Source organism: Tasmannia lanceolata, unplaced genomic scaffold (genome assembly GCF_043159265.1).
Source record: "Tasmannia lanceolata isolate RefF3 unplaced genomic scaffold, GAP_Taslan_0.1 ptg000011l, whole genome shotgun sequence".
NCBI classification, from domain to species: domain Eukaryota; kingdom Viridiplantae; phylum Streptophyta; class Magnoliopsida; order Canellales; family Winteraceae; genus Tasmannia; species Tasmannia lanceolata.
Window position 1 is genome coordinate 26,195,916 of NW_027518688.1, and position 56,561 is coordinate 26,252,476.

Here is a 56,561-nt window from a genome sequence, read left to right on the forward strand (position 1 = left end):
CTCACATGCATGAGCGGCGATATAAAGTGAGATACCTCTCGATTCGGGGACTAGCCCAGATTCGAGGCGTACCTTAAACAAAGAAGAGTCGCCATCCAAGGAAGTGGGCCCTAGATCCCATGCTGTGCTCTGTTGCAACGGATAACCAGAGATATAAAATAGGGTTCGTGCCTGATGACGAATGGGGAAGGGATTAGGCGCCCCCAATTCGCCCAAGTGCTAGCACCTGGTCTCTTATGCCATTTATTATTAATTTTGAAGAGTTTTGGGCGAAAATCATGCGAAATGGGAACGAATATCTCCGAGATAACGTCTAGCTAATCATGCATGTCTCGGAGATGAATAAGAAGCACACACAAAAGAAATGAAAGATATGTCGCCTAAGAATAGCTAGGTTATGAGTGCCATGCCTGATTGGTGTCTAAATTCTGGTGGGCAAACACATGCATGCTACAGCTAAAGGTATAAGATCTGTACATAAAAATAAGAAAACACAGCAAAACACACAACACAACACGACTCGACACACGACCCGACACGACAAACCCTAGACTCTAATGCAATACTTGACTCGGACCAGGATGGCCATCCATCCTAGCTGCACTACGTATCCCGGCCTCGGGAAGAATCAGAGCCAACGTAGTTCGGTGCCCTATTCTAAACTACGATGCCTAAAACTCTAGGACCGCTATCCTAGACTCGATCCACTAGACTCGACTGATGTTTAAAGCTTTTTGTGCGATTGCTTAAATTCAAGTGGATTGTAATTTTTAGGACTCTATATGCCCTAACTAATGCAAGTTGATTAGCCTTAAGCTAATGCAGGTGAGCCCTATATCCTATGTGTATCTAGGCTGTGCATTCTAAGGAAAACCATGGGTTGACTATATGCTTCCTAGTCTAGCCATCGGTTCGACTAAATGTCTAACCGATCGACTTGAGGCCTCCTAACTCTAGGGACACTCACACGACAGGACACACCACATCAATACAAATCAAGACCGACTCCTAACTCTAAAACACCCTAAATATCTAGGACAGACTCCTAACTCTAGGGGAAGATCTTTTTGAAAAGGTTTTGAAGTTTTTTGTATTTTTTGGAGGTTTTGAAGTTATGAAAAATGGTGAAAGTTGTGAGAAATATTTACAAAAAATGGTGACTGAAAATGGTGAAAGGGTGTAAAAATGGTGTCTAAAAATGGTGACTGAACTCAGGGTGCCAGCAGCACGCCTGAGCTGCCTACGTACCCCTCAGCTAGGGATCAAGCCATCCGTAGTTCGGACCGAATTCCTAACTACTCTGCACATGACTCAAGATTTTTTGAGATTTTTGATTTTGATTATGTTTTTGGATTTTGAATTATTTTTGAGATGTTTTTGAATTTTCAAGTGTTTTTTGGAATATTTTTGTTGTTTTCAAGTATTTTTGAAATGTTTTTATTGTTTTTTGACACCAGAGAATAAAATCCTATCATCATACGGGTAGGGAGACTTCTGGAATCCCGCAAAGGTTGGATAGCATCCTATGCTTTGCGGGGGAACGAACAGGAAAATAACTCGGCAAGGGTTGGACAGCATCCTATACCTTGCAGGAGCGGGTAAAGATCACGACTTGATGAGAGGATGGACAGAATCCTAACCCCTATGATGATAGGAAAAACTCCTGGACTGACTGAAGGACTGACTCCTGTGCTGAAGACTGTTATAATTACTATTCACAACTACTATTCACGACTACTATTCACGACTACTATTCACAACTACTATTCAAAGCTACTATTCAAAGCTACTATTCAAAGCTACTATTCAAAGCTACTATTCAAAAGTACTATTCAAAAGTACTATTCAAAAGTACTATTCAAAAGTACTATTCAAAAGTACTATTCACAGTAGGACCTACCAAGTACTATTCATACATCGGCGGGCCCCACATCGGCGGGCTCCACACAGCGGGTCCCACATCAGCGGGCCCCACACAAACGGGTCCCACATCGGTAATTGGAAACGAAATAACAATTAAATATTCCACCGAAAGAAAAATAATAATACTTAATTAATAGTAATCATCGCGGTCAAAAAAATTAATAATTTAATAATATTAATAACCGACAAAAATAATAATTTAAATAAAATAATCATTACGGTCAAAAAACAATAATTAATCACCGACAAAATTAATAATTTAATAATATTAATCGACGAAAATAATGATTTAATAATATTAATCGACCTGGTACTGTTCACGCAACCTTTACTATTCACGAAAATAAAAATTTAATCCTATTACTATTCAAACAGCTGTTACTATTCTCGATAATTTAATATTAATAATCAACGAACAGTCAAACATGCAATGATGAAACGACAAAAAAAATTAAAAATAAATAAATAAATAAACATAAAAAATGGAAATACCTGAGCGTAAGGGTGGCCGGAGTTGGGGCCGGATTCCGGCACAGCCGGTCGGAGGTGGTGATGATCGGACTCCGACGAAATTTCTGTCGGAGAAGAAGATCCTTCTCTCTCTCTCTCTTTTCTCTCTGCAGATCTCTCCTTCTTTCTTTTTTTTTCTTTTTTTAAAAATAAAATTAAAAAAAAAAAAAAAAAAAAAATGAAGAAGAAGAAGTTGGAAGTGGGGTGGAGGAGATGGTGGTAGGGCTGGAAATGGCCGAATAGTGGTGGTTTGGGTTTTGCAGAGGAGAAAAGGGGAAAATGAAGGAGAAGGTGGAGATGGTTCGACGGTGGTGATCGGATTCCGGCAAGCTTGCCGGAATCAATGGAGGTGGTGGCTGTTGGTGGTTGTGATTGGGTGAAAGCTCGATCGGAGGTGGTGATGAGGGAAAATATGGGCGGCTCCGGTGGGATGTGGTCGGAGGAGTTGGGTTGCAGAAATAGGATGGAGGCAAAGATGAGGTGGTGGCCGATCCGATCGGAGCTCCGGCACCGTTGCCGGAGGAGAAGCTCTCTCTCTCTATCTTTTTTTGTCTTTTACCAATGAGCTCTCCCCCTTTCGTTTTTGATTTTTTTTTATATAGGTTAAAATAACCTGTTGATATCCGCACCCCCATTTGATGGGCGCACAAAAATGATAAGGCGCGCCCGTAACCTTTGTCCCATTCGGTCCAGGTTCGGCCCCACCCAGGATAAATCACCCCCCTTCTGCGCATTTACACTACAGCACCGTCTTAGCTCGTTTGCTAGGCAAACGCGATCGGATTTCGACGAAATTTTGCGGGGACCTAGCTGGGACCCAAAGCTAGCCTAGGGTTAAGTTTGGGACCCTAACTCATTGATTTGATGGGGATTTTTGCAAAACTGGAAGGGTTTAGGGCACGGTCAAAATGGGGTGTCTACAGATGCCCCTCTTTGGCAGAGCGCGCTTGTCGCGCGAATGTCAAAGCTGAACAGACAACACATTTTGACTGGCCCAAGATTTCGAACAGAAGGGATGCAAAAGGGTGGCGAGATGGATCGACGAGACACATTCTCATCGAGAAGGAATGATAAGATGAATTGACGAGACAGAATCTCGAAAAGAAAACTGAGATGGACTCTCAAGTGGTAATGAGACAGACTCTCACACAATGCAAAATGGAATGATTAGACAGCATCTATTTAAGCCATTCAGGGATTTGGAGATTGTAAAGCGGAATGATTAGACAATATCATGATCAAACCTAAATTTGGATCTGGGACAAGCGAAATGATTAGACAGCATCTTGATCATTCCTGAATTGGGATCTGAGAAGACAGCATCTTAACAGATGAACACAGCGGAATGATTAGACAGCATCATGATCAAACCTGGATTGAGATTTTGAGAAGACAGCATCTTGACAGACGAACGTTGCGGAATGATTAGACAGTTATCATGATCAAACCTGGGATCTGAGAAGACAGCATCTCGACAGATGAACGAAGCGGAATGATTAGACAGTTATCATGATCAAACCTGGATTGAGATCTGAGAAGACAGCATCTTGACAGACGAACGTTGCGGAATGATTAGACAGTTATCATGATCAAACCTGAATTGGGATCTGAGAAGACAGCATCTTGACAGATGAACGAAGCGGAATGATTAGACAGTTATCATGATCAAACCTGGGATCTGAGAAGACAGCATCTTGACAGATGAACGAAGCGGAATGATTAGACAGTTATCATGATCAAACCGGGATTGAGATCTGAGAAGACAGCATCTTGACAGACGAACGTTGCGGAATGATTAGACAGTTATCATGATCAAACCTGAATTGGGATCTGAGAAGACAGCATCTTGACAGATGAACGAAGCGGAATGATTAGACAGTTATCATGATCAAACCTGGGATCTGAGAAGACAGCATCTTGACAGATGAACGAAGCGGAATGATTAGACAGTTATCATGATCAAACCGGGATTGAGATCTGAGAAGACAGCATCTTGACAGACGAACGTTGCGGAATGATTAGACAGTTATCATGATCAAACCTGAATTGGGATCTGAGAAGACAGCATCTTGACAGATGAACGAAGCGGAATGATTAGACAGTTATCATGATCAAACCTGGGATCTGAGAAGACAGCATCTTGACAGATGAACGAAGCGGAATGATTAGACAGTTATCATGATCAAACCGGGATTGAGATCTGAGAAGACAGCATCTTGACAGACGAACGTTGCGGAATGATTAGACAGTTATCATGATCAAACCTGAGATCTGAGAAGACAGCATCTTGACAGATGAACGAAGCGGAATGATTAGACAGTTATCATGATCAAACCGGGATTGAGATCTGAGAAGACAGCATCTTGACAGACGAACGTTGCGGAATGATTAGACAGTTATCATGATCAAACCTGAATTGGGATCTGAGAAGACAGCATCTTGACAGATGAATATAGCGGAATGATTAGACAGCATCATGATCAAACCTAAATTGGGATCTGAGAAGACAGCATCTTGACAGATGAATACAGCGGAATGATTAGACAGCATCATGATCAAACCTAAATTGGGATCTGAGAAGACAGGATCTTGACAGATGAACACAGCGGAATGATTAGACAGCATCATGATCAAACCGAAATTGGGATCTGAGAAGACAGCATCTTGACAGATGAACATAGCGGAATGATTAGACAGCATCATGATCAAACCTGAATCGGGATCTGAGAAGACAGCATCTTGACAGATGAATATAGCGGAATGATTAGACAGCATCATGATCAAACCTGAATCGGGATCTGAAAAGACAGCATCTTGACAGATGAACACAGCGGAATGATTAGACAGCATCATGATCAAACCTGAATCGGGATCTGAAAAGACAGCATCTTGACAGATTGACAACAGCGGAATGGGTGCTCTAAGGGAGACTTTAGTGAGGTGCTCTCAGGGAGACTTTGGTTGGGTGCTCTCAGGGAGACTTTGGTGAGGTGCTCTCAGGGAGACTTTAGTGAGGTGCTCTCAGGGAGACTTTGGTTGAATGCTCTCAGGGAGACTTTGGGTGGGTGCTCTCAGGGAGACTTTGGGTGGGTGCTCTCAGGGAGACTTTAGTGAGGAGCTCTCAGGGAGACTTTGGTGAGGTGCTCTCAGGGAGACTTTAGTGCGGGTGCTCTCAGGGAGACTTTGGTTGGGTGCTCTCAGGGAGACTTTAGTGAGGTGCTCTCAGGGAGACTTACACGGATGATGCCTCAGGGGTCTTACACAGATGGGATGCCTCAGGGGTCTTACACAGATAGGATGCCTCAGGGGTCTTACATAGATGATGCCTCAGGGGTCTTACACAGATGGGATGCCTCAGGGGTCTTACACGGATAGGATGCCTCAGGGGTCTTACACAGATGATGCCTCAGGGGTCTTACACAGATGGGATGCCTCAGGGGTCTTACACGGATGGGATGCCTCAGGGGTCTTACACAGATGATGCCTCAGGGGTCTTACACAGATGGGATGCCTCAGGGGTCTTACACGGATGGAATGCCTCAGGGGTCTTACACGTATGGGATGCCTCAGGGGACTTTGGAAGGGATGGATATTTCTTTTGATTTTGATTGATTGATTTATTGATTCAGATTGATTCCTTTGAAAATTATTTTGTCTCTTGCCGAGAAAATGGGAGTGCGAGTTCTTTACTGAGGACCAGGCTCACATGATCTGCTGAGGTTCTGAGTATTGACCACTTCTTCTGAGAGAACTGAATTCTGCTGGAGATTGAAGGCTGCGTGAGCACATTCTAGACTTCGCTAGGGAAACTGATTTTCTTTGAGAATTGACTCTTCTGAAGAGTGGAATCAACTGAGGAGTTTAGAGGTTTGGCTTGAGATGTGCTCGTACCCCTCTTATCTTAACTTGCTGGAGGCCTTATTACTGATTGCCTTTGTGTGCTTGACATCTTTTATGACGCGAGTCATAAAAGATGCCCCTAGTATATTGTGTTTCCATGACAGGAGTTTTAAGGAGGCAGGACAATGATGGTTGAAGAAAAGATGTTTCATTTCATGAAGGCTTGAGGTTGCACAGTTTTTTTTTTTTTTGTATGGAGAGAGTAGGACAATCACCATGATGGCCGAGTCTGAGAATCCCTTCTTTCGTATTGCTAACTTTTGGAGGCTTAAGGTCTCTGGTAGGTTTGAATAAGATGTCTCTCGCCCCTTCTGATACCTAAACCAGGATTTACTCTGAATTTTCTTTGTATTTTGGAAGACACGCTCCCATTCTTCCAGCACCCGACAGTTTGGACTTTGCAAGGAAAGGGAACACAAATATGAAGGAGGAACAGATTTCCAAGGACTCAATCAAAGAAGACTCTTTTTGCTTTAAGGACTCGACTCGCTTTCGACTCACTCTTGGATCTGATGTGTTATTTTTCAAGGGTATGGCTTAGCCACTCTTAGAGTATTTCGAAGACCATGTCAAGAGGCACTACTCTCCTCTTTCGGTGTTTCCGTCATGGTTATTATCCCTTTCGGATTGCTCGGTTTCAATGCCCCTAGTTTAGAGGAATGTTAAAGTAATCTTGCTGGCACTACTTGGACTCCGAGATTTTGCCCTGGTTGAAGACTGTTTCTCCATCTTGATGATTCGCTTTTTCGTTGGAAGTCATTGCCATTGACCAGATTGCCTTTTCAGGTTTTCAATCTGACGGACCGCTTGCCCTAACTTTTGCCTGGTTCGCCCTTTCGGGTTTTCAATCCAGCGGGCTTGATACCCTAATTTTTGCCTAAGCCGACTTTTCAGTTGTCAACTTAGCGGGTGAATGACCCTAAATTTTGCCTAGACCGCCCTCTCGGGTTTTCAGCCTAGCGGGTCTTCAGACTCCATCGTTTTTTTTTTTTTTTTTGACTTTGAACCTCTGCTTGTTCACCAGAAGGACTTTCTAGGCGGGATTGGGTTCAAAAGGGTTGGATATTTCCTTTGGATTTCAAAGTTTCAACCGAACCTGGATTGGTCAGGTTGCCTAAGTACCCCAAAAATGGAGGATCAGGTCCGCGTAGTTTGCTGGGGTTTGGAACACAATGATTTGGCTTTAAGCTCAAAAGTTGAAAGGGAATAATTTGATTTTTATTCCAAAGGTTGAAAGGGAATAATTTGACTTTTATTCCAAAGGTTGACCGAACCTGAATTGATCAGGTTGCCTACGTACCCTATAGAAAGGGATCAGGTCAGACGTAGTTCGAAACGAACTACCCCTGGTTTGTGGGTGTTTGAAAAGAATGTTTGATTTTGTTGAGGCTCAAAGGTGTTTGCAAAAGGATTTTTCAAACTTGGGATTTTTGGCGTTTAAAGCGCAGGCGTCCAAGGATGGCCTTCTGGTGTTTTGGCATACAAGCTTTTTGAATGGCTAAGGTTCAATGGCTTTGAACTTTTTTCTCTTTTTTTTTTTAGGAGTCTGGCGGCATTTCCTGGCAAGACTTCATCTGTACTGCGCAAACTTGACTGATTGAATTCCCACTTTGTCTTTGGGATCTTGCACTGATGCTCAGTATTCTAAGACTCAGGGTCTTCTCTATATGCTGAAGATGCTTTAAAACCGACTCAAATTCTCGGGATTCTGATATTTCTAAGGAGTTGACGTGGGGCATGCTCCCTTCTCCTTTCGTCTCTGGATTCTATCTTTCTTTTTTTGTTCATTTGAAATGCGGGAATGCCCTTACCCTTTGATTACTTTGACTTAGAATTCCATCGTAATGTATAGCCCAAGTATTCTTTTTGGGGTTCATGTTCTATGCTCATGACTTTGTTGTCCGAAAGTCTTCTCTCAATTTTTCATTAACTTCACTTGATATCTGGTATTCTTCGTTTGAAATTTTTGCTTTTTCGACCCGATGTCTGAAGCTGAGGGTGACTTACGTTGAACAATGCCAAGGCACGCTTCTGGTTTATCCTCATAGGACCAAGCAACACTTATTTGAACCCTCTAAATAGGTTTATCGATTCTTTGCGCTCTTCGGGAGATTTTGCCAATCCTTATTTCCCGAGTTTCGGATTTGGATACCACTATCCACGGTATCGATTTCATCTTCGAGTGGCTTTGCTCGACGCTCTTCCCCTCGTTTGATCAGCTTTCAAATCTCGAGGAGAATTTCATCGGCATCCTCGTCTGAGGAGGGTGTCTTAATTTGTTTATTAACATTAGATCCAAGAGTGAACATATACAAGAATAATGACGACACTGGAATCAAATGTTCGTTGCATTGAATGTTTGAAGTACATACATTGATTTTTGACGCGCCACGATAGGCTCTCCATCAATTTCAACAAAAGATTGGACATTGGTTCACAATGAGAGAGACCAATAAACACAACGTACGTAGAATTGATATTGACATGGTTAGGCTTACCAACTTTGACAGGAGGGTTGGTATACACTCTTCCAAACAAATTTCAAAGATGAGACACTTCATCGGAGGCAACGGATTGGCGCTGAAAGTTCAAGGACAACGTGCCTTCATTGATAATGATTGGAGAGAGCAATCCTGGAGTTAGAATCTCAGAAGAGAGGGCCTCTTTGGTTTCTGTTGATCCAGCTCAAATTGTCCTTGAGCACCTGACAATGGCAAGGCTTTCTCTGGTATAATGTTTTCAAGGAGTTCAAGCTCTGACATTTTTCTTTTCCCTTCCTAATCATTTTCCAGCCCAGAAGTGGTACAGGTAAAGGTGGTGAGATCTATGAAGGGTTGAATGAGTTGAATGGTTCCCATGGTGGGTGAAAGAAGTGCAACACGGTTATGTGCAGGGTTCTCAGAAGCATTTGAGTTCGAGAAGACTGAGGGGATCCCCGTCTATCAGGTCATGGATGTCATCACCATCTCTCTCATTTCTCTCAAGACGAGACTTTCAGCATACTCAGCCATCTGGGCAATGTGAGAGGAAAAAGGTATAGCGGGCTAGACCAAGCGAGTTTAGAGATGAAAGCTTTTTGGGGTTGATGGTAGACGAGTGACTAAGACTCCTTTCATGGACACCACAAACACTAAGCTCAATGAGAATTAATCACATGGCAATGCAATGCGCAAGTTGAGACAAAAGGTAGCACAAATACATCCTTCCGTTGGGTAAAATCTGACAGCTTAACGGTTGTACATGAAGATGTAGTACGACAAGTACATGGTTTGTCAACAAGCCTAAAAGGATGATGACCACACTCAAGGTATTTGGAGAAAATTCGGCAGCATAACGGCTATACCAGGAGATGTGGTAAGGTAAGCACATGGTTTGTCAATGAACCCAAAAGGATAATGATTACGCTCAAGGGTTCTAAAAAAAAATTGGCAGCATGACGGCTATACTAGGAGGGTCTCAGCAACTAAACATGAAGAGTATGCCGTCATGGTCAAGATAAAGCAGGGTTCTCAGCAAGAACACACACTCCGATAATGATAATGGCAAGATAGACTCACAATCGACATGCGGAGTACATCTGATCAGGATCAATCAAATGATCAAGCACATGGGAGATAGATCATGGCTAAAAGAGCCAAGCATCTGATGATAATCCATAGAATGGAGAGAGAGGAATAATTGATTAGATTATGAAGGAAAACTTAACTAGGAAGTAAACCCTAATCTAATAACAAATATGTACATATATATATACATATATATATATATATATACATCCTAACCAGGGGCACCAACCCTAGTCTAATCTAGCGGAGCCAAGGAGGTCTCGACTCGTGACAGACTGATGAGTGTACTAGGACCGCGCTGTAGCCACGCAAGGTGAGCTACCCTAGTCTACAAATTGGACAAGGCTCCTAACTCTAGGCTCCACACGTGTGAGCAACACATGTTCGTCCTATATGAGTACATATATATAGTGTCCTAGCAAGGGTTCCCTAATTTTGGTTCTAAAGGGAGCAACTAATATATATACATAATATAATGAAATGAAAGTAGGGCCCAGGCATTTCTGCAGGGTACTATGCCTATGACCATACCCTTGATGTATAACGCCAGCACACCCGGCATTATACAGAGTATGTTCATTGCTCATCGGCTGCTGTAGAACACCAGCACACCCAGTGTCTACGGCTGCAGCTCTGGCGCATAGCTCGGAAATAGATACAACGGTTCCCATCTGGTACGCGTCATATCTATTCCCTAAGGCCAATAATGAAAAATAATGAAAGAAATAAAGAATATGACAATGTATGATGTGCAGTGTGTGAATCCCTTGTTTTAATTACGCACCTACTTGGTGCCCCTGGATTTCTAACGACAAAGTTCCCATTTAGCTTGATTTTGACCCAAATTTCTTCAAAATTAATTAAAATGGCATTTTTACAGAGTTAGGCAATGTTTTAAAAACTCCCCAGCAGAGTCGCCAGTCTGTGGAACCAGATCCGGGACGGGCGTGAGGGGACGGGCCCCCGCGCGAGTCTCTCTAGATCGTCCACGTGAAGGAGAGCCCCACCAAGGAACTCTCGAAAGAGTGCCCCTCACATGCATGAGCGGCGATATAAAGTGAGATACCTCTCGATTCGGGGACTAGCCCAGATTCGAGGCGTACCTTAAACAAAGAAGAGTCGCCATCCAAGGAAGTGGGCCCTAGATCCCATGCTGTGCTCTGTTGCAACGGATAACCAGAGATATAAAATAGGGTTCGTGCCTGATGACGAATGGGGAAGGGATTAGGCGCCCCCAATTCGCCCAAGTGCTAGCACCTGGTCTCTTATGCCATTTATTATTAATTTTGAAGAGTTTTGGGCGAAAATCATGCGAAATGGGAACGAATATCTCCGAGATAACGTCTAGCTAATCATGCATGTCTCGGAGATGAATAAGAAGCACACACAAAAGAAATGAAAGATATGTCGCCTAAGAATAGCTAGGTTATGAGTGCCATGCCTGATTGGTGTCTAAATTCTGGTGGGCAAACACATGCATGCTACAGCTAAAGGTATAAGATCTGTACATAAAAATAAGAAAACACAGCAAAACACACAACACAACACGACTCGACACACGACCCGACACGACAAACCCTAGACTCTAATGCAATACTTGACTCGGACCAGGATGGCCATCCATCCTAGCTGCACTACGTATCCCGGCCTCGGGAAGAATCAGAGCCAACGTAGTTCGGTGCCCTATTCTAAACTACGATGCCTAAAACTCTAGGACCGCTATCCTAGACTCGATCCACTAGACTCGACTGATGTTTAAAGCTTTTTGTGCGATTGCTTAAATTCAAGTGGATTGTAATTTTTAGGACTCTATATGCCCTAACTAATGCAAGTTGATTAGCCTTAAGCTAATGCAGGTGAGCCCTATATCCTATGTGTATCTAGGCTGTGCATTCTAAGGAAAACCATGGGTTGACTATATGCTTCCTAGTCTAGCCATCGGTTCGACTAAATGTCTAACCGATCGACTTGAGGCCTCCTAACTCTATGGACACTCACACGACAGGACACACCACATCAATACAAATCAAGACCGACTCCTAACTCTAAAACACCCTAAATATCTAGGACAGACTCCTAACTCTAGGGGAAGATCTTTTTGAAAAGGTTTTGAAGTTTTTTGTATTTTTTGGAGGTTTTGAAGTTATGAAAAATGGTGAAAGTTGTGAGAAATATTTACAAAAAATGGTGACTGAAAATGGTGAAAGGGTGTAAAAATGGTGTCTAAAAATGGTGACTGAACTCAGGGTGCCAGCAGCAAGCCTGAGCTGCCTACGTACCCCTCAGCTAGGGATCAAGCCATCCGTAGTTCGGACCGAATTCCTAACTACTCTGCACATGACTCAAGATTTTTTGAGATTTTTGATTTTGATTATGTTTTTGGATTTTGAATTATTTTTGAGATGTTTTTGAATTTTCAAGTGTTTTTTGGAATATTTTTGTTGTTTTCAAGTATTTTTGAAATGTTTTTATTGTTTTTTGACACCAGAGAATAAAATCCTATCATCATACGGGTAGGGAGACTTCTGGAATCCCGCAAAGGTTGGATAGCATCCTATGCTTTGCGGGGGAACGAACAGGAAAATAACTCGGCAAGGGTTGGACAGCATCCTATACCTTGCAGGAGCGGGTAAAGATCACGACTTGATGAGAGGATGGACAGAATCCTAACCCCTATGATGATAGGAAAAACTCCTGGACTGACTGAAGGACTGACTCCTGTGCTGAAGACTGTTATAATTACTATTCACAACTACTATTCACGACTACTATTCACGACTACTATTCACAACTACTATTCAAAGCTACTATTCAAAGCTACTATTCAAAGCTACTATTCAAAGCTACTATTCAAAAGTACTATTCAAAAGTACTATTCAAAAGTACTATTCAAAAGTACTATTCAAAAGTACTATTCACAGTAGGACCTACCAAGTACTATTCATACATCGGCGGGCCCCACACAAACGGGTCCCACATCGGCGGGCCCCACATCAGCGGGCCCCACATCAGCGGGCCCCACATCGGCGGGCTCCACACAGCGGGTCCCACATCAGCGGGCCCCACACAAACGGGTCCCACATCGGTAATTGGAAACGAAATAACAATTAAATATTCCACCGAAAGAAAAATAATAATACTTAATTAATAGTAATCATCGCGGTCAAAAAAATTAATAATTTAATAATATTAATAACCGACAAAAATAATAATTTAAATAAAATAATCATTACGGTCAAAAAACAATAATTAATCACCGACAAAATTAATAATTTAATAATATTAATCGACGAAAATAATGATTTAATAATATTAATCGACCTGGTACTGTTCACGCAACCTTTACTATTCACGAAAATAAAAATTTAATCCTATTACTATTCAAACAGCTGTTACTATTCTCGATAATTTAATATTAATAATCAACGAACAGTCAAACATGCAATGATGAAACGACAAAAAAAATTAAAAATAAATAAATAAATAAACATAAAAAATGGAAATACCTGAGCGTAAGGGTGGCCGGAGTTGGGGCCGGATTCCGGCACAGCCGGTCGGAGGTGGTGATGATCGGACTCCGACGAAATTTCTGTCGGAGAAGAAGATCCTTCTCTCTCTCTCTCTTTTCTCTCTGCAGATCTCTCCTTCTTTCTTTTTTTTTCTTTTTTTAAAAATAAAATTAAAAAAAAAAAAAAAAAAAAATGAAGAAGAAGAAGTTGGAAGTGGGGTGGAGGAGATGGTGGTAGGGCTGGAAATGGCCGAATAGTGGTGGTTTGGGTTTTGCAGAGGAGAAAAGGGGAAAATGAAGGAGAAGGTGGAGATGGTTCGACGGTGGTGATCGGATTCCGGCAAGCTTGCCGGAATCAATGGAGGTGGTGGCTGTTGGTGGTTGTGATTGGGTGAAAGCTCGATCGGAGGTGGTGATGAGGGAAAATATGGGCGGCTCCGGTGGGATGTGGTCGGAGGAGTTGGGTTGCAGAAATAGGATGGAGGCAAAGATGAGGTGGTGGCCGATCCGATCGGAGCTCCGGCACCGTTGCCGGAGGAGAAGCTCTCTCTCTCTATCTTTTTTTGTCTTTTACCAATGAGCTCTCCCCCTTTCGTTTTTGATTTTTTTTTATATAGGTTAAAATAACCTGTTGATATCCGCACCCCCATTTGATGGGCGCACAAAAATGATAAGGCGCGCCCGTAACCTTTGTCCCATTCGGTCCAGGTTCGGCCCCACCCAGGATAAATCACCCCCCTTCTGCGCATTTACACTACAGCACCGTCTTAGCTCGTTTGCTAGGCAAACGCGATCGGATTTCGACGAAATTTTGCGGGGACCTAGCTGGGACCCAAAGCTAGCCTAGGGTTAAGTTTGGGACCCTAACTCATTGATTTGATGGGGATTTTTGCAAAACTGGAAGGGTTTAGGGCACGGTCAAAATGGGGTGTCTACACCTGCCTTTCTATAACACCAATCCTTCTTCGGATTGCAGCTTCAAATTCGTCGAAATTGATTCCGCGGCTGACAGATAACAATGTCTTCTTCCCTCCGACGTATTCCCAAGAAACATCATCCTTCAAATCTCCATCATAGTGTAAAAGAAGAGAAACCATTGTTTCGGACATTTTTATAAAATTCTAAATAGGGGTTCTAAACAGAGTTGTTACTAAAAGGGGATCTTCATATCTTCTTGAGGGGTATTCAAGTGTACACAATGGGTTACCAAGTTCATAATGGACTCTAAATGGGGTTTTACTACCTCAATGGGGGTTTGAAAGTCAGTCCACAAGGTGTTCTAAGAGATTATCAGCTACCTAATGGGGGATTCAAGTCCGTACGGAGGCTTCTGTAAAGGGTAATCAAGTTGCAAATTAGGGGTTTTCAACTCTCTACACAAGGGGGTTTTCAAGTTTCTAAAGGGATTACCAAGTACATAGAAGGGGAGTTACCAACAATGTACAAGGGCTTTTCAACACTCTCCAAGGGGGTTACCAAGCCTCTCTGAGGTGTATCAAGTGTCAAAACAAGTTTATCAGGTAAATATATGGGACTTACCAACAGCAAATAAGGGATTATCAAGTGCAAAAAATTATGATTCATGTACAAAAGGGTTTACATAAACCATCTATATTCGGGTCATCAAACACTAATACCAACTTTATTAGTAGGGTACCAACTCTATAAGAACATTTTCAGAGATAATAGAAGCAGAAGCCCTAAGTCACCATTTTAAAAGGGTTATAAGATAGGGTTATCAATCACAATAAAGATAGGGTTATCACACACAATACAGACAGGGTTATTATCACACACTAAAGACAGGGTTCAAACGCATTAATGGAAGCACTAATCCTAAGAGAGTAGATAAGCTACTAACCTTCACTTACACTTCGTGGGTTTCAGGCGTTAATGGAGAAATTTGCAAGAGGTAGGCGGTATACTTTGGTAGGTGAAAAGTAAGAGAGAGAAAAATCTAGTATAACATGTTCTTTTTGCCATGAGGGGTATTTGGGTAAAAGGCCATGTCAGAAAAAGGTGTTTCGACCTCCGTTCACCAACTTTCAAAAGGGTGTCACCCATTCACTATTTTCGTATTTTTCTGTCACCAGTTGACAATTTTTCCAAATAACAAAGTAGTGAATGGGTGACACCCTTTTGAAAACTTGTGAACGGAGGTCGAAACACCTTTTTCTGACATGGCCTTTTACCCAAATACCCCTCATGGCAAAAAGAACACGTTATAGTAGATTTCTCTCTCTCTCTTACTTTTCACCTACCAAAATTTACAGCCAAGCTCTTGCAAATTTCTCCATTAACACCTGAAACCCACGAAGTGTAAGTTAAGGTTAGTAGCTTATCTACTCTCTTAGGATTAGTGCTTCCATTAATGCGTTTGAACCCTGTGTTTAGTGTATGATAATAACCATGTCTGTATTGTGTGTGATAACCCTATCTTTATTGTGAATGATAACCCTATCTTATAACCCTTTTAAAATGGTGCCTTAGAACTTGTGCTTCTATTATCTCTGAAACCGTTCTTATAGAGTTGGTACCCTACTAATAAAGTTGGTATTAGTGTTTGATGACCCGAATATAAATGGTTTATGTAAACCCTTTTGTACATGAATCACAATTTTTTGCACTTGATAATCCCTTATTTGCTGTTGGTAAGTCCCATATATCTACCTGATAAACTTGTTTTGACACTTGATACACCTCGGAGAGGCTTGGTAACCCCATTGGAGGGGGTTGAAAAGCCCTTTGTACATTCTTGGTAATTCCCCTTTTACTAAAAAAAAAAACAACTTATAGTAGAAATTTCCCTCTCTTACTTTTCACCGACCAAAAATGACCGCCAACCTCTTCCAGATTTCTCCATTAACGCCTGAAACTGACGAAGGGTGATTAAAGGTGAGTAGCTTATCTACTCTCTTAGGATTTGTGGTTGTATTAATGTGTTTGAACCATGTCATTATTGTGGGTAATAACCCTGTATTTATTTTGCTTGATATCCCTGTCTTATAACCCTTTCAAAATGGTTAGTTAGGGCTTCTGCTTCAAGTATCTCTGTAACCCTGCTTTATAACCCATTTATTTACCAGATAAACACTCGGTACACCCCCGGAGAGGCTTGGTAACCCCCTTGGAGAGTGTTGAAAAGCCCTTGTACATTGTTGGTAACTCCCTTTCTATGTACTTGGTAATCCCTTTAGAAACTTGAAAACCCCCTTGTGTAGAGAATTGAAAACCCCTAATTTGCAACTTGATTACCCTTCACAGAAGCCTCCGTACGGACTTGAATCCCCCATTAGGTAGCTGATAGTCTCTTAGAACACCTTGTGGACTGACTTTCAAACCCCCATTGAGGTAGTAAAACCCCCTTTAGAGTCCATAACCCCACTTATGAACTTGGTAACCCATTGTGTACACTTGAAAACCCCTCAAGAAGATATGAAGATCCCCTTTTAGCAACAACTCTGTTTAGAACCCCTATTTAGAATTTTATTAAAATGTCCGAAACAATGGTTTCTCTTCTTTTACACTATGATGGAGATTTGAAGGATGATGTTTCTTGGGAATACGTAGGAGTGAAGAAGACATTATTATCTGTCAGCCGCGGAATCAATTTCGACGAATTTGAAGCTGCAATCCGAAGAAGGATTAGTGTTATAGAAAGGCATGTTTTACTATCGATAAAATGTCGATATGTTGTGGATCCATATATAGTCACTTTAATCGACGTTGATGATGATGATGTCCTCCAAACAATGTTAAGGATGTTTGACAGATACATGTTCAATTCTGTGATGATATACATAACTAAGAGCATAAATGACAAATGTATTAATTCCTTGAATTCGTCAATGCTTCCCCCAAACAAACTCTGCACTAGAAGACCCTCTCTTAATCTTAGCATTCCTTCTACTTCGATTCCGTCCCAAAAACGTCTTCGTTTTGAAGTGGACTTGCAAAAACACTACGAAAGTGAATTTGATGGGAGATATGTAAGTGAAGAGATCAGAGGTCCTCCAGCAGAACCTGTCATAAGGTATTGTAGTTCTTTGGCAATGTTTGAATACTTCCATATTTCAATTTATAATTCATATGGATCCAACTTGATTATATATTGCCGAACTATGCAGGTCTGAAATTGACTTAAATGAAACATTGGCAAGTGATTTGTATGGCAACCATGTTAGTGGAGGTATAGATGACTTCCAAAATGTGGGAGATCTTGAAGTAGACTTCAGTAATGTTTTTTAAGACGATTTCTGTGTGAGGGGTTTAGATTTAGAAGAAGAAAGAAATGATGATGATAATGACGATGGTAGTGATGATGATGATGATGAGGAGGAGGAGGAGGAGGATGATGATGACGATTATGGAAATATCGGTGTTAGTCCATGCGCTCAGCCTTTCAGTGCGGATTCTCCTATTAGAGGGGGTTCTCCTATCAGAGAGGGATCTCACCGGTTCCGACTGACAGTAGTCGGCCAATGAAAGCAGATGGGATGTTTGTTGGGGCCCATGATGTAGATACTAATAATCTTCAGTTTGAGCAGTTAACGGCTGGGGCAATATTTTCTAATATGCAACACTTTAAAAATGTTGTCAAAGAGTACGCTATTCGGCAGAGGTTTATGTTCGTGAGGTCAAAGTCAACACTGAAGAAGTATGCCGTTCGATGCAAGGTAGAGGGTTGCAAATGGCGTATAACGGGTACTAATCATATGACCTGTGTGTTAGTGAAGTCGTTTGTCCCCGACCATATGTGTAGAACTAAATTAAGGGGCAATGATCACCCTCTTGTCACAGCAGCTTGGGTTGCTCAGACATGTTTACGCTTATTTGCTTGCCCAGATGATGTGAGGACGAGGATCATACGAGAATATATCAAGATGCATTGGGGTATAATTATAAGCTATTGGAAAGCGTACAACGCGATGAACATCATACTTGAAATTAAGTGTGGGAATGTGGAGGTCTCTTATCGAATATTGCCTGCACTTACAGTTCAGATGATGAGAAGAAATCCCGGCAGCTATATGCGTGTTTTCAGAGCCAGAGATTTACGACCTAGGGGAGATGATAGATTTGTTCGCTTATTTTGGACATTTGGTCCCAGCATACGGTCTTTTCATCGAACACTCAGGCCTATAATTTTGGTTGATGGGACATATCTGCGAGGGAAGTATCTAGGAATCTTATTGATTGCAATCGGGGTCGATGGTAACAACGGTTTATATCCATTAGCATTTGGGGTTGGTGAGACGGAGAACGAAGATAGTTGGAGGTGGTTTTTTATGTTGCTGAGGCAGTACGTATTGACAGTAGAGATGAACATATTCACCATATGCTCCGATCGACAGAAGGGGTTGTTGCAGGCAGTGCCTAATATATTTTCCAATTCTCATCATAGTTATTGCATGCGTTTCAATGCTGTCCTGAAGGATGCGAGAAGATTGCCGATTGCATCATTGGTAGAGCACACTAGACATCAGACTACAGACTTCATTCAAAAGCGTCAGAAATTGGGTCATAGTTGGCAAACAAAGTTGACTCATTACGCAGAAGAACGTATAACATTAGCGAGGGAAGAGAGCCGCCAGTATACAGCTTATCGAGTTGGGGTTCATGAATATGAAGTACGGTCGTTTGAACATACAGATGACGTAAACTTGGAGCTTCGCACATGCAGTTGGCTTGCATTCCAAACATTTGGACTCCCGTGTGGACATGCCATGACAGCCATTGGCATCACAGATTTTGATGCATATGATAATATTACGGCCGATTACAAAGCGACCACCGGGAACGCCGTGTACGAGAAGAACTGCTCGCGAATTGAAAGGTGGATTACATTACAAATGCACCCAATGTCAACAACTTGGCCACAATAGAAGAAGTTGCAAAGAACCACCCGTGGTAAGACAACAAGTTGACCAAACTGCTATTGGGCCTTCTGCACCCATACTCAGTAGGTCGGGCGTACCTTGCCAAGCTCCCTTCTTTGTGTAAGGGTGTAATTGAATTTTTTTGAATATTCTCAGATATTGTGATGACTTCTTTTTGTTATTTTGTAAAGAATGGTTGTAATTGGAACATCAATACATAAACAATTTTTTTGGATATAGATATGCTATTTTTTCTCTATTTAGTTCTCGCTCTCCTACATCTAGACCATGAAAAGGGACTTATCAACAGTCAGAATTGGATTACCAGCACAAACAATAGGATTATCAACCAATTTCCTAGGTTGATAAAGCTACTTGATGTTGGAATTCAGGTTATCAACTCCCTCCAAATAGGTCATCAACCAATCGGAAGTGAGGTTATCAACATACAAAATGGGATCATCTACCCATTCCCTTGGTTGATAAAGGTACTTGAATGTTGGAATTCAGGTTATCGACTCACCCAAAATAGGTCAGCAACCAATCGGAAGTGAGGTTATCAACACACAAAATTGGATCATCAACCCATTCCCTTGGTTGATAAAGCTACTGGAATTCAAAATCCAGGTTATCGACTCCCCCAAAATAGGTCATCAACCAATCGGAAGTTAGGTTATCAACACACAAAATTGGATCATCAACCCATTCCCTTGGTTGATAAAGCTACTGGAATTCAAAATTCAGGTTATCGACTCCCCCAAAATAGGTCATCAACCAATCGGAAGTGAGGTTATCAACACACAAAACTGGATCATCAACCCATTCCCTTGGTTGATAAAGCTACTGGAATTCAAATTCCAGGTTATCGACTCCCCCAAAATAGGTCATCAACCAATCTGAAGTGAGGTTATCTACACACAAAATTGGATCATCAACCCATTCCCTTGGTCGATAAAGCTACTGGAATTCAAAACCCAGGTTATCGACTCCCTCAAAACGAGGTTACCAACATTCGAAAGTGGGTGATCGACCGAAAAAAGGTTACCAACCATTTTTCAGGGGAGTAAAACTGCTGGAATTGAAATTTAGACTTACTAATCTCCCATTGTTTTGGGTGATTGACCTTGGAAAGTGGGTTACCAACCCAAAAAAGGGTCACAAACCATTTTCCAGGGAAGATAAAGGTTCTGGAATCAAAATTTAGGCTTACCAACGTCCCAAAAAAAGGGTCACCAACCATTTTTCATGGGAGATAAAGATTCTGGAATCTAAATTTAGGCTTACCAATCTTCATTTTTTTGGGTGATTGACCTTCGAATGTGGGTTACCAACCCAAAAAAGGGTCAACAACCATTTTTCAGGAGAGATAAAGGTTCTGCTCTTAGAAACACAACATAAGACCATAGAAAGCTGTGTACTTAACCTGTAAAAATACATATTTCAACTTCAAACACACATCATATTCTGTTTTGAAGCCCATGCCAGAAAAAATGAATGCCTCGCCAGAAAAATGAAGCCTTCGCCGGAAAAATGAAGCCGTCGTCGGAATACATTTGATAACGGAGGAGAGAAGTTCGGAATAGTGCAGGAAACCGCCCCACTCCAGAGAAAAATGAGAGATCTTCACGCCGGTCACACCTCACGCCGGAGAAGATGGGTTTCAGGTGGTTAAAATGAAAATGGAGAGAGTAAAAGTAAAAAAGAAGAAGCCTCTGTACAGTTAAAAACGAAGAGAAGTAAAAACAATTGATTTTTCTTCCTGAATGGTATTTATGTAAAAGGCCATGTCAAAAAAAGTAAAATGACCTCCGTTCACAAACTTTCAAAAGGGTGTCACCCATTCGCTATTTTGGCATTTTTGTGTCACCAGTTGACAATTCTTCCTCAACATAAAGAAAATTGAAGGTATGTTGATGTTATCTTCCACCTTACAGATTCTCCGCATACTGAAAACTCTTATCACTCAATATCTGATAAAACAAATGCAAGCCACTCACTTCTCTATCACCATGTTATCATCTCTACTGTTTTGGGCTCACACCGTATAAAATCTCTGAAACCAAAACCCCACATGCCGTACCTTTTTTAAAAGAAAACACGATAGGTCAATGTTGATGTGTTTGAACATTCATCTGTGTGGCCGTGTCGGCCTTAAATGCCCTACTGGGCTTACCCACTTTTCTACTTCTTTTCATTGACAAGAAAAAGTAGGGTAATTATCTTTGCTGTGGTGGCCCACAAGATGAATGGCTAAGATCATATCTACATCATGTGGGCCAGTTGAGATCTGATCCAAGGATGATCCTAACGGTTTGATAACAAAATGTTGCTTCACATTTGATTCTTCCGAGCCTTGATTTAGTTTATAAGATCTCCTCTATGTATGATAGTATTAGGTCATATTGTAGGAGATGTGAAAGTTAACCAAATCAATGGCCTGGATCATCATATCATGAATGTAATCATGTGACATTAACATGATCCAAACCATTCATTTGGTTTGGCTCTTACGATTAAAAGGTTTGGAACGTACAAATGACTTGATTTTCATACCATGCCATCTAAGAGTGGGGCCCAATGATAAAGTATTCAAATCATTTTGACAACTTATAGGTAGGCCCATGTCAAGATTATAAGAAATTTTTATCAAGGTTTCGCAGAAAGCCACTTCGTGGCCCACTTTTGCAGGAGAGAACAGCCACACAGGCTCACTTTTTAGCGGGTTTGTCTTATTCATTTTAGTCATCTGAGTTGGCTGTTCTCTCTTGCAAAAGTGAGGCAGGGAATGGCTTTCCGTGAAGCTGGGATTTGCTAAGGTGCTGTAAAAGGTAATTTTACAGCGAGCAGGTGTAATTTCATATTTGTAAAATGGGATTTGCTAAGGACCATCGCAGAAGGCATTTTAGGTAACGGCTGTTGCACGAAAGCGCAGCCACATAGGATGAATGAAATGAATAAGACAAAATCTGTTGAAAAGTGAGACTATGTGGTTGCTCATGCAACACAGCCAGGCCCGCGAAATGCCTTTTAGGATGCTCCCTAGCAAATCCCTTCTAAAATTCTCAAAACATTCTCAAAACAGCTGTAAAATTACCTTTTATAGGAGATTTATACGCCCTTATTTTTAAAAAAGTACAGTACGGACAACATTATAGGATGATCCAAATCGTCCATATGATGACGGGCCCAGCGTAAATAGGTTATGCCCAAAAAATCATTTCTGTAAGATGATCCTAGCCCTCCGATCTATTGAGGAACCGCATATTATGGAAACCTCTATAGATCATATAGCTAGGAAGGATCTTCCTATGGAAATGATTTTTGGGGCACGATCTATTTACACTGTGGCCCATCACATGGACGGTTTGGATCATCCTATAGTATGGTCCGTACAGTACTTTTTGCAAAATACGGGATCATAAGGGCTTACACCATATAAAACAAATTGCAGGGGAAGATAAGTTATTTAAAGTTTGGGATTTGCTAGGTACCATCACAGAAGGTATTTCACAGCTTGGCTGTTGCAAGTGAAAGCAGCTGAATAAATAAATAAGACAAAATCTGAGCCTTTGTGGCTGCTCTTAACCACGAAATGCCTTCTGAGCTGGTCGCTAGCAAACTAGTAAATTTGTTTTCTTCAATTCCTCAATGGGTCCCATCGTTCAATGATATTTTCACCCCCACGTGCGATGAATCTCCTCTCTATCTTTTTACATAATATTTTCAAACCCTAGATGCGAACTCTTTCTTCATCTGCAATCCCTACAATTTTTTTTCTTCCCAATCTCTGGAAGATTAGGGAAAATCAAATCCGTGCTAATTAGCGAGGGGATTTTTCTTTATTCCGTCCTTATTTCCCCAAATTAGGGCAAAAGGATTTCCCCAAATTAGGGCAAAAAGCAGGGTAGGAGAGTTTCGTTTCGGAATGGGATCGAATTCGATCTCTGATTTCGATTGGATCAACGATGTTGGAGGCTCAGACGGAGATTTCCGCTTTATTCTTGATGGTTTCAATGATCTGCCTAGTGCCTGGTACGATAATCTCTCTTTTGATTTACCTTTCTTGTTTTTGGGATACATTAGATTGTAAAATCCTTGATTTTACAAGGTAAAACCTTGATTTTATAAGCTAAAACTTGAATTTTAAGAACCTGGATAGTAAAATCAAAGTTCTAGCTTACAAAATCCATGTTTTAGATTATAAAATTATGGTTTTAGCTTGTAAAATTCATGATTTTACAATCCTGGATTATAAAAGCTTGCTGTATTGGATTCTGATCACCTTTTATTCGTCTAATTGTCGATTTTTGCAGTTTGGAGATTGATGATCCATTAAAAGATGTCTGTGGTCTTGAGCAGACTTGTTCTAGGAAAAGGTGATTTTTTTTTTCTTGTCTTGCTGTGGAAACTTCTAAGATTTTGTAAGAAGGTGATTTAGAATGTTGAAGCGTTTTCACTGAGAATTTGTAGGCATATTCATTTGAATTGAACTCAAACTCAAACTCAAAGTTTCCCTATTTTGGCATGAACACATGTTATGTTTATTTCCAGGTTTTGGGCTTGTGGTGAAGTTAGTTTTTCTTTTTTCTTTTTTTCCCTAAAGTATGGAACTGGGGACGACCTATGTAGATGAACTGAATAATTTGATATATGACCCATCTAAAGAGAAGGATAGATTTTTTAGCTCATGGAAGTCCTGAGTCTTCTGATTCACTTGTCATGGTGATTTTCCCTTTGTTGTGGTGTTTTGCTTGTAACATGGTTATCTAGTAGGGAGAAGATTAGGTTTTGGTTGGATGAGTGGTGTGCGAATAGCTCTCTAAAAGAGGATTTCCCGATGCTTTTTGTTAAAGTATAAAAGATAAATAACGCCTTTCTCCAACAACTTAAGCTTTTGGAGAAGTTGGTAAGTTAACATGATATCAGAGCCGAAGTTCTCGAGTTCAAACCTCCCGGATAGCAAAAATCCACATGGGATGGTTGGCCCAAAGTGGGACCACATGTGCCACGTGTTTGACAAGTGGGCCACATGTGCGGGGGAGTGTTAAAGTATAAAAGATAAATAACGCCTTTCTCCAACAGGTTAAGCTTTTGGAGAAGTTGGTAAGTTAACACTTTTCAATGCAGCTTCTGAAAAAGGGATTAGTGCGGCTAATTCCTTTTGCAGACAAAGTGAAGCAACGAGTTTTGAAGGAAATTTTCGGTTGGGAGGTTGACATGGCGGCGGCTTTCCTGCTAGGAAATAACTTGGTTTAAATGAAGAGGCATGGTTATGATAAAAGGGTCTGAAGATGGTCTTCAGGTCAAATTGGATTTTTGAAGCTAAACTTCGATGTTTCAAACCTTGGCAATCTTGGTCTGATTGCCATCTGGGGTCTCCTTAGGAGCTATGAGGGAGAGGTGAAACGAGCTTTCTCGGGGCCTATTGGGGAGAAGGATTATAATGAGGCAGAGGTCCAAGGGCTGCTTCATGGGATCCATCTCGTAGACAAGATTCAGTTAGACCACCTCATCATTGAGGGTGACTCCCTCACTGTTGTCAGGTAGGAGAGAGATGGGGCTTGCTATCCAAGGAGGTTTGTAGATGTTATAGAGGAAATCCTTGATGCGTTTGATGGCCCCACCATGGAGATACGACATGTCCGTTGTTCTACTAACATTGATGCCAATCTTTATATTCTGTTAACTTTCTACCTTAAAGTTTAATTCTCCACGATATTCCTACGTGAAAAGTGATTTGTCAGAGCATATCCTTCAAATTGTTTTCATAGTATATAAGACTTGAAGCAAAGCAGAGAGAGAACATTGAGGAAGGATACCGTGAGAGTCTTTCCTTTATCCGTCTCGGCTGGGTGCATGAGTTTTCCCTAGGCATTTTAATGATTGCCTGCTGTAACCCTCTTGGCATAGGCCCCGGACTATCTTCTTGTAGACTGCTAATGTTCCATGTGACAGCAATTGAAAGCAAACATCATGTCCTGTCGCCGTGTTAGATAGTAAAATACTAGTTCTCGGGAGCAGGAACCAACCGACAAGCATCATGCTTCGAAACTTGTCGAAATATCATTAAGGGCACATTTGGCTACCGTGAAATTTTTTTCATGATAAACTGGTGCCTCCAAGTGGTGAGAGGGAGTGGGGCGGGTGAAGTGGCTAAAAATCAGGAAATAAAAACAGGAAACTAGGTCTCTAAGTAGTGAGAAAGGGCTAAAAAATCAGGAAACAAAAAACTCTACTCAATATCCGATCGATTGTTTACTGATTTTTTCCCGCTTCCCGTCACTGGAGACATTAGTTTCCTGTTTTTTGTTTTCTGATTTTTAGCCACTTCCACCCTCATCTCCACTTGGAGACCCCCGATTTATCATGAAAAAAAAAAATTTTTATGGTAGGCAAACGTGCCCTAAAGTCAACATTTTGAATCACCCAACACATCATGGCCAATTGTACTTCTCTTTCTATGCTGTGCCTTCATACGCTCTGTTTGCTACATATGATTATTTAGATTTGACATCCATATTGCGTGCTAATCAAATACAAGCATTTGAGTTCACATGATGATGCATTAAAAGTTTTGTAATCATATTTTTACCATGCATCTGGATATGAATGTAAAATGTTAAATGAAGAGGTGTTTTTGCATGTTAGTGTGTGGAGAGACGGAGCATCAAAGATATCATAATATAGCTGGCCTTTTGCTTGTGTGTAGGGGTGTAAACGAGCCGAGCCGAGCCGAGCTTGGCCAGGCTCGGCTCGGCTCGTTAAGCTCAAAAGCTCGGCTCGGGCTCGAACAAGGCTCGGCTCGGCTCGGTCAGGCTCGGCCAGGCTCGCGAGCCTTATCGAGCTCGAATTATATTAATTTTACACCCCTCATCTTCCCTGGACAGCCCTATCTAGTGTTTTTTTACTACTCTTTTTACACTAGGGGGGTGGTCCAAGTAACAAATGGGGTTCCAAAAAAGAAGTGACATATTTTGCCTCCCCCTTTCACTCCCTAAACAACCCTTTTAGTGTATATATTAATATATAATATATATATTTAAATACATTAAATTCTTAACGAGCCTTAACGAGCCGAGCCGAGCCTGGCCTAACTCGGGCTCGGCTCGTTAAGGATTCGAGCCGAGCTGGAGCGAGCTTCCGAGCCCGAGCCAAAATTGACACCCTTACTTGTGTGCTTAACTAACATTCTTTGGTTGATATTTTTGCAGGGCGGGAGATGAATCACTCACAGGACCAAAGTCTAAAGCTTGTCGTGAGAAAATGCGGAGGGAAAAATTGAACGACAGGCACTCTCTCTCTCTCTCTCTCCATTTCCACTTTTTAATTAGCTGTTAAAGACTGCAATTCTCAAAAAGCTATCAACACCCAATCAGAAAAGGCTTTAATAAAATTTAGGATTGTCATTATCAACACAAGGGAGTGCGGTTATCACTTCCCAATATTTTATAGGTATACAAACACATCTATGATTCCATATGGACATATGAGATGGAGGAGATATTGTTGGTTGGTATTACCTTTTGTTAACTTACCAACTTCCCCAAAAGCTTAAGCTGTTAGAGAAAGGCGTTATTTATCTTTTATACTTTAACACTCCCCCGCACGTGTGGCCCACTTGGCAAATGTGGCCCCACTTTGGGTTGACCATCGCATGTGGATTTTTGCTATCTGGGAGGTTTGAAACCCAAGACCTTTGGCTCTGATACCATGTTAACTTACCAACTTCTCCAAAAGCTTAAACTGTTAGAGAAAGGCGTTTTTTATCTTTTATTCTTTAACAGCTTTTCTCCAAGTTTTTTGCATCAGTTTCTTGACCTTTTTTTTTTTTTTGAACACGGAGTTTCTTGAATAGTTGCATGTTTGATTTATCTTTTAGGTTCATGGAATTGGGTTCCGTCCTCGAACCTGGGAGACCTAAAACTGACAAAGCTATGATTTTAAGTGATGCCGCTCGTGTGTTGGTACAGTTGAGAAGTGAGGCACAACAACTGAAGGAAGCAAATGAAAAGTTTCAGGAGACAATTAAAGATCTGAAGGTCTGTTCTCTCCTATTATGTTCTTTGAAGCTATGGAAATTGACCAAATTATGTGTAGTTGATACTTCTGGCTTCCAAATAACCAGACCTGCAACCCCGTAAAAATTGAAAAGATATGATGCTCAGATTACAATACATTAGCTGATAACTGATTTTGGGGATACCATTCCATTAAGGAAAAAGTTTATAGGTATTTTATCATTGTAATTGGCAAGTATAAATAACTATTGGTCTTCTTTTCTCAGAGTTGAATACTCATCCCCATTTACTCAGTCATTAGTGAAAGGTGGTCGTCGGTTATGTTATTAGCAATATATTTCTGCTTTTCTCTTTTCTGTCAAACAAAAACCCTTTTTCTCTGGTAAAAAAAAACCCTTTTTCTCCTACCTCTTTTTGGCCTTTTCTGTCTACTATTGGGTGTTGGCTTTTTCTCTCCCTCGTGTGAGCAGACGAGTTGGGTGGGACACCAGAGACAGCTCTCTTTAGCCCTAAATCTTTATTAGTAAATACAGTTTCTTTTACATTTTGATATTATGTTGTTTATCAAAACATTTGCCCCTTCTTTCCCATTATTGGCGTTTCTTTTTATTTCCCTTTTCTCCATTTCTGGATTTAAAAGGAAATGCTCTGATGATGATCACTAACTTTACCAGGAGAAATTATATTAACGAATAGAGTTTCTTTCATAAGGATGTGTTTGATTTCTTATATAGCTAGCTACTAGTCACTAACTGCCTGTGATGAAATAGTAGTGCACACATGATTTAGATCCACTGAAACCAAAATTCCCGTTTTCCTTTTCTGCTTTTAATTTTTAGCCCCCACTACATTTTAACTTAAATATTGTTTTTGTCTGTCAGTGGGTCTTCTTGGAGAGTTTCTGATTGCAATTCCTTGGTATCCCGACCTTCCGAATTTTTTCCCTGAATCAAGTTATTTTCCTCTTCCCATTGATTTCTCAATATCCAATGGACTCTTTGAAAGTCGGGACATCTTACAGTTCCAAAACATTGTTTTTCTTGTGTTCATGTGCATTTATTTCGATATTACTAGGCCGAGAAAAATGAGCTGCGAGATGAGAAGACGAAGCTGAAGGCAGATAAGGAGAGGTTGGAGCAGCAGGTCAGAGCGATGAGCATGCCTATGCCGCAGCCTGGATTCATGCCCCCCATGACTGCATTCCATGCGGCCTTTGCCGCACAAGCTCAAGCTTCTGCAAACAAAACAGCAGCACCCTTCCCAGGATACCCCGGCATGGCCATGTGGCAATGGATGCCTCCTGCAGTTGTAGACACCTCTCAAGACCACAAGTTGCGGCCTCCTGTTGCTTAAGCGCGGCGGAAAATGCTATTCAAAAACTCTCTCTCGGTATTTCTTAAATTCTGGTAATCAACTTCTTGTTGCTAACTTCTGCTTGGAATAATTTGATTATTTGATTCTGTTATATATATAGGCTGTGAGAACCCTGCTCTGTCTCAGCCCTTTTGGTTAAAACATGTAACCTTACTTTGGACAGAGACTTTGCGTTCTATAGCTCTTAATCTTATCTAGCATTTATTGTGAAATGACTGTCCCCTCTTCATTTAAAAAAATTTCTATTCAGCTACAAAAGGCTATTATAATTCTCCATAAAGCTATCAACAGCCAATCAAGAAGTGTTTAACAGAATAACGAGTGTCATTATCAAAACAAGGGATCACAAAAATTAAAACAGGGTTGTCATGAGAGCAACTGTCAACATCTGGAGGTTTTTATTTAGCTGCTACCTTCAACTTAGTAATGCTAACTTAGGAATGCTGTTTTAGCAGAATTCTAAAATGGCTACTGATATTGACACTACTACCATGTTTTAATAATTGCACTAACTCATCTTTTCTGTTTTAAAAGCATTAGAATGCATCTTCTGAAAGCATTCATTTGCAAGGTCCTATCATAGATAGGGTGTGTACCAAAAATCAGCTCCATTGAATCATCCTAACCCCTCCAAAAGTGGAGGGCAAAAATGGGCAGATTTGTGGTCTGTCCATTTTGCCCTCCACAAATGGATGGGTTAGGATTATCCTATGGAGCTGATTTTTGGTACACACCCCATCTATGTAAGGGCTTTTCAAATGAATGCTTTGGATCACCCTAACAAAGTGGGCCCACATGTGATTGGGCACTTGAGCATACCATAAGCTTCGTACTCTCGAGCGTACAATCATTTTCCTGATGTTGATATACTATAATTCTAAATTTTTTTGGCTGATTAATACAGAAAACCAATCATCACCGTCAATTTCCATCATTGGTGATGGTCACCAGTAATCACCGACAATGCGAAGTTTGAATTATTATTTTTATCGGCCAATAATCAATGATAAAAAATATATCAGCCGATATATCAGATTAATCACATATATTGGTCTATAAAACCTTATGATTATCGTTACCGAAGTAACTGAAATATCAGTCGATACTCAGAAAGTGCAATGAAGAAGTTAAAACTTTGCGCATTGGTGGCAGTTCTCACAGCAATCCACATTCAAAAAAGGTAAACTTAGAGCTTAGCAATCCACATTCAAAGACGTTGATCTAATACATGGCATTCCACAAATGAAATAGATAGTGGGGCCAAAACCAATCCACTTAGAAACGAAGAGTATCTCAGAAGAGGAAGAATACTACATCATCAAAACGAAGAGTCCAATATCATTGCAGCTTCCTCTTTTGATTCAAACAAAAACAATATTTCATTTTCTGATAAAATACATGGGCATGCCAATAGGGGAAGATTCCAAATTCTATTAGCCCATAACCATATATCTTGGAGGGTCCCCGATTTGTGCCTTTTTTTCCCCACTAGACAACTTCCCAGGGATTGTAGCCTTGAAGATATTTCCCTTTCATGAGATGGATAGTGCCGGGTTACCTTCTTCAGGGAGTACTGAGATTGTACCGGAATCAGGCCATCTGTCATCTTTAATACTAATCGCGATCTGATTTCCGTTTATTTTCTTTTCCTATCTGGGGGTCAGCAGTATTTTTGAAAAATACTGGTTTCATCACATGGACGGTTTGGATCAGCCTATGATATGGTCCCTACAGTAATTTTTGAAAAATACGGGACTATAAGGTCTTACACCGTATAAAATCTCTGAATATAGAAGCACGAATTATATAGATCAGGTTCCAAAAAAAATGAATGGCTTAGATTCCCCGATAATGTATAATGTAGGCTCAGCAGTATTTTTTTGACATGCACGCCATCCCCGTATGAAAACACAGTTGATATCCCCGCTATTTTAATAATGGCACTAGTCTCTCTGTTTTATACTTTTCTGACTGGAGGTTGAGTACTGTACCAACCATTAAAAGCTAATTAAAAAGGTGTAAAACAAAGTTAGTGCCATTATCAACATGTGGTGTTGCCGACACCGAAATGTCACTTTTCCGAAACAGTATTTTATTTCAGCCGAAATTTCGGAATTTCAGGCGAAATTTTGTTTTTTCCGAAATTTCAACCAAAAAATCTGTTTTTTTTTTTTTTTTAATATTTGACCGAAATTTAATTTTGAATAAAATAGGCGTCTTTTTTTTGTTTTTGTTCCGGATTTCAACCGAAATTTTGAAATTTCATGGGTCCTAAACGGTACCGAAACTGAAATTTTAAACCATGGTTGCGTCTAGAACATAGTAGACCCCACATATGATTTTCATCATAACTTCTACCTTGTGGGCCCAACATTGAAAGTGGGTGCAGAGAGGTAAAATTGACCGTTGGATTTTCAAGCCTTGAACTAGGGTGTAAGATCTCTGTCCTAACAATCAAAATCAGGCTACTGGGGACCTCCTCGATAAACGGCCAGGATCACTACAAACATGTCCACCATATACAGTGGGTCCACGAATGAAAATATGAAGAAAAGTAAAAAAAAGGCTCCACCAGGCACGTGCAAATAACAAACTACCACAATCATAGCACGTGCGGATTTGCTTGATATAAAAGAGCGCGAATTCTAACACCCCTCCTAAAACAAATCAAACCTCTCTCTCTCTCTCTCTCTCTCTCTCTCTCTCTCTCTGCAACAATCAAACGAGGAGAAGAGATTTTTTGGTAATTCTTTTGACTTTTTTATTTATTTTCTAGCGAGATATTCTTGATTATTTTCTTTTGATGGTATTACCAATAAATCAAAATCAGCTCATCTTTCTGAGGTTTTATTAGGGTTTTTAGCAAGAAATTCTTAGCTTCGTTAATTCTTTTGACTATAAGAAACAATCGAAACTGATTTTTTGAGATTTTAACAAGTTTCTAGCTAGAAATTTGATTTAATTTCTGACATTTGATATTTTTTTATTTGACTGTAACTTCTCAAGATCGAGGAAAGATCACGATCTTCCTTTAGGTTTAATCAAGAATAGATCGGTTATTTCTTTTCTTGAATAGATCTGTTTAAGCAGTCATTGGAGTAAAACGATTTTGTTCTAGATCAACTCATCTTTACTAGGTTTCAATTAAGCTCCCAGTCAGTAAAAATCCACGTAAGAAAGTCTAGAAAACCGAAAGATCATGACCTAATTCTCAGAGGCTGATCCTATCTTCAACCAAAAGAATAGAATTACAGATCGTTCATAAAAAAAAAAAGAATTCAGTTTGATACTAGGTCTAGAGCTTTCAGATCTCTGAGATTTCATCAGATGTACTAAATTCAAGCAATTTAAAATTTTCTATCTGTTTCTTTTTCAGTTTTTAACGAGATCCAGACTCCAGAGCTTTTAGATCTCTGAGATTTCAGCTATATTGTACTAAATTCAAGCAAATAAGTGTAAGTCCATCCGATCTTGAAATTTTCTTTATGTTCTTTTTTCAGTTTGAAAATGAGATCCAGATCTTTTAGATTTATGAGATTTTGATGGATGTCTTCTTTTTGTAGCATTTCTTGTGAAAAAATCCATAGAGAGATGGATCAATTGAGTCCAATTTGGGCTGTGAAGACGATCCTGGTGGTGATAATCATGTCGGTTTTGTTTCGATGTGTCTCGGCATCGAATCACACCATTGGTTGGGATTTATCGTCCGATTTGCAGGGCTGGAGCTCGAAGACGACGTTTTACGTGGGAGATAACCTAGGTATTTTACGAATTAACAAGATCGGCTCATATTAGCAATTTTCCTCTGGTTTTGCTAGAATGCGCTGATTTTTATTTTTTTTTCCAGAGTTTAACGGAAGCCATCCTATGATCCGAGCCGTGATCTGTTCCATGGAATATCAGAGATCAACGGCTCGGATCGGTTGTCTTCTGTTTTACGCGGGAATTTCATCCCGATACGATTACGTTATTCTCACGTAGGAAAAGGATATTGATATCAGCAAGACCATTTCTAATATTTACACTAACACATCTTGTCTTTTGTTATGGTTGTGCTGATATCATTTTCCCTTTGGAAAATTTAGATTTTTCGTAATTCTCCAAAGAGTCCCTGTAAATGACAGAAATACCCGCATTTGCTTCAGAACCCATGAATTTTCAATTTGGTGAGAAATGTGGTAAAAATGAAATAAAATATAAAGGATCTGGTAAGCAATTTCGCGTCTGACTTTCGCAGGAGATAACATCCACACAGGATAACCTTTTGACTTATTTTGTCTTGTTCATTTAATTAATCTGATGTGGCTATTTTATTTTGTTTCAGTATTCGTGTACAACCCAACCCATGATGTATTGGAAGTGAACCGAGATGCGTATGACACGTGTAGCATGAGGAGCCCGATCAGGACGTACAACGACGGGGAGACAGTGGTCCCACTAAAGACAGCTGGCACCAGATACTTCATGTGCGGGACACGTGGACATTGCGGATTGGGCATGAAAGTCCAAGTGGACACTTTACCCCGACCCCTGGCCCCAGCTGATGATCCAGACCCTCCAAATCATCCAAACCGTCCAACACCTCCTAAACCACATCATCCTCCGGGAAGAGACATCCCAACCACACAAAATGGTTCGAATCCGACGGTGGTGGGCACCCCCTCCTTGCCCTCACTCTTCGCCCTCTTGGGATTTCTCCTACAAATGGGTCTCCAATGAAAATCTCTCTCTCTCTCTCTCTCTCTCTCTCTCTCTCTTAATACTATATGCATGTTGTGAGACACACAGTCTATTCACCTGGATTTACGCTACGGTAAAATGACTGCATTTCTACTCTTATATTAGGAAATGACAGACAAAAGTGAGTGGGAATATCATTTCCCCTCTCTTTATATTATACTTCTCTGATTAGTTGTTAACATGGTTTTAAATTTCAACCGAAATCCGAAATTACGGATTTCAGTGGGGACCGAAACCGAAGAACATGAATGAGCAAGTAAAACGAGGAATCAGAGAATGAGTTTCTTCCAGCTTTCACTAGTAGTTTTTACAAAATCCGAAATTTCAGGTCTCAGGGTATATACTAGAAACGTTACAAAATTTCGGTTAGGAATTTCACCCAAAAATCTTGATTTTGTGCATTTTTTAATATTTTCCAGAAATTTCGGCCGGAGTTTCAAATGAGATAAAATATTATATAAACTGATTTTGGCCAAAAATTTCAGTGAGGACCGAAATGCATTCCGAAACCGAAATTTGAAACCATAATTTTTCACAAGGTAAGTGGGACCACCTTTATTGGATGATAATGTGTTCATAGGAATGCCCATAATGCGTTTATAACATCGAACATCTATCGACGTGTTGTCTCACGACTCAACTCAACTCAACTCATAGGTAATTCATATTAAACATTTGTTGTCTCACATGTTTAATAATTTAATACTTACCACATTTCATATGTAATTCATATAAATATTATAAACATTCAGACATGATATACACACCACAATTCACATGCAATTCATAAAACTATTACTACGCAGTAAATGCTAATATAGTATGAGAAAACGGTTTCTACACACAAGTGTAGATAAGTTATCTACACACTAGCTTAAAATACAGTGGGGCCCCACATTGTTTGGGTGATCCAAAGCATTCATTTGATGGGCCCTCACATAGATTGGGTGTGCCCAAAAAATCAGCTTCATAAGATCATCCTAACCCTTTGAACCGTGGAGGCAAAAAATGGACAGATTTGTGAAGGTTTATACACATCTATTTTACGTCCACAAATCGTAGGGTTGGGATGGGATGATCATATGGAGCTGATTTTTTGTGGACACCCTGTCTATGTGAGGGCCAATCAAATGAATGGTTTGAATCACCCAAACAATACGCTCTCCACTGTATTTTAAGCTAGTCTGTAGATAACTTATCTACACTTGTGTGTAGAAACCGTTTTCTCATATAGTATACCAGTAATGAACCTATGATTTCGGTTTCGAGATGCGTTTCGGTTTCGGTTTCAGTATCAACAGATGTGAAAACAATGGGACTGTTTCATATCCATTTGGGTGAATATTTAAACCATGATTGCCATAGGGTTATACCTTTTCTAGCTGAACAAGTCGCACCGGAGCAAATCACACAGCCATGCCATGATGTTTGTGGAAAATAAGTTCGGCAAATTCCACCTGTTAATCTCCCTGACAGCCCCTCTGGAATAAGATGGTTCATACATAATGAGAAGGAGAAAGTTCAAATCCGAATCTAAAGTCCTGAGAGTGGCATTTATTGCCTTCTCCATCCCTCATTCAAACTGCCCGTGGAATGTGGTGAAACCACCTGATTGAGATAAGCTCGTGTTAATGAACTTGTTTTACTAATAGGCATTCCTTATCAACTTTTCAATTCTAGCGTATCACATCTGGGTTCCCAACTGGTCGTTTCTTGATCTTGGCCCGGCAACTTTTACCCATTTTAAATTACATATATCTCATCTTGCATTTTTACAGGAACCCGCAAATGAGTTTAGAGACTATCTGGGTCGTGGCGGCTCTATCTGACTTCGTAAAATGAAGGGATCATTGTGAAAATGACAACTTGTTTGAAATGTTCGTAGCTTGATCAACTGCTGTTCTGAATCATTGGTTGTGATTCAATCCTATTGTTGGACTGACAACTGGAGATTTTATGCAGAGACCGGTATTGCAGACGAACGCTTTCTCCACTATCCAGAATCTTGAGAAGATACCTGCAAAAAAAGGTTTTCAAGTCAGAATCGACAAATTGGTAGTAACAGGAACAATGTACATTATGACTGGATGGAAAAAGTGCACGGCAATTTCCCAGTCATGGAAAAAGAAATCCTAGACGTCACCAACCATGAAGGGGCCGTTTGGATATGCGGATTTTAGAATCCTGTATTTCCTCAAAATCCTGGATAGAAGATGAGAGAAGAAAGGAGACCGTATGTTGTTTTCTGATTTCACACCCTTCTTTCTGACGAGCCAGAGAGCAGGAGATCATACCGTTTCCAGGTTTTAGAAATCTCAGGATGGGGGAGAAACTTCTAAAACCTGGATTTCTTACTTAAAATCCAAGAAAAGCTGTCAGGACAGCATGCAACAGCTTGATCATGAACCCTCTTTTACACTGTTTTCAAAACCTGGATTCTAAAATCCGCGTATCCAAGCCACTTTAGTTTGAAAACAGTGTAAAAGAAGGTTCATGATCAAGGTGCTGCATGCTGTCCTGACAGCGTTTCTTGGATTTTAAGTAAGCAATCCAGGTTTTAGAAATCTCTCCCCCATCTTGAGATTTCTAAAACCTGGAAATGGGACGATCTCCTGCTCTCTGGCTGTCGCAAAGAAGGGCGAGAAATCAGGAAATGATGGCTGTTCTCTTTCTTCTCTCGTCTCCCATCTACAATTTTGAGGAAATCCAAGATTCTAAAATCCTCGTATCGAAACGGCCCCTAAGTCTAAACTGAAAAGTATGTTATGTGTCCTTAATACACAAAAAACTGAGTTACGAACATAACACAATCTGATTAATAGTTGAAATTGAGGATGACATGGGCATTTGCATTCAATTTAACCATGCCCGCCAAGGAAAACCCAAGTCCGAACCCGTTCTCTCACTACGCATACATGAGCTGATCTCAAGCTGACTCAATTTTGGAGGTGTCAAATGCCCATGCCCGCCAAGTAAAATCCAAGCCCAAACCCATTCTTTCACTTCTCATACATGAGCTCATCTCAAGCTGACTCAATTTTTGAGGTGTCAACTTCACAAAAATTTTCAAACTTCCCACCAACAGAATCCTTTGCAGCATTCAGCATTTACAATATATAAATAAATAGAGAAATGGAACAAAACAAATAATGCCAGGATAAGAATATCATGACTCGAAAAATAAAATCATTGCTAATAATGAAACGTGGAGCTATCAAAATGTGTTCATGAAAACAATACTTCAGTGTTCTTTTTCTTTGTAATTCATTGAACATTCGTGAGAGACGTTGAAGTTCAAAAGAAGATAAAACAAATGGGATTCTCCAAACTCACCAGCCATTCAGGCATTGAGATGTGATGACTGCTTCCCTCCCCACAAATTTGTCGGGAGTCCTTCTATTTCCCTGTACGACTACCACCTTCAAAACTTGTTTTCCTTTCATGGTTCATGATCTTGAAAAGTTAATAGCCAATAATCAATTAAAATAGCTCACCTTAATGACAACCTTCTCATTCACTGCAAATGGATATTGAACCCCCTTTTGTGGCCTTGGACTGTCACCATCAGCAGCCATTTCCCCATTTTCCTGAAAAACAGGAGAAACTGGCTTTTCATGAGGGGGTACATGACTCATTTGGTTGGAGTAGGACTCACTAGTAGATGCAGAATTCAAGGGAGTGATGATCAAGATGTAATGGAGCAGGCACAATGACGTTCAAGTTCAAGTAATTACAAATAAAATGGAATATACAACTGCGGTAAAATGTGGCATTTTAAAATAAAAGATCAGTCAGGGTGTCCTCTGTCCATCCTATTGGGCAAGCGATAGAAAAATTGTCATTTAAGCCACTCTTCTGATGGCATTTCTCATGAGTATACCTTATTTAGTCTCTTCAGTGAATCCATATGCTCACCCACTTCTTTCCTTCGTTTACGGACAGCTGCATTATGGAAGAGTCTTCGGTCATCTTCATGTTTCACAGCTACAGCCGCGGCCCTCAAAGCTGTGGAGTAGCTCAGTTTCAGTGTGCAACGAAAAACTTTACACTACATGATAAAATACAATCAAGACTTGGATAAAGTAAAAGAAATTAGCACACACCATGATTAGGGATCAAAGTCCTGCCATCAATTTCTCTGTTGCAAAGGCTACATTTGGACTGTTGCAATCAGCACATAAAGCTTTTAGTTGTTTTTTTTCCCTTAATCAGTACCAAAATTTATCTAACACAAAGGATATAATGAATCACATTGGACGGACCAAAGACAACAAAAATACAACAAAGGGCCCACATTCCCAAAGGTCCGCAAGATCTCGGATGGGGACATCTGGCATCCATGTATGGAACCATTGGTAGGGCTGGCAATTTAACCAGGAAAACTGGGGATTCCCCAATCTAGGCGGGGATTTAAAAAATTCCCCGGGGCGGGGACGGGGAGGACCTTGGCCCCGTCCCGTCCCGTCCCGATCCGCCCCGCCCCGATTCATTACTCGTACCTTGCATCATAAAAAATAACTTATTTAAAATTTGAAGATCTATCAAATGATCATTTCATTTCCCAAAGGCTTTCACGAGCAAATTAATGAAGAAAAGACAACTGAGGTTGTGCAAATATCATTTTCCATAAAAATATGCTTATGATTTAAGTTTGTCTTATATTCTATATGTAAGTAGTCCTCACATTTCTTATTTCATTGGGCGGGAATTGTATGGGTTTTTTTCCCCGGCGGGGGCGGGGATGGGAATTAGATTTCCCCTGTGGGACGGGGAATTTTCCCCAAGTCGGGGGCGGGACGGGGAATGCAACGTCCGGCCCTGCCCCGCCCCATTGCCAGCCCTAACCATTGGTGAGTTTTGGAAGTGAGCTGTTTTGGGTTCTCCCAAAGTCAAAGTCGTTCACATGCACTCCTCCCCAAAACATGAGCTGGGAAGAAACAATTTCCAAGCAACTATCGTCCCATTTGCAGAATGGGCACCCACACACAGCTGTGTTCCCAGAAATCGTGAACACCCAAACAAGCCCTTGGTTGTATTCTATTTCACCACAGAGAGAACGGCTATGAAAGAAATGCCACACATAGAATTACGCACGTTATTATCATGACAAGGTCTCTTCATATCAATGCAGTGGTAAAATAACAGATTTCCAAATAAAAACACGGAATCAGACACTCTGCCCCCAAAAAGTACTGTTCACTTTGAAGATGTATCCTATTCGAAAGCCAAGACTTGAATTAGGAACAAACAAATCCCAGAAGATCACACTTGGTGCATGGATTCTTTCAATTACGAATAAATGGGTGAGCGAGAAAGTATCATTCAAAACCAATAGACGAGTACTTTCATGTACAACCCATAAAAGAATAATTAAACGAATAAGCAACAAATACACTTTAAATCACACCAACATTCACCAAACCTACAAATCGTGCAGGAAGACAAATCATGCTCTAGCTCCTCCAAGAAAAATTATAAGATACCAAATTTCACTTGCCACTAATGCACCCAAAAATGATGAAAGCACTCTAAAAAATCTTGATAAGGGTCAAGTTTGTATTCTTAACACAACTTTTCTCTAAATTCTTAAATTTTACAATTTCTTTTCTTATAATTTTCTATACTTCTATTCATAATTCTAGAATTTCGCAACAATATGTTCATGCCAAATCACCTCAAAGGCATACTCTGCTTCAACAAAACTTGGTGAATGTTGTACCCATGTGCGTTCACACTACCCATAGGTTTGAACGCGAAAACGGTATCACTTCTACTTTGCAATCTGAGACATGTGGTAACGGGCATCAAAAGATGCCTTCACTAGAGGGGCAGGGTTGATTTTTATGTGCACTAATGCGTATGATGCGTATGGAAGTAATACTTATAAAAACCACAATACATTAATATAATATAAAGAATGGAAAATAATCATTATTCTTTGGTCGTTGTCAAACATTATCATTGTTTTTCTTTTTTGAATGGTTTCGACATTATCAATGTAAATCCATGAAGTGCAGTTACATATGCATTTATTACACTGAATGTGTGGCAGATATCTCAGAATCCAAATGAAAAATAGAAAGGCATTACTTAGAGATTTCATTCATCAGAATTTTGCAAACTAGGAAGAAGTTGCACATACCATTTCAAGGACCTTCCGCAGCATGAGACCACCAAATGTATGTCCACAAGAAACAACCACAGCATCGTCAAGGAAAGCGCCACTAGAACATCAACAGATCAGAAAAAGAAAAAGAAAAAGAAAAATTCAGTAATTACATAACATTACAATTACATTCCATAACTATATATGTATTTGTCCAGCTTGTCATTGAGTCCAAAGAAGGATAGCACGATATGATAAGAAAGAAAGAAATAAAAGAAGAAAAGAGAATGCTAGGTGGAATAAAGGTTATCATTTTTTTCACTAATTTGTCATGTTTTTTTTTGCCGAATTTGCATTTTTTTTTTCTGATAAATGCACAAATATTAGGATTTTGGAATATCCGCTGTCATGGATATTTGTAAATTAAACACAATTTTTTTCAACTATTTGCCAGATTTTGCAGCTGAGGTTACAAAAATAGGTATAGAACTTGTGCAGCTTTCTCAGTAAACACCAACAGTTTTGAGGATTCCCATCAACATAGAGAAACTTTCTTGCCAACAATATTACAAAATATTATTAAAAAAGGAGGTCATAACCATGGAGATAGCAAAGCAATGTGCACATTTCCAGTAAATCAAAACAATATTAATTTGAAGTCTACTTTCATTTTGGTTGCAATGCTGCACGCACATACTTGTGTGATTGAGCTCCTCAACACTTGTATGCTACGTAAGTACGATAAGCTAAAATTTCCTTTAAATGATCAACTATGACTTCTATGTCCCTTTGGCAGGTTGCCCAAGCCACTAGTAGACTTATATTTTCCTAGTATTATGGATCCATGCTATGCATGGCCATAAAATGATGGGCCCCACACCATCAAAACATTAGGAGTAAAATGATGGGGGCCATCTTAATGCACAGGGTTGGATAGAGATGGTGGACCCCACATCATCAATAACAGTAGGGGTAAAATGGTGGGCTCCACCCTACGCATAGGTTTGAGTAGGAGATAGTGGGCCCCACCCATCAAAACCTGAGGTGTTAAATGGCAGGCCTCATCCCATAAAAACATGAGGTGTAAGACATTGGCTCCATCCCGTCGGTGGAGATGGTGGGCCCACCACATCAAAACACGAGGTGTAAAATGGTGGACCCCACCTCATCATAGCATGAGGTGTAAAATAGTGGGCCCACCACATCAAGTGTAAAATGGTAGCCCCCACCCAAGCTATGCTTGGGTATAAAGTGTTAGGCCCTACCCCCATCAAAACAAAATATGAGGCATAATGAAAAGGTTTTCCAATAAAAAATTTCTAGGAAAGAAAGCGAATTTCAATGGAAAGAAACATGCTTATCATAGATTATAGATCGAATGATAGCTAGATAGATAGAGAGATAGAGCCTCTAAACTTGAGGTTATCCATTGGTTCACTTGAAATTTCCCAGTTCCTTGATTGTGCAAGAACGTTTACCACATTTCATGATAGGTGGAATAGGGTTGCTTCGTATTTGAGTACGCTCAACAAGAAATAGTGATGGCTAAAGAAGAAAAAATGATAAAAAAAATAATTTCTATAAACTTCCAGTTAGTACGCCAACAAATGGATCAGGATCATTTACCAAAACACAAAAGAAAGGGGGAAAATGCAAAGTAAGATTGCAAACTCACGATATGGGATCTGAGAGAACGCTTCTCAATGACGGTTCCATATTTAAATTATTCCGAGCTTCCTGGGGTCCAGAATTGATAAAAACTGTTATACAATTGAGGAAGAAAAGGACATAAGAGTACATATACAGATGATGTTAGCAACTTATTCTATCTTATTTTTCCAGCTTAAAAATAAACTTACATAATTACTTTCAGAACGGGTGCAGACCGCATCTTCCTCAGCAGACAGGTCGTCCATAAACTGGCTTACAGAGATTGGTACATAGCTTTGAGGAATCACATGACCAGCTGCCGCAATTGGAGAACAGTCTAATATAGCATTGCCTTGTGGCATGAGCCTAAATGCCAGTGACGTCCTACAAACATAAAGGCAACTGAGATAAGGTTACTATTAATTGCATGGAACTCTCAACTATATGATCTCCATAACAGTATGAACTTAGCTAAAATCATAGGACACAAAAATAAAAGCAATGAACTGAATGAAAATTAGACCTTCCACCCGTAATAGAGACTGAAGAATAGTCAAGAGCCGCCCTATACGAGGGAGCAAGACGAAGGCCGGCAGTAGCATGGCTGAGTGCCTTGCCAGTAACCAGCAAAAGATCCCCTGGGCCAGACCCATTGTCTGCTAGGTACCAGCGACCATTTGGGTCACAGACCTATGCCAAACAAAACTGATAAAAATGATTTGAGGATCACAATAAACAAAAAAATATATCAGCACAAGTGACGTGGAATATTTGCATGGAAAACGGATAGCAATTCGTTGCTGTTTCCAATTATTCTGGAAGGAAATAAAGAAAATAATGACAGAAAGCCCTATGCCTACAAAGTGGTGATTATTTTCAAGAAGTAACATCTATCAAGAACAGTAGGAGCTTCAATGACCCCATCATATTTTAACACTTCGGTTTTAAGTTGGGTCTTATTTAAAACACGAGCAAGTTATTTAAAACATGAGCAGTGATTATGAGAGAAGATTTTATAACTTAGGTGATGTTTAGAATTTTCCTTTAGGTCAAGTTAGGTCTCTTACAATTAGAAGATCAACAACTACGGTTAGTTTTAGGGTTTTAAGAGGTCAGAAAGCTTTATAAGGTGTTGTTGATGTAATTTTTCTTTTTTTTATTTGGATTTTGAAAAGAAAAACTCAGCAGCTCTACAGGTGTGAAGCTCAAAATTCCCGTGGTGTGATACTACAAAAGTTTTGTGCCAATGCTACATTATTTGAAGGGCATGATTGTGCTCATTCAATACACCGGTGAGTTGATTTGATTTATTTGCAACTGCCATATTGCTAATTGACTAGATTATTTTTCAGGCCTTTATGGGATTATTTCTAGTAAAAAAATTTCAACTTCTAGTTGGATAAATTACTTCAACCCTTACCAAGTTTGATTCTATTTTGAAGAAAGCTGAAGGAACACCCAGTCACAAGTTATTCTCCCCTTATCTTCTCTCTCTTTCACCTCCCATCTTCTAGTACTCAAATTTCTCCCTTCTTACATCATACATTCATTTTTCTCACATTTTCCCCCTTTTTACCATTTCCCAGTTCAGTTTTTAAATCGTTCTCTCTTTTTCTCCCTTTCATCCTTATCAGTTAGGTATATAAATTGTTTCTCCTTTCCCCCTTACCTTTTCTTCCTCTTCCACTGCCTCCTCCTTCTCCTCCTCCTTTTCTTAATCTTGATCTTTTCTTTTCTTTTCTTCAATTTATTCTTTTCTGGATCTTGTTCTTCCTTTCATGATCTTTCTTGATCTTAATTATTCTTTCCTTCATTTCTACTTGCTTTGGTAGAGATCGACTGTTCATTCCCTAACTGTAACTTTCTCTCCTCTCTCAGACACATCCTACAACAGTGGACGATCAAGGCACAAAGCTTGGCACGTCACTCCCAGGTACGGATCTATCACCTCTATCTTTGCAGCCCATCCTACATTTTTCCTTTCACACATCCTAGATCATAATCTTCATCCTGGACCGGGAAGCCCAGTGCCAAGGCTGATACTTTGTTATAGATTTGATGTACGGAATTCCAGTAGCTAGTTGTTTTGTTAAATATTTGATATATGGAAACTGCATGGGTAGAGTTAAATCCTATCTGATGAACGGCTGCACGTTGTTATGATTTCCTACAAAATCTAGACTGTAATTGAATCGTATAGAAAGTTTAATCTGATTTTGGGAATGCGCACGGTTGTTTTCTATTGAATGAGAACCCATATTATGCTCCTAAATTCCCAGAATTCAACCGCATACCCAGTTTGCACCAAATTGGTATCAAAGGTAGTTCACACCAAATTGATATCAGAGCTAGGGTTACATCAAATTGGTATCAGAGCCTAGGATTCACATTAAATTTTTTCCAGTACTGCATTGGTACCAAAACAGATCAATTTCTGCAGCGTAATCTAGCCCAAAAAGTCCTTGAAAGGCAAGAGAGAAATACCTGAATCCCAGGATTATCTGAAGCAATCAATGTCAACAACCCCTTCTCAACCTCAGCACCCATCAAAGGTTTTCCTGCCCCAATAGGACCCTTGCCATTCTGAAAACATGAATGAGAATAGGATGCAACCAGCACCGACGAAGATGCCTCATTGGCTGGCAACGGGTTATCATCAAGCAAATGGTTGAAAACACTGCCGGTAAGCATTTCAAAAAAGGAGAAACAAAATCCAAAAGACATAAATCAAAATTAGATGCATTCATTGTAAAGGAGATGCATTCAAATAAAACAAACTACCAATTCCATCATTACTCGCTGCGTAGACGGAGATGCCTGGCTATTGCACAGAGCGCTGCACGAGCTGCCTTCCCCAAACATCTAAAAGCTTCACTCATGCATGGAGGTGATGAATCTCCATCTTCCAAAGCCCTACCATGAAAAGGAGGGAGTTAATTAAAAGACGATAACAAGCATAAATTATGTAATCGGTAGGGGGCCGAATTCATAAGAGTAGAGAAAATACCACTCCATAATCTATGGATACACTGAACTATATGTACAAGGTGAAACAAACACTGAAGCAGCACTGCATGAAGCCAACTATGATCAAATGATATCCAAACAAGATCAGAACTTTCAAGCTTCTATTCAAGGGACTTTAGAATAAAATGCCAATATTTTACTCTATAGGCCTACTACGGTGTGATCAAGGTATGCGTGTAGAAATCTGATACGGCAAGGACTGCGTATGTGAATTTTCTAAATATGATCGGTCTCATACACTGTTTCTGATAGAAGTATTCTTATCTGAGTATCCAATAACTATACTCAGCATTTTCATGGATGCAGCACCAAAAGTATAAACATGGTTTTTCAGAAGTTAAAATGAAAACATCCAACAATAATCAAAACAAAGCAAAAATACCAGAGAAATGAAGGGCTGCGCATGTGAATTTAGAATAAAATGCCAATATTTTACTCTATAGGCCTACTATGTTGTGACCAAGGTATGGGTGTAGATATCTGATATGGCAAGGACTGCGTATGTGAATTTTCTAAATATGATGGGGTCTCATACACTGTTTCTGATAGAAGTACTCTTATCTGAGTATCCAATAACTATAATCAGCATTTCCATGGATGCAGTACCAAAAGTATAAACATGTTTTTCAAAAGCTTATGAAAACATCCAACAATAAGCAAAACAAAGCAAAAATACCAGAGAAAGGAAGGGATATGATCCCAATTCTCCAAATAGAAATAGTCTGCCCACAGTACGATGAATATTCAATGCCCCACCGAAACCGACACGAAACAACCAAAATGTTTATGTTTCCATCCCCACGGAAACCAAAAAGACCGAAATGCATAAACCGAAATCGTAAGTGAAACTCTAGCATAATATATATCAGTCTGATTACATAATTATATTTATATTAATCGCATGCGAAATGTGGTGCATGTGTTATATATAAATATTAATATGAGTTACTTGTGAAATTGGTGTGTACTAAATTATCAGACAAGTGGCGCATGTCACTAGATGTTTGATGTTTTTAATCATTATGGATGATCTTCTTGCTTATGTGATGGCTTCTAAGTGCATATTTGTGCTAATTCTAGAATTCCTAAAGTTTCATCTTTAAATTCTATCATTTGCGTATGTTTCCATATACTTAAATGATTCCACAGGATTTCCACCAAAATTTCCAACAGAAACCGAAAAGTTTCCATTTCCAATGAAGGCAAAACTGAAACCGAAATTTAAAACTTTGACAGTTAGTCTCCCAGTGGCTATAAACAGTTATCCACTAGGAAAAGCCATATATGCCATCTAAGACATTGCCATCCTTCCGGAGTGCATTTCATTACTAATTAACCCACGAGATTGGGGGGAAGGGTCATTTGGGGAGTGGTTGTGTCGTTGTCACCTAGAGAGTGAGGAGATTGATTTGGGCTCAACTCCTTGTGTGCCTTGAGAGTGTATTCATTTCTTCTCACATTGGTGATAGAAGAATTTGGGCATCAGGTCCAAGAGGCGAGTTCACTGTTCGGTCATTTTTATATTGCATGGTAAGATGTCCTAATCCTTGAAGTAAATGGTCTAGGAGCTGGTTGGTGCCCATTCACGCAAAGGTCCAAAGTTTTGGATTGACAATGGCCCACGAAAAGATTAACATGGATGATATTCTAAAAGGGAAGTGGTGATATATGGTGAATATGTGCATTCAATGTAAAGTTCGAGAGGAGAATCATAACCATATTTTTATACATTGTAGGGTCGCTAGTCATATAGGACCACATCCATAGATGTTTCAGTATATCATGGGTTTTCCCATCCTCCATTTTCTCCCTTTTGGAGGGATGGCAGGCACCTTGATGAGAAATGTAGGCTTCTATGAAGTATGGCCTCATTTGCAGCTATGTGGGGACTTTGGATGGAAAGGAACCGAAGAACATTCGAAGAAAGAGAACTCATTTTTTGGGATGGTTAGAGAAATCAATTGTTGGATCCTCCTTTAGGACAGCAGTAGAAGTGTTGGAAATTGCAAATCAAAATTAAGGTGTAAGGTTTTGTGAAAAGTCATTGTAGTCTTCTAGGATATTATCATGTGTTGAAAATGAAAGTCTTTTGTGTTCTCTAGAGTTCTTTTTGTCTAGCTAGAATATCAAAGAGTCAAATGGTAAGTTCCTATGTTGTGGCTTAGGATACCTAGAAGACTCATGGGAACTACAACTATGTGATTAATGAATTTGCTATTTTAGGTATGGCTTGAGTCTATAAGTATGGAGTCATCGCTCTAAAAATTGTAAGCTTAAAGAACTTCACGGGAAAGCTTTGAGAGAAGGTTCAAGGGAGAACAAGTGTATAGATTTCTTGTAAGTGTGTCTTGATATATAAAGTTCTTTATAGTTTGGTGTTCATTAATGTTTTGGTGGAGCTCCACACGAGCCCTTTGGCGGTGTATCTCCCACGCTCCCTTACCTTGCTCTTATGATCACAACACGACATTATCGATCCATCTAATTGGGGCCAACAAGAAGGGAGCTTAGAAGGTATTCTACCCTTGATTTGGTTTCTAATTGGGAGGCTATTATCAAAGATAGAGTGCAAAAGGATAAGTGCTCTCCAAAGTGGTCTCTCCCACCCCACCTAACTCGTTGAAAATTAACTTTGACAGCCCTTCCTTGGAAATACGGACCTAGCAAGCAGCGGTGCAGTCATGAGGAACCAGGTGGTTGCAATGCTCCTCCCATTCCCCGGTCTGATAAGGACTATCAATGCAGAGGTTCATGCTAGACTCATGGGCCTTAGGCAATTCATGTCTCATCGCAGGTGATGACAGTGGAGGGCAATTCAACTATTGTGATATCATGAACCAAAGATTTAGGTTGTTCTTGTCTCATCATAGGGGAGGTATGATGACGACAGTGGAGGGCGATTCAGCTAGTGTGATCTCATGAATCAAAGAAGATGTATTGGGGTCATGGCTCTTTAACAACGTCATCGATGAGATTAGAGAGATTACTGCCTGTAACTCGCAATCCCTGCTTTAGACCACATCCCGCACAGAGCCAACAAGACGGCAGATCTGTTAACGATGGAGGGTGTTTACGGATTCAATCTATTCAGGGCAATCTCTGCCCCATAGTTACCAGGGTGGGAAACAAATTCGGGAAACGAAACGTGAAACGGAAACGGAAAATGCATGAAAAAAACTACAGGGGAAACGAGAAACGAGAAACAATAGAAAATCGTATGAGAAACGTCTTAGAAAATCATGTGTTTTTTCCAAAATGATTTTCGTAAGTTCCACACATGTTTCCTACCCGTTTCATATGGGTTTTCTACCAGTGCATACGTTTGTCATGCGTTTACACATTATTTACATAAGTTCTCCATATGTTTCACATGTGTTTCAGAAACATTTCTCCAATTTCGTACCATATTTTAGAAACATTTCTTAAACGTGTTTCCCTCATTTTAGGGGAAACGAGCTTCCCAACCGCGAGAAACGCGTTTTAGGGGAAACTGGTATCACACCCGCCCAAGGAGTTTCCGGCAACTATGCTCTGCCCTATTGTAAATTCTGTAATTGTTTTATTTTATTACTAGTTCAAAAAAACCCCCACAAAATCACATTACAAGGCCCCATAATCAATAACGCTGCAGTAAATGCGATAAACAATTCACCAACCTCTGCCACAGTAGAATCCTCCTCCCTAGAAGACCAACATAGGAGAACAACACATACATAAGGTAGCACACAAAAAAAAAACAACCAAAAAAAAAAAAAAAAAAACAAACAAGCAGCAGCAGCAGCAGCACTGCTAGGACTGGAGCTTCCTCCATTTCTTCGTCAGAGTTAAACTTCATTAAGACTGACGATGATTGAACAAAGGCTGAAGCTCTAACATACATGCCTCATCAGAGTAAGACCATGACAGAGAAACTTCTCCAAAACATATCCCCATCCAGCAACTACATATATCACCCTCAATGAACAATCATATACATCTTCCTCTTTCTGCTAAACAAGTCCTAATACTTGCCCATGTGAACAAATCTAACCAACAAAGCATATCCAACATGTAGTGTATAGTTATGGTTTTCACGTTAGCATGTCATAGTTATGGCAACATTTCTCAGATTCATATACATATATACCTTACAACAATTTCCCTTTTTTGAATGGCAATCTTAACAACAATTTCTTTAGTAAACTACTTTGTCAAGTTAAAACCAAAGATAGCAATAAAACAAAAAGAAGAAGAAAACCAATTAATCCAGTAAGGAGCTCCTACCTTCCAGCGCGATAAACACAAACACCTCTACCAGACTTCCCCCAATTACCACCACTACCGCCGCTCTGAGCCCTCGTCCTGAAATAAAACCTCACCGACTCAAAAGCACACCTCATCAGAGTCGATTCTTCACTTCCGAGCTCAATTACCACCGCATTATACTTCATTAATGATCCCGAAAGCGCCTCCACTGCCCTAACATAAGCCGCGCAGGGTGCCCCTTCATAGGGCACAATGTCCGAAAGCCTAACCCTAGCAACTACAGGCTCCCCCACCGGATATGCAGCGGCAATTGGCTCCGGCCCTGCCGCGTGATGATCAGAGGGCACCGGAGGCTGCCGGAGCGAACCTGCCGGAGAATTAGAGGGAGGGAGAGAGAGTAAACCGAGAGAGAGCGAGGATGGGAGCTGATTTTGAAGAGGAGATCGCATGGAAGAAGAAGAGGGAGGGTTTGATGGGGGAACAGTTAATGGACTCGGAGCCATGGCAGAGATCTGCATCCTGATCCCTAACATCAATCATTCTTGGATCGTTAAAGCCTCTTCTAGGAATTCTAGGGTTTGAGGAGGATTAAAAGCAAAAAAATAAGGAAAATTAGGGTTTTGAGAGAGGGAATGCATTGCTTTCGTCGATTATTTTACATTCTAGTAGGAGTTATGAGATTTCTAGGTATTTTGCGATTCGAAGAGGTTTGATTTTGGTCTTTAATGGCGGATCTCGAATCCGAGCTTCTTTTATGTTCTACTGTTTTCTCGCGAATCGCAGTGAAGAGAATAGGGTAGAAATGCTAGGGTTTTGAGGTTTTAGAGCTAGGGTTTTGTTGTCGGAGGAGGAGGAGAGGCTGACACAGTCGAGAGAGGGAGAGAGAGAGAGATGGGGGGTTCGCTACTTCGCTTTTGCATTCACCTGAGAAAAGAGGGTTTGTCTTGTAAATTTGGGAGTGTCTGTGAAAGATACCCTACTGGTTTTCCAGAGTTTTTATATGGAGAGAAGATTTTTTTCGCCCCGTCGTAGGATAATGCGACCCACTCTAACATGAATTGTGGCCAGAATTTAGTGCTTTTTTGACGTCAAATCACCTTAAACAGGAGGGCGCATTATCCTATTGGGGGCGAATAAATCCTATCCCTTTATATGGTGTCCCTTTTTTTCCAAAAGATCTGTACGGACGACGCTACAGGATGATCCAAACCGCCCAAGTGATGGGCCACAACATAAACAGGCTGTGCCTAAAATATCATTTCTATAAGATGATCCTGACCCTCCCTTCTATAGAGGAAGGTCGGAGGTCGATGATCCTACGGAAATGATTTTTCGGGGAACAACCTATTTACATTATGTTCCATCACCATCATTGATAATGCCCTCAGATTTAATAGTTATGTCCCATGCATACGCACCACTTTTCCATGGTCTCTCTCTCTCTCTCTCTCTCTCTCTCGCGCGAGCCAGCGAGTGGTCCAGCCCATTGACACTCCTGATAGGATTGCTAACCTTAGTCGAGCTCAAATGATAGCCTGTAGGCTGTGGCGATCTGGAACGTTGATCTTGTGGGCCATCATAAATCGGGAACGTTGATCTTGTGGGCCATCATAAGTTCCTATAAGAATGTATGCTACACGTTTAAAAATTGAATGGAGTAGAATGTAAATTTAAATGGGCAAATATGTCACTTCTTCTATTTTAAGGTTGTTCTTATAGAATATGGGGTGGGTCATAGCCCACTAGGGACTGGGGAGCAACATGTCGTGGCTTGGCCTAGAAGGCTCCAATCCCATCATCCATCATTGGTATGGGAGAACGATAAGGTAGATCTATGACAGATACCATGTGCCATGTCTCCATCTCAAGCTCTAAAATAGGTAAACGTCCAAGTCTATATCATCTGCTCTTCATCTCTCTGTTTTTCCATTTCCATGAATCTCCAAGCCCGGAAAAATACGTTGATATAAGAATTTAATATTTACTGAGAGATATGGTTGGTGGTCTTCTTCAATATGCTTTTGGTGGGCCCACCCGATAGAGATCTTATCGGATAGCAGTCGAGCCGTTTGATCAATGTCCATAAATATATATTTGAAACAAAAATGGCCAAATGGGAACCAAATATATGATTTAATCTTGTCCATTGACACTGTTAGCAAAAACCCAATAGTTAGAGACAGAGGGTTAGGATTATCGGAAGAGTGCATGGCCCATCCAAAGTTGGTCTAGGAAATGAATCTATTCCAATTGTCCTTTCAAGTGTGAGTAGAGATTGAAGCGGGCATAACTGTAACTAGGGGTGCAACTTTGGTCGGGCTCAATCCGAACCCGGCGGGTTCAACCCAATTTTTGCTTGGATTGTACGTGTAGGCATTTTCTCAATTTTCGTTGGGTTAGGGCTGGGAAAAGCCAACCCGATTTAATTTCGGGTTGGGTTAGGGTTGAGACCTTGGCAACCCACCCGACCCGAACCAGTTTTCTTAGTATTAACTCTTTTTTTCTCGAACTTTTTTGTTTGGCTCTAGATGAACCCGAATCCCACCCTATTCAACCCGAACTGATTTGGAGGTGGGTTGCGTAAGGGTTGACTATCCTCAACCCGAGGCTCGGGTTAGGGTTGGGGGAATGCTACCTCGGGTAAGGTTAGGGTTAGCCTCAACCCGACCCAACCAGACCCGAGTTGCAACCCTAACTGTATCTGTAATAACCGGTATATATATATATATATATACAATGGGCCCACATTGTTTTGGTGATCCAAAGGATTCACTTGATTGGCCCTTACATAGATAGGGTGTCCACAAAAAATCAGCTCCATAGGATCATCCCAACCCTACGATTTGTGGAGGCAAAAATGGACGTGTAAAAACCTTCACAAATTTTTCCATTTTTACCTCAACAGTTTGAAGGGTTGGGATGATCCTATGGAGCTGATTTTTGGTGGACACCCTATCTATGTGAGGGCCAATCAAATGAATTCTTTGGATCACCAAAACAATGTGGGCCCATTGTATTTTAAGCCGGCGGTGTAGCTAAGTTAGCTACATCGGTGGTGTAGCTTCACTTTTCTCTCTCTCTCTCTCTATATATATATATATATATATATATATATATATATATATATATATATATATATATATATATATGGCCTCATAGGTGGGTAATCATCGGCCATTACTCATTTTTTCCGAGTTAATCGGGCATGAGGACATCTGGCATAATGGGGCTTACGCGATTCGAACCTGACGCTGAGCGTGGATTGAACGGCTTCTTACCACTAAACCACCGCCCCAGATGTCAATTAGAAATGAGTAGATATACTTACATATATTGAATATTACCAATAGTCACTATTCAAAATTACTATGCATTGACATTATTTACATCACTATTCATATTTACTAATTCACAGTGGGACCCACCGCCAGCGGGACACATCACTAGTGGGAACCACTATCTTGAAGGGTTGGGATGATCCTATGGAGCTGATTTTTGGTGGACACCCTATCTATGTGAGGGCCAATTAAATGAATTCTTTGGATCACCAAAACAATGTGGGCCGATTGTATTTTAAGCCGGCAGTGTAGCTAAGTTAGCTACACCGGTGGTGTAGCTTCACTTTTCTCTCTCTCTCTCTCTCTCTCTCTCTCTATATATATATATATATATATATATATATATATATATATATATATATGGCCTCATAGGTGGATAATCATCGGCCATTACTCATTTTTTTTCGAGTTAATCGGGCATGAGGGCATCTGGCATAATGGGGCTTACGCGATTCGAACCCGACGCTGAGCGTGGATTAAACGGCTTCTTACCACTAAACCACCGCCCTAGATGTCAATTAGAAATGAGTAGATATACTTACATATATTGAATATTACCAATAGTCACTATTCAAAATTACTATGCATTGACATTATTTACATCACTATTCATATTTACTAATTCACAGTGGGACCCACCGCCAGCGGGACACATCACTAGTGGGAACCACTATCAGAAGGACACACTGCAACCACTTTCATTAACTCACTGACTAAGCGGGTGAACTCCACAGCCACTATCATTAATGAGTAGTTGCGCTTCGCCGACGAAAATAATAATTAAATAATATTAATCATTCGGTTACTATTCAAACAGCCTTTACTATTCATTTATTTATACATTTACTATTTATATATTTTCATAAATGCATTTAAGACAGTAGTTGAAAAAGTTACGAAAGTTGTTGTTCCTATTCAGTGTCACTATCCATTCACTATTCGATCACTATTCAAATATAACTATTCAAACACTATTCATGTCACTATTCACTTCAGCTTTTTCCTATAAATAGGGGAAGAGAAGAAGAAGGAAAACAGAAAGGAAGAGAGAGAAAAAAAAGAAAAAGAAAAGAGTGTTAAGGGAAAGTAGAGAGAGAGGAAAAGAGAGAGAGAAGGAGAAAAGAGAAAGAAAAAGACTTGGAAAAACTATTTTTCCCTGTTCATCACCACTAAAGTAAGTCTTTAATATGCATCATAATAGATAGTTTTAAAGTTATTAGTCATGGGTATTACTAATATGGGTCGGTTTTACCACCTATGTTAGATTTTGTTTTTAAAATATTGGGATGAAGCATGCATAAGAGGCAATAACTCGCTATAGATTATGCAAGTTTTATCATTATATTTTAGAAACTCCCGTGAGAATTTTTTATTCACATTGGAGGTTTAATTTATAAAATTGACTTAGCCAGGTAGATTAATAATGCCTCACGATGTAAGCCTTAAAAATATTTGAACGGTGAACTGCTAGCATAGTAGCCGTGAAATAAAATGGTAAACTGCTAAGCATAGTAGCCATGAAATAAATTTTAATTAAGGAAAGACGAACTGCTGAGCATAGTAGCCAAGAAGTAAACTAAATCAAAGAATGGTGAACTACTAAGGATAGTAACCACAAAATAAATTGGACAGATATGACACTACCCTGAAACATAAATTAGACAGAAAGGACATTATCTGGACAACAAGGACACTGTTTTGAATATATTAAATTTTTACAGGATATTTGCAGTTCAATCCACTCCAAGGTGTAACCTCGAAAAACCTGTGATCGAAAAATTTTCAGGTAGGGGTTTTCCTTTCCTTTGATTATCTTTTTGCTATAAGGGTTCTCTATCTTCTGATTCCCTCTTTGCTATATTTGATGTAAGGGTTTCCTATCTTTTGATTCTCTTTTTGCTAAACTTGATGTAAGGGTTTTTTCCCTTTGATTCTCTTTTGCTATATTGGATGTAAGTATTTTCTATTCTTTGATTCTCTTTATTCGCAATTGTCATAAGAGTTTCTATCCTTCTGAGATCCACAACTGATGAGAATCTAAGAGGGATCCTTTCTTTCAGACCCCATTCCTTTCAGATAAATAATTTTACTGATAAAGTTATAATTCTATTTGTATCTGTAAGCCCAATAGTTTTCCCCTTGCCATTCCCATCTTATTTTGATGATTCCAATACACAAGTGATTTATGATCACTAATGTGTTTGATTGTCTAAGTTGTAGATCACATTGGTGCTAAGACAAGATTGCTTGGATTAAGGCCAAAGAAGCTCTCATTGGACCACATCATGAAGGCCAAAGACATCGAAGTCCAAGATGATTGAAGACTTGAATAATCACATTGAAGATCGAAGTCAATTTAGATTGTAAAAGATCCAATCTTAATTTAGATTTTAGAGGCATAATTAAGTTAATCTCACACACCTTAAATGTATAAGAGATTGTCCTTGTGGTGTTCCAACACCTTGGAACCCTCATAGCAATCCCAACTTGGTTGAGAGTTGGAAGCCCAAGAAACAGAATTAAAAATCTGCTTGACATAGGCTTCTCGGAACTTCGAGAGAATTCTCGGAGCTCCGAGCTCAGAACTCCGAGACATTCCTCGGAGCTCCGAGAAATGGTCCAGTAGACATTTTCCAACTTCTGTTTGTATTCTCGGAACTCCGAGAACACTATAACGGTCGGTTTTTAGCTGTTGGAAATTTTTCAAGAATTACAACAATGCCCTTGAACGGTCATATTTGGCTTTTCCTATATATGGGCATTCCAAACATTCTAATTATCAATCCTAACACTTAAACTTTACTTGAACATTTAAAGAGTGAATCAAAGCTTATTTATGCCTCTCACCTTCTAAGATTAGGATTTGGATTATAGGCTAAATTTGTACATTTTCTACTTCTTGTAAACCCTTGTGAGAGATTTTTTTTGTTCTTTCTTTCTTATCAAGAACTTTGTATTGGGCGAGTGTTCGGAGAAGCGTAGCCCACTCTCCGTGGTGAAGATCGCCACCAAGGTTAAAGGCGGTTGGAATTTTGTAATCGGCATTGATCTTCGCCGAAGTTAAGAAGATCACATAGTGAAGCCATCAACGGGTTTGGTTGGTGGAGTGGAGTAGGCCTCGCGTTTTTAGGACCGAACCACTTTAAATCTCGGGTGCACTCTCTCTTGAACTCTAGCTCTTTATTTTGCATTGCACCTTTAGAGTTAACTTGTGTGCTTGAATTTCATTGTTGATCTCTTAATTTCAAAATTAGGTTTGAGGTTTTTCAAAAGGCTAAAACTTGCTAGCAACGTAATAATTCTCACTCCTCATTTGTTGCCAATTCGGGACCACCCTTGGATTTTCAGTATCCTCGAAACTTGTTTCCGTGAGATATGTTTATGTTTAGGGTTTATCTTGTGAAACTCTAATTCTGAATATGGACTCTGTTATGATATGATGACGGGTGGACGCGTTATAGTCCTCCATGTGCACGTGGGTAATGACGACTCTAGAGAGTGTAAATCTAGAGGATTATGAGCCAAGGTACGGCTATGAATGGGCTGAGATATGGCTATGAATGAAAGCATCTATGCTTAATGAAGTCCATATATATATATATATTTCTTGATATCATGTTCTGTAAGTTTTCTCTATACGTTTGGAAAGTATGTTATGCTTATTCTTTCTTTCCAAGTTTATAATGTGAGATGTTTTATCTACAAAATATCATGTTCTTATGAGCTTGACAATTCTACATCGGTTGCTGTTTATACCCCACTGGGCTATTTGAGCGCACTCTTTTTTCTTGTTTTATTGTTCCAACCCCCAGGTGAAGTAAAGATGAAAGATGAGAAACGCTAGAGTTGAATCCGGAATTGTTCCAAAGGACAAATATGTCTTAACTATGTTTTGAATTAAGATGTAATAAGTTATACCTAATTTCTGTAAACCCTCTAAACATGGTTGTTGTATTTGAGATCTTGGGAATAATTAAAGTCTTTGAGAAAAAAATGATGTAATTTAGTATTTTAATATTCTCCTATGCCCCGAGTTATGTATTTCTAAAAATTCGGGTTGTTACATTTGGTATCAAAGCCAAGTTTAGTCGGTTTTGGAGATTAGGATCCAAAAATATAGGATTAGAATTTACCCCATCAAAATGTTTAAGTTATAATATGGTTAGAATATGTTAACTATACCGCTAGTCCTTGGTTATTATAGAACTTATATGCTATTTATGACTTCTGTGATATTTATGTGATATTAATATAAATGCTTTTAAATATGAATTATAATTTAGATTACTAATGTGATACTATGATATGAAGATGGCGGAGAATCAGGAACATATTTTTGCAATCGAGGCCGAGGCAAAGAGGGAACGTGGCAGGCCACGCAGAGAAAGACAAGCAAGAAACGAACAACCTACAGCCAATGCTAGAAACAACAACGCAGGAAATGATGCCATTGCCACTGCATTGGCAAAGCTAGCCCAAGCAATGACAGCAAACATGAACCAACAAAGAGCCCCATCTGCACTACTTCAAAACGAAGGAGCTATACTGGAACAGTTTATAAGTCAACATCATGCTGCCTTCTCGGGAACTACAGACCCCTTAGAAGTGAAAGATGGATTCACTCCATCGAAAAGATCTTTTCGGTGATCGACTGCACCAGCCAACAACATGTAAGATTGGCGACGCATAGATTTGACGGTGACTCGGATCAATGGTGGAATTTAATCTTAAATACAAAAACCGAAGAAGAAATGAACGCAATGTGTTGGAATGAATT

The 56,561-nt window shown here is 40.0% G+C and overlaps 3 protein-coding genes across 3 annotated transcripts; 2 read left to right on the plus strand and 1 right to left on the minus strand.

The window, feature by feature from the left end:
* Positions 1-17,888: 17,888 nt before the first annotated feature.
* LOC143886085 (uncharacterized) lies at positions 17,889-19,292 on the plus strand. The gene has a single exon (XM_077390061.1). The coding sequence runs from the start codon at positions 17,889-17,891 to the stop codon at positions 19,290-19,292; it is 1,404 nt and encodes a 467-aa protein (XP_077246176.1).
* Positions 19,293-22,994: 3,702 nt separating this feature from the next.
* Positions 22,995-28,890, plus strand: LOC143886815 (transcription factor bHLH115-like). The gene is made up of 5 exons (XM_077390950.1): positions 22,995-23,318; positions 23,600-23,662; positions 26,498-26,575; positions 27,166-27,325; positions 28,379-28,890. The coding sequence occupies exons 1-5, from the start codon at positions 23,212-23,214 to the stop codon at positions 28,655-28,657; spliced, it is 687 nt and encodes a 228-aa protein (XP_077247065.1). The 5' UTR covers positions 22,995-23,211; the 3' UTR covers positions 28,658-28,890.
* A 5,832-nt stretch (positions 28,891-34,722) lies between these two features.
* On the minus strand, positions 34,723-49,406 carry LOC143886817 (RING/U-box superfamily protein). Its single transcript, XM_077390951.1, has 12 exons — positions 48,465-49,406; positions 43,971-44,087; positions 43,659-43,851; positions 41,698-41,864; positions 41,384-41,558; positions 41,200-41,261; positions 39,561-39,642; positions 37,522-37,579; positions 37,299-37,423; positions 36,913-37,005; positions 36,752-36,822; positions 34,723-35,435 (listed from the first exon to the last, which is right to left on the minus strand). Exons 1-12 carry the CDS (start codon positions 48,977-48,979, stop codon positions 35,309-35,311), a joined length of 1,785 nt encoding a protein of 594 aa, XP_077247066.1. The 5' UTR covers positions 48,980-49,406; the 3' UTR covers positions 34,723-35,308.
* Positions 49,407-56,561: the final 7,155 nt, after the last annotated feature.

Excerpts from the sequence above, each read along its gene's own strand:
- LOC143886085 (XM_077390061.1), top strand. The coding sequence starts at position 17,889 with ATGAAAGCAGATGGGATGTTTGTTGGGGCCCATGATGTAGATACTAAT.
- LOC143886815 (XM_077390950.1), top strand. The coding sequence starts at position 23,212 with ATGGGATCGAATTCGATCTCTGATTTCGATTGGATCAACGATGTTGGA. Across the intron at positions 23,663-26,497 it reads CAGACTTGTTCTAGGAAAAG|GGCGGGAGATGAATCACTCA; the intron begins GTGATTTTTTTT and ends ATATTTTTGCAG. Across the intron at positions 27,326-28,378 it reads AGACAATTAAAGATCTGAAG|GCCGAGAAAAATGAGCTGCG; the intron begins GTCTGTTCTCTC and ends CGATATTACTAG.
- LOC143886817 (XM_077390951.1), bottom strand. The coding sequence starts at position 48,979 with ATGTTAGGGATCAGGATGCAGATCTCTGCCATGGCTCCGAGTCCATTA. Across the intron at positions 43,852-43,970 it reads CATCTCCGTCTACGCAGCGA|TGTTTTCAACCATTTGCTTG; the intron begins GTAATGATGGAA and ends GCTTACCGGCAG. Across the intron at positions 41,865-43,658 it reads CAGATAATCCTGGGATTCAG|GTCTGTGACCCAAATGGTCG; the intron begins GTATTTCTCTCT and ends TGTTTGGCATAG.